The 70,618-nt window shown below is 48.3% G+C and overlaps 2 protein-coding genes across 3 annotated transcripts; both read left to right on the top strand.

Moving 5' to 3' along the window:
• The first annotated feature begins 24,303 nt into the window (after positions 1–24,303).
• Positions 24,304–54,059, top strand: LOC135254589 (rho GTPase-activating protein 7-like). 2 transcript variants are annotated; one of them, XM_064334879.1, is made up of 14 exons: positions 24,304–24,407; positions 33,031–33,102; positions 34,421–34,502; positions 35,642–35,705; positions 39,728–41,127; positions 42,179–42,358; positions 43,776–43,935; positions 45,193–45,394; positions 46,533–46,746; positions 48,329–48,443; positions 49,077–49,295; positions 50,996–51,213; positions 51,728–51,901; positions 52,270–54,059. In XM_064334879.1, the coding sequence occupies exons 4-14, from the start codon at positions 35,673–35,675 to the stop codon at positions 52,367–52,369; spliced, it is 3,015 nt and encodes a 1,004-aa protein (XP_064190949.1). In that variant the 5' UTR covers positions 24,304–24,407; positions 33,031–33,102; positions 34,421–34,502; positions 35,642–35,672; the 3' UTR covers positions 52,370–54,059. The 2 variants fall into 2 exon arrangements, with proteins under 2 accessions (XP_064190949.1, XP_064190948.1); XM_064334878.1 differs by lacking the exon at positions 24,304–24,407 and adding an exon at positions 24,480–24,819.
• Positions 54,060–60,538: 6,479 nt separating this feature from the next.
• LOC135254588 (LON peptidase N-terminal domain and RING finger protein 1-like) lies at positions 60,539–70,064 on the top strand. Its single transcript, XM_064334877.1, has 12 exons — positions 60,539–61,312; positions 63,322–63,440; positions 64,714–64,836; positions 65,926–66,084; positions 66,340–66,577; positions 66,849–66,951; positions 67,241–67,355; positions 67,742–67,863; positions 68,198–68,356; positions 68,745–68,907; positions 69,243–69,395; positions 69,875–70,064. Exons 1-12 carry the CDS (start codon positions 60,700–60,702, stop codon positions 70,052–70,054), a joined length of 2,247 nt encoding a protein of 748 aa, XP_064190947.1. The 5' UTR covers positions 60,539–60,699; the 3' UTR covers positions 70,055–70,064.
• Positions 70,065–70,618: the final 554 nt, after the last annotated feature.

The raw sequence follows: 70,618 nt of genomic DNA, 5'->3' as shown, positions 1-70,618 counted from the left end.
CCCGCCCCCGGGCCCCAAGAGCTCATCTCTCTCTCACTGATGGCCCTCTCCGTCGCCTGAGTAATTCTCCCTGTAATATGCACAGGGAGCGTTTTTCTGAACAGCCGTTCGTGAGCCCGAGTCGGGGGGCGAGGTCCGCTGTGGGCGGACGGCGATATAAAACGGGAGGAAGCAGCAGATTGGCACTGCAGAAAATATTGAGCCTCGCGCCGGGGAAAATAAAGTATGTCTCCTGTGACCAGGCCCTTGAGCAGATGGCCATATCAATGTACATAAAATCTGAGTTTCTAAGAAGGCTCTCTCTTTCTCTCTCTCTTTCACTATCTGCCCATCTCGCCTTCTCCTCTCTACTGTCCATGCGATCAGACTCCCCGGCCTTGCCCTGTTTGTTTACGCCATCCATTACTGGCAAGACAGACAGGTATTTCTCTTGCCTTGCTCTTGACTCTCCCTGTCTCTCAGTTCAGCTCAATTCAATTCAATTTAATTCAGTTCAATTCAATTCCTTTCAATTCCTCTGGCTTTTTTGGCATGATACGGATATACTCACACTGCCAAAGCACAAGCCTGTTTGAAACTGGCATTTATTTCTCCCTCCATCCCTTTTTTTCTCCACCCCTCTCTGTCTCTCCTCCTTCTCCTCCTCCTCTCTATTGGACATTCTTGCAGGTACTAATCAGCCGTATCTCCCCTGAGCCGTGAGCAGTGAGTAGCACACTGTGTTTACACGGTGACCCTTTGCCAGTTTCCTTCCTGAACTTAGAGGAACATCACACCCCGTGCTTCCAGACCTCTCAACCTGCCCTTTCCTAACTGGGATCCTGATGGTCACTTTTTATAGAACTGGGCAAACACAGAGTCAATCCTTCCCTGAAGAAAAAAAATATAAATCTGCCAATATTATGTTAAAAATAGGACGTCCGTACTTTGGTACGGATATCCAATGTCAGTACAGTGGAAGGCATTTTAACTTTGTGTATTTCCTTTTTTTTTTTTTACTACTACTTTATATTCGCAACGATAAACTTTTATGCAATTAAAACTAAGATTTTTGCATTAGGGAATGTAATTATTTGCAAAGGTGTTTCCTATGGAATGTAAATCCTATAATTCTATGCGACAAAGTATAAAATATTTATGTTTTTAATGGTTGATATTTTTCCATAAATTGTGTACAGTATGTCCAACGTTGTTTCTATTATAACGTCTATTGAAATATACCTCTTGTTTTTGGGTAAATATTGAATAAGGTAAGAGACTACAGGTAAACTGCAGGTAGACTGCAGGTAGACTGTGGTAAGCTGCAGGTACACTGAGGTAGACTGCATGACCGTGAAGGGGACAGAGACAGTGGAAATTAAGCTTATCAGACAGAACTCAGCAAATAGGCCATAAAGTCACAGTATAGTTTGCCCATTGTTTCCCCTTTCCTGTGGCTCCCTCTAATCATGTCCACCTCAGAGTGGATTGTGCTGTCCCCCTGGAATGTTAACATCCCCCGCCCCAAATTTACACTCTCCTAACAAAGCCGAGGGTCTTAAATGGGCTGCAATGGCGCCTGAATTGCACCCCTCATTAAGGGCTCCTCAAAGCATTGGGAGGCTAGAGCCAACATGGCTCCTACGGGGGTCCTTTCAGAAAATAGATTCAGTGAAGGTACCTGTATCTTTAGGTATCTGTTCACGGGCAGGCCAACAGAACATGTCACGGGCCAAACACACCGGGCGTGTGGAAAACATTTAGAAACATTTTAGATCCGGGAACTCTCAGTTCTGGACTACGCGTGTTTCCGGAAAACGTTTCAGAGATAGGTGATGTGCCAAACTTTGTCATTGTCGAGAAAAGGGAGAGGACGTTGGGGGTGACGGGGTCTAGGTTTGGAATATCCTGTAAAGGATGGATGGAGAGGGGGGGTGGGGGGGGGGGGGGAGAGAGAGTGAGTGCTGGCTTTAAGGGAGAGATGCAGAGCCTCTCCACCAGCCGGCCAAGTTATCGCTGAGCGCTTTCCTCGGAATGGGCTGCATCTTGGCTCCCTTCCTGTTCTCAGCTCCCAGCACACTGCTCTCACGCAGTTTCACTGGGATTATGATGGGGTCCACGCTTCGTGGCTGCATATTAATATTAGCTGTATGAATGTATGATTTGTATTACGGAACTAGGTCAGCATAAGTTAAGCTGCATTTAGCGCTAATGATGTTGCGCACATGGATCCGCTTGCCTGGGGATATTAGGCTAGTTTGGAGCTGCTGTTCACATTCGTCCTCAGGCGGATGCCCTCGTGTTCCCTCGCATTGTAAGTGGACGGGAGCATCTGATTAATGGATGTGATGTCATTTATTGGAATGGGATTTGGTAAGGTTGCATTCTCCTAACTGAAGCACAGGAACACAACCCCCACCCCAACCCCCGCCCCCTTCCCTCCCCCCCCCACCCCGCCCCACCCGCCCACTTCCCAAACAACCCCGCCCCCCCCCCGACCATTCCCCCTGCTGACAACTCCATTGTCGGGTCAACATTAACACATTAGCCAGATGCTAATTATCCAGCTCGGTTCAGTCTTGCCTGCACTGTTCAAATCCACCGTGGATTACCGCAGAATCACCGTCAGTCCTCGGTGGCGAGCGAACACCCAGGCACATGCGTCACACAGCATTTCTGTCATTATTCTGCCTCTAATCTCAGCGCGGAATTTACGACTCTCAAAACAAGTGACTCATTTAATAGCTGCCCCCCCCCCATCCCCCATTTCGCTTGCGCTGTGTTTCGTTAAATACTATGATGTAGCGGGGGGGTGGGGAGGGTGGAAAATATTCACCTCAAAGGCACCACGGAGCGGCTTTGACTTTTGCTGGGACAAATCCCGTGGGATTCCCATGTGGACTCCATTTGCCTTTCGGCATTCACGTCATGGACTCGGCCTCGCCGGCACAGAATGCTCTGGCCTTTGTTTTCCCCAGGACCAATCGTTTCGCACGTTGTTTCAATCCGCAGAGCGCGTAAATCACGCAAATAACATGTTGCGAGACGCGACTGAGATCTCCTGAGCGTAAATATGTTATTAGCTGTTCTGCATCTGCGTTCTTGTTTTCATCGCAGTGACGGGCATCTTGCGGGCCACATATTGTTAGCCTGGTTATCTTAGCGTGGGGTGTTAGCGTAGCCTATGTCTTGTCGCTCTGCCAAGTAAATAAGGAGGAGCAGGAATGTTAATAGCAACAGATGCTGGAGAAGCAGCCGTCCCCTGCTTTCAGAGATGTTTGTTTTGAGGAAGCGAGTTCACTGCACAGCTGTGGACCGTGAATTCTGTTCTCAGCCCTCAAGGTCGCTTCGACCTGCCGTTGTTGACGAGGCCGTTTGGATGAGTGATTTGGCCGTGATGTTCAGAAAGAGCTGCGGGACAGAGAACTCATTTTTTGGATCACTGGTCTGTCTTGCTCGTCACTCACGATAAAAGCTGAACAGGTGTTGTGACTCCTCTCGGAACACAAGATTGCTGACATATGCCGTTTCAGGAGTCTATGTGGCGCATCACTTCACTGGGGGGAATTCAAAAACCGGCTAGTCATTGTGACATCACAATATTTATAACCGCACAAAGCAACATAGAATCAAAATGGCTGCTTTTTTGTAGTTCCCAAGACGGTGCACCGTGTGCTTTATAATGAAACATTCTTTGCCTGCATTGTTGAACCTCAAGTTCTGTCATCAGCACTTCTTCGATTCAGATGACACCTGCTGAAACTTTCTTTCCAAACAGGGGGAGTGCAATGCCATGTGGTGCTCACAGTGATTAAGAATCTCTGATGTGGGATTGAATGATATTTTCAGATCAGTGTGATTTTAGGGATTTTATTTCCGCACAAGAGGAAGAAGATTTTGTATTTCTCGACTCTAGTTTTTATTTAGCCGAGGAGTGACTGTGGAAGTCTGACCAGCGTTTCTCCCAAATTGTTTGAAAGAAGAGGGCAAACCCACAGTAATCTCAGGGTGTGTGTCGCGCATTCATTCTTTGCTCATTCAATCAGCTCTGGAGGAAGGAGGGCCCGCGGTTGCTGTTGCTCGGTTGTGGTTGTGGTGAGTTCCCGTGATTACAAAGTGAAGAACAATCTCTTTAGTCACTCAGACATATTCCAGGTGCTTCAAAGCCCTTCTAACATCCTGAAATTTCCACTATGAACCGAGCAGTCTGAGGCCTTGAGCCCTGGTCTCTGATCTCCCATAACAACACCGAGTGAATAAGCTGAATAAGTCGACTGACTGAGTGACTGAACGTCTTGTCTTTCCCACAGGCTTCCGCTGTGGTGTTACTAAGACGACTGATTTATGTGATTTTTTTGTACAATTATATAATCACATTTTTTCACTTGTATGGGCCATTTCAACTTATAACTTTTAAAATGTATAATAATAATAATAATACTAGCTGAAACAATCTGAACCAGTCACCAGTGAAGCCCTGTTCCCTAACACAGAGCAATGAATCACCATATTTTTTTCTCTGCCGTTTGCAAGTGGCTTTAATCACAAATCACACGTCCAGTGTGCAGCATGTGCTGCTCCACATGCAGGAAAACCCCGGTCATCTGCAGCGCAGATTCTGCATAGTAACCAGATGGTGAGTTCCGAGGTTCTTGGCATCCTGTCTGCTTCTTTATGCTGGGTGAGAATTGGTAGCGGGATTTTCTATTGCTACATGCAAGTTTGTGAAACTTGAAAATGGGTGACCCCCATACAGGAAAGCTATTGCTGCTAGTACTGTTCTTGGCTTTGCCCCCATTCATCGTATTGACAACATGCATCAGATTGAAAATGTGAAGCTTCAAAGGTAGGCAAACAGAACTTATCATTTTAAGAATGCATAACTGACCATCTGGTTTTTCTATAGTATCTTCGTTTGGAACTGAAGCATTCTGCTGCCGTTTTGTAGCCCTGCCCTCCATTTTTTCAGCATAGACCCCTATCCTTATATTTCCTTTAGCTAGTAAATGGTAACTGCTTGATAACAAGCAATGGAGATTTACATCTCGTCATCAATCTCCGTCTGAGAGCTTTTACGGCACTAAATTATTTTACGGCAATGCGCCTGTGCCTTGAATTTTGGTAACCCCTGTAAGGTAGGAGATTACCATCATGTCACCCCATCATGTAAAAGCTGTAATACGTCACCATATTTCAGGCATGTGACCCTTATCTCAGTGTTAACTTCCAGTAAAGATACAATCCTCAGCTGCTTGGGGGGGGGGGGGTTATTTACAGCAAGTGGGACAGAGTTCACCCCAATGCTTCCTTTCTAAAAATGAAAGCAGCAATAACTTATGTCCATATGACCTGCAGACACATTTACATTGAAATAAACTGCAGATCTCACAATACAGCATATACAAGAGATGTATTACATGTATTGTATTCTTCAGAAAAAAGGGAAAATTATATTCATTGATACTACTGCAATTGCCCAGGGAACCTAACTTGTCTCGAAAGTAATTTTTTTGGGAATTTTTTCCAACTTACTATTATTAGTATTATTATTATTATTATTATTATTATTATTAGTAATAATAATAATAATATTATTATTATTATTATTATTATTATTTCATTAACCCTTTTGCATTGCAGTTTAAAGAGCGGGGCACCCCTGCGCTGCACGGCTCTCTCACAAATATTCAACCGGGGTCGGAGGTCACCGTAGCGCCAGCAAGCTGTAGCCCCCGTGGTGACCGCCCGCCACCCCCAGCAGTGCTGGACCAGGACCTCTCACCAATGTCACCCGACGCCTGCCACAGCAGCCAGGAAATATTCCCCCCCCGTCAGCTCGAGGAATGCGACCTGATTAACGCGGTGCTCAGCGCCTGTCGGTTTCGTACAAAATTATGTTTTTCACGCGACCGGTAAATCACTCTTGTTTACGGTAGCTCGGCAGTGCGCGGAGGTCAGGGGCGTGTCGTAACGGCGAAACGAATTCACCCGGCGACGATATTCGCCGCTTTCGTGTCCCCGCGGTCGTCGCGGTCGGCCAAAACTTGCCGCTTGTCTTTTTCGCTGTTTCTCCTGGTTACTTATTGGATTCCTTTACATCTCAAGGGGGCTTAATAGATATAGCTAATCACTGAAACACGTCACCTTTGAGCACACAAGCCCCCAGCAATGCCATTGTTCACTCAAGCACTTGATAAACACCCCTGCCCTCGGAACCCCAGTCCTCCCCACGTAGCTGACTGTGAAAAAGGCTCTTGTTTCAAGTGGCCATTCACTTCATATGTGAGTGTGTGTCTTACAGTACTTATACATAATTGCCTGGTGTAATGGGTGTGTGCAATGTGTGTGTGTGTGTGTGTGTGTGTGTGCGTGACAGTGTGTGTTTTATACCCCCAACACTGGGCTGAGTAAGCATACATGTTACTGCATGCTCTGAATGTAAACACATCTGGGGCTCTAGCAGCATATTTGTTTAATTAGTTGTGTTTCCGTGCCACTCATGCTACCCATCTGTACATAATTACAGCTGTTAATGTTTGAATGTATCCATACGATCAAGCCCAGACATGTCCCTGTTGATATGATTGGTTAATTCAAGAAATGAGATCAGTTGAAAGGGGATTTTTGTTGATGTTTGTTTGTTTGCATTTTTTTTAAGTGGTTGCATTTAGTTGAATCACCAAATCAAAAGGCATGACTTTTCTTCATGTTTAAACGATAGGAGGTGGGAGGGAGAGAGACAGAGGTGAGGATAAGGTTTTGGGGGGGACTTGGAGTACTGAATGCCAGATTATGTGTTATTACTGCTTCCAAGAGGAAAAACGAATGTCTCCTTTGTGAATTAACTCTCCCTCTGAAAATATTACGGCATGTTTAAAGAGGAGTGGAGGTGTGGAAGGTAACATTCTGGGACCTCTGTGATGACAGTTTGGAGTGAGGACACATCACCTGAACCCAAAATGAGGGCCCACAGCCAGCTCCGTGGGGATGCACTGTGTGGGGCAGAGCAAAGCACACTGTGTGTGTGTGTGTGTGTGTATATGTGTGGGACTGCATGTATGTATGCATGTGTTTGCGTGTGTGTGTGTGTGTGCACATGTGTTTATGTGTGTGTGTGTGTGTGTGTTTGTGTGCTTCTATTTGTGTGTGTGTGTGTGTGCGCGTGCGCGCGCGTGTGTATGCATGTGTATGCCTGTGTGTGTATGCGTGTGTATGCCTGTGTTTGTATGTGTGTGTGTGTGTGTGTATGCCTGTGTTTATATGTGTGTGTGTGTGTGTGTGTGTGTGTGTATGCCTGTGTTTATATGTGTGTGTGTGTGTGTGTGTGTGTGTGTGTGTGTGTATGTATGTGTATGTGTGTGTGTATGCGAGCATGTGCATGTGTATGTGTATGTGTGTGCGCTGAGCACATGGGCACATGCACAGAGTGAAAACAGCAATCATTTTATCCTATTATAGCCCCTTTGAGATGGTGGCTACACGCCAGAGCTGAGGCATGGAGTTATGTGTTCTAAAAACCACCCAGTCTGCCGGTCCAGTGGAGCTCAGGCAGTTCAGCTGTGCCCAGCGCCTCCTCTGGAGATCTGGACATGAACCAGCACACCCTGCCCAGTCCTGGCTCAGGGCCAGTCTGTTTTGGGGATTTCATGCCAACTTCTGCTCTTAATTATTTAAGCAGTCTTATTAATTATTAAATATGACTCTTTTTTTCTTTATTTTGGTGAAGACTTCAGCTGCAGCTGCATATCCATGGTGGATAAGCTTTCCTGTGTTCCAATATGAGGCTGAACCCGTGATGGTACGGTATATACTTTGGTCTTAAAAAATTACCATTAGATGGAATAATCGGTCAGACCAAAAGCCAAGATTAAACACTGATATTTGTGAACCAGCTCTTATTTTCATTTAAGATTTTGTCAAACTCACTCTCTATTAAAATATCCACCAACCTGATCTTGTACTTGTTCACCTATCATGTTGAAACAAATCATAATGTCACCTTTAAAGAATGAACTTTTGCTCTATTGGCCTCTAGGGAGAGCAAGAAACTTTTAAATGACAATAAAATAAAAAAAACACTCCCTATTCTTTCACAAAGGCCGCCACCTAGGCCCTAAAAAAAGAGCTCAACATTTTGAATCTGTAATTGGGCCTATTTTTAGCCGCATGGAGGGTTGCGTTCGTTTAATTATACGAAGAGGGTCTTCAGACCGCCGTTTAAGTTCGGGTCAGTCCGTTCGGGAGGCCGTGATTGTCAGTTCTGTGTGCGGGAGCCGCCGTGGTCGGGGCGAGTGAAAGGGCGTGGGACGTCTCGAGGGCGTGGGACCTGTAAGCAAGTGAGATCAACTTTAAGTGCCAGCGTGTCCCCGGGGAGAGGCAGGGCGGGCTGGCTGTGCGTGGCGGAGGGCGCGTTTTGGCCGCTGGTGTTTTTGCCACCTGTCGCGGCGCGGGTTCTGCTGGGGCAGAGAGGATTTATTTAATATGGGCTTTATTTGTGATTACGCACTCCCCCCCCGCCCCCCCCCCCCCATTTAAACACACAGTGCTTCAGACAGGACGGTCGCAGCCACTGTCCTGTGTGTTCGCAGCAGATCCTCTGCTTCTCCAAGCTTAGCTCTGATGAAACTGAGGCCCATCCACTGGGGTATCTGCGGTTCTAAATGCCTGTCTTTGTATGAGGATGAGGAAACTTTTGAGGAACACCGGCATTCAAAATTGATTGGGTGGAATTTGTGGGAAGTGGGAATTGGAGGTCATCCTGGATAAATGTGAAGGTGGCGGGCAGGTGAGGATGGTGTGTTGTATAGCCCTGCTAACGTCATGCACTGTGAAGACCTGCTTCTGTAGCAGCATTAGGCTGCTGTGAACTGCACGCTGACCAATCAGCTCACTTCCTGTGGCGGGCGGGTTAGGGTTACGGTTAGGGTGCCTGCCTGGCGACCGATTTCCACCCCCCCACCCCCCCCCCACCCCCGTACTTTACATCACGGGTTTGTGGGTTTTCCAGTACAAGTCTGAATCTGCTTCACGTTACTCATTTCCTGCCTTTTAGTTGTTGTGAGGGGTGGTGGACGAGCTGGCTCTTGAGGCCGAAATCGCAGGGCGCTCGGTGGAAGAGACGCTGAAGCTGCTGGCATGCTTGTAAGACTACAGGCCCCTCGTTAGGACCTCCTCACGATGCGCTTTCTTTTCCGAAACGCCGCCTCGGAGGGGCGAAGCGGTTTGTCCCGGAACTGTCCCGCCGGTTGCATTACGCTGATGCAATAGGACGAGACCGTTTTTAATACTCTCAGCGATCCCATAAAAACAAACTTATGGTGGATATAATCATGGCCTGCAATAAAAAAAGTGCTCCTATAACCTATTTGTTATTTTAACAATAATTTCTTTTTGTAAGCACGCACACACACACATGAAAACTCAAAAAAGACACATCCAAATGTACAATGGATACTCACACACACACACACAAACTTTCACACACACACGCATGTCTCTTTTAATAAAAAGATGTGTCGTAATGTTGGCATGCACCTAGACCAGGGCCAGACTAGGAGCTAAATTTTGTTCTGGTATTTTTTTGCCTTGACTGTCTAACTTGCGATCACGATCCAAAAGTGTAACTGCCAGAATCTCCGGATGACCAGTCCAGCCATGATCTACAAAACGGGATCAGTGAATCCCTTAATTAAAATGCTATCCTTAATCTAATATGCTATGACTAAATGAGAAAACGAATGAACATATGTGCAAAAGAATGAGTGATTTGAATACGTGAGTCAGTTAAATGAGTCAGAGTAGGTGGAAAAATCCAAAAAGAGTTTATGAATGAATCTGAGTGAAGCTCAATGTGTTTCTCTGTCTGGTCTCCAGATATTAGGTTATTATCCTTTCTAAAAAAGAAACTCCTGCTGCTGTTTCCAGCTGGACTTCCTCCTCATCTGGAATGAATGGGTGACTGTGTAGCTGTTTTTGGAGAGCTAGCGGGACCCTATAGAGAGGGATATTTATGTTTCTTGTGGCGGTAGATTTACGCTTCCCTTCTGGCCCTCTATCAAGCCTCCCCTGTATGATGGAAAAACTGTGCTGGGGGGGTCAGAGCAGGGCCCTAAGGGGGGGGGGGGCACCTTCACTCCCTTAGATACTGTGCGAGTGCGCAGGCACAATATATGCATCAGGGGACTCCTTAGTCATTCATTACTTAAGAGCACACCACTGTGCAACACATGAAAAGCATTTTAGAAATGTACTATATTATTATTATTATTATTAGCATTAGCATTATTAGCATTATCATTATTATTGGGGGTGATAATAATAGTCATCACCATCATCATCGCATCCATCATTGTGATCATTATGATTCCTTTCATGGCGCTTTAGCATGCATTCTTCCCTCAGTGCTCAGTAAGTGGGGTACGGTGTGATGTGAGAGGGCTGTGGGGGCAGCCTGTTTGCTCCTCGCGCTGCTGTCTGCGTTCCAGCGCCGCTCGCTCATGAATATTTGATGGTCTGGGGGCGCTTTGAAGTCTGGAGCCCGTGTAGAATCTGCCGAAGCACGTCTGGCTGCTGAAGTCCAGGAGCAGCCGCCGTTCCCCGCGCCCAGCGTGAGCCTGAGAGACGGGCCCGTCCCTTTTTTCCCCCAGAATCCTTTGCGGTCTCGCGCGTCTTTCCTCTCTCTCCTCCAGCCCACGCTTTTTCCCGCTTCCTGTCTCTCCGCCAGACGGAGAACCTGACGGCCCTCGAAGATCAAATGTGACCCAATTAAACCCACACACACGTTCATTAGTACACAACAACTGCCATCCCAAATGTCAGGAGATTTAGGAATAGGTTTTTCATTTCTTCTAAATCAGCAATTCAGTTGGTACTCATTTACAGGAGGACTTTGCAAATTCAAATCCCCAGTGGTGTACCATGCTTGTAGCCTGGGGTAGGGAAGTCACTACCACGATCTGCTTCTGTAAATGAAATGGATGAATATGTAAAAACAAGTGGCGCACTGTAATTCACCCCTCATTCTGTATACACAACTGTACTGCGCAACATAATTGAATCATATTAATGCCGACGGTTTCTTGAAATTGATGGAAGAACGAAACCAAGCTTTTTTTTGTCAGCCTGAGGTGATTTTGGGAACAGGTAACGTGCTAAGAGCCGCAGGTGGGAGATAAATTCAGGTGAAGCGCTCATGTCTGGAGTTATTTCGTGCAGTAACCAGCAGGGTTATGCTCTTGAGGGAAGGCTCAGAGGGAGGCTCAGAGAATAGGCCAAAAATATATTTCCAGGCGGGAATCAAGATTTACAAAAAGTTCACACAAAAAAAATGTTTAACAAAATGTTTAACATTTTTTTTTGCTTGAGAACTGCATAGTAAACCACTGAGGAAAACGCAACTGAGGCACTGAAGCACCCATCAGCTGTAAATCACACCTAACCTGGCCTTCAGGGGATTCCTGAACAAGACTAAACGCCTCGTAAGAATCCCAAATGAGGGGCAGGCTCCAGGAGGAAGATGATTTATCGCTAGGGCGCTTTAACCAATCACGTTCAGGGACCTTGAGAGCTGCAGATGTGTCTGCCAGGTCCTGTCATCGATAGACATTTCCAAAATGTCATTTATTTATTCATTCATTCATTTTTCGCTCTTTTCCCTCTGATCCTGATTGGTGAGAAGAACTCTGCTCGACTATAGTTGCCAACGGTCAACTGCTGATTCTCCCCACTGAGATATATAGTGGTTTTCCCCATGTGCAAAAAGAAGCCATTGCTCATCCATGCATCATGTCTGGGGAAACGTGATCCTTTTTTTGATAATTTTTTTTTGCATGGTAGTTTGAACTGCAAAGCTACATTTCTCTTTAGGGTAGCTTTTACTGCAGTTCAGTTATTTCCAGTGTGAATTAATTAATTAGAACGCTTTCAGAGTAGCTTCCCCAGCACTGGAGGTAGGCGTGACGTCAGCTTAGATTGTGAAAGGTAGTCAATGTCTCTACTTAACGGGTCTCCTCAAGGCACTAGCCTTTCACCCCGACCGAATTATTCAGAGGCCAACCAAGCCTGTCTCCTATCCCCAAGCCAAATGGGGGTGGGGGGTGAGGTGGAGTGCGATGGAGGGAAGAAATCATCCCGCAGAGCACCGCCCCCCCCTCAGATCAGGAAGGTGTCGGCCAAAGTCTTTCACCCCTTTCCGCTCTCAATGCAGCCTGGGGGGGCCGCTGCCTCTCCAGGTGAACCAGGGGACACGGTCAGCGGAGACTGTGGTGGGGCTGCAGCCTCATGGTGCCTGAACCCCCCCCCCCATCTTATTACATTACAGGCCTTCAGCAGACTCTTATCCAGAGCGACTTTTACACAGCATTTACACTGCGTCCATTTATACAGCTGCATATATACTTAAGCAATGCGGGTTAAGTACCTCGCTCAAGGGTACAACTACAGTGTCCAACCTGGAACTCGAACTTGCAACCTTCAGGTTACAAGACCAGCTCCTTACCCATTATGCTACTATCGCCCCCCCCTTTCCACACAAAGACGGCCTCCGTGCATTCACCTTTAAGCTAGCGAGCGCTTTACTTCTTCGTTCGTTTACGTTCGTTTGTTTCCTGCGTAATTCGAGAAACTTGGGCTGAGTTCACTGGTTTGCAGTGGGGGTGGTAAAAAAGGCATTATCTGGAAGCTGTGAGATAGACACAGGCACAGGCACAGGCACAGACACAGGCACAGGCACAGACACAGGCACAGACACAGGCACAGGCTTTCACAAACAAGGGGAAACGCGGCGCGGGGGGAACATTCAGTACCATCTTGCTGTTTGGCAGAACAAAAATACGAACTCGACAATATCCTCTTTCTTCTTCCCCATGGGGCCGGTGCTCCGACAAACTTTTTTTTTTTTCTCGGCGTCGTCGGACTCTTGCATCGCCGCCAAAGTGCAGCGCCGCCCGCACGCCTCGCGAAAGCGAGGAGAGATTTCACGCGTTCGCGCGTCTCCGCGGTACGAGATCTTTCAAACGGCGGCTTTGTTTTGATGCCTTTCGGGGATGCGCGCTCGCGGCACGCGGTCCGAAAAAAGCGACACAGGGCCGCTTGTCCTTTCGGGAACAAGAGGCTGTTTCTAATGGACACAAAAAAGCGATTGTCCCCAAGCGAGCATAAAGACCAAGCCAGAGAAACATGTGACACATCGCTTTAAATGAAACGCTTTCACTTCTGAGGCAGGAATTAGATAACGAGCATTTTTGTTTTCCAATTTTGATATTTCCCTTTCCCTTTCTGGTCTTCTTTTATAGCTGCGACCGGGTTCTATTTTGGCTGCATTTTAAGTCGTCGTTTTTCAATGTTTTTGCCCGATTTTATATTTCCACTGTCGTCTACACAGCCCTACTTCATCGTGCAAAAATCCCGGTCCTTCACTAATGTCCTCTACACATGTTCACTAATCTGCATGACTGCTTTTCTCCAGTTTAACTTTGGGAGTTACTGTGCTCGCTGGAATGCAGCCTGCTGCAAAGGAATGCATTTTGGCCCAACCTAAGAGAGGCAGAATGAAGAAATGAGAGGTAAAGTGGTGCTTGGTGGAGTAAATACTGTGCCTTTGCCATTCACTGTGGCCCTAGCATGTAATTCTGTCCTCCCCGCCCCATTGCTCCTGAATTGCCAAACCGAGGTCCTCTCAAGTTAGCCCTTGGCGACATGAAAAGAAAATGTCCTCTTGTTTACATCTACAGATATTGCAAATTTAACGTTTTCTAATGAAACGAGTCATGTTTGGTTCAAACACCTGGTGATATTGTAATTTTTTAAAAAGCATTTGTATTCCTGTATACAGCTATTGGCATCGTGGTGTAGATGCATTGTGGGTGTGGCCCGGGTGGTGCACTCAGCATCAGACGCCGTCCCTGGGAATAGCATCCCTGCCATTGACTCATCAGTTTGTGTTGAATGTGGCTGCTCTCAAAATGACCTGGTGCTCTCCTGTTAGGTGACTGATGAAGATTTTAGGGCTTCCAGGGACCTGCAACTTTGATCTGTCTGTCTGTCTGTCTGTCTATCTATCTATCTATCTATCAGTCTATCTGTCTATCTGTCTGTTTGTTTGTCGATCTACTGATGAGAAAATGTCAGTATGCCGCATCGTTTAGCTACGCTAAACAGATATGTGTTAACATGCTCAATTATACTTGAAATCCTCTATGAACAAAATGCGTAACTTGGGATAAGATATAATGGACATTTCCATTATAATGGACAAGTTGTGTAGAGAATTACATATTTATTTAGCAATTTGTTGGGCGTTGAGGCGTTCCATGTGACTGTAAAAGACACTTTGGCATGCAATTCAGCTTGTATTTACCAGAGGAGACCCTCAAAGGCAGTGATTCTTCCGCTAACTTAACTTTATGAAGCAGCGAGAGTTACTGTAGCCTAGCACCTGCACAACATGCTTTTTTAAATCCAATCACTTCTTCTGTCACTTAAAAAAAATATTTTTCTAAAAAAAGGGGAATTCTGGGAATTCCTGCTGGAGGGTTTAAGTTAGCGGCAACAACAACATTAAAGTGGCCGGGCAATGAGCCTGAGTGTAATCACAGAAGAGCAATTCTCCCACACACCCACCAACGCCCCCCCCCCCCAACCCCCTTCCAATGTCAGCACTGCTGAAAACACGTGCCACTCTGTACTTGTGTTCATCTTGGCCTCTCTAAGTAGGTCAAGGTTGGCCTCTGAACTGTTCCAGGCTCCGGGGCTGTTGCTGCTGCTGCTGCATCGTGCCTGTTTCCAAGACGCCTGTGATATTTCTCATCCTTATTTTAGCTTAGCTCAATTTCAAAAAGCGAATATAAAAAATATACAAAAAATACATTTTTTTAAAACTGTCATTCAATCAAAAGATGGGTGTCATAATTCAAAGGCGATTGTTTTACTTATTTTTATCCCTGATCTGCTCTCTTATCTTTCTTTCCCTCACTCTCTTGGTTTCTCTCCCTCCCTCCCTCTCTCTCCCTCCTTCTCTCTCTCTCTCTCTCTCCCTCCTCTCTCTCTCCATCCTTCTCTCTTTCAGCCTCAGCGTCGGGTCTTCCACTCTCGTTCTGTTGGGTCTTTCATCTCTCCGGCTCGTCCGGACGTGGCCTCACGTGACAGACGAGTAGTCTGTATGAGAGCAGGGGGTCGCTCGGTGCGCTGCGGTCGGTGCTCACTGGGGATTTCTCCCCCGGTCAGAAGTCAGAGGTCAAAGGTCAAAAGTAGGGGGGAAAACGTCCAATGACATCGGCCACAGGAGACTGGACATCTGGCCCCTCCTGGAGACTCCACAAGGCCCCCGCGATAGCTGGACCTCTTCTCTTCCACTGGCTCTGCTTTAAAAACACCCCCAGTGCCATTTTTGTGCAAAATAAACACCATTACTTAACCTCAGAGCCATCATTCGTTTCAGTCATTCTCCGCCCCCGCTCCTGGAGAGTGGCTGTCTCTGCTGGTTTTCCCTTGTAATTCCGAGCTTATTTGGTCAATGAAGGCTCATGATTACACAGTTAACTCGCCTCACCTGGTTTCTTGGATCTGAACTGCTTGTTGATTTCACGGAGAAAACAAAAGCCAGAATAAACCCTGCGGTAGGTCGCGCTGGCAGCCGAAGCAAGTTTTGTTTGCGATTTCCTGAGTATTTTGAACATGCGACTACAGACATTAATGCAATATGTTAACCCAGGCAATTATGCGATTAAGAGCTTGGATGGCACAAAAACCAGGAGAATCTCCACTGCTTTGGGCATTTTGGAATCCTATGTTGTAACAGGAAGGTAACTGGGGCTGCAGTCACCCAGGGCAGGATTACGTTCATGTTTTTGTCTGTGTGTTATATCCTCCTGAAACCCGACAGAAAAAAAGTTATTATTAATAATAATAATAATGCATTTCATTTGTAATGCACTTTTCATTAGTAATAGTGAAGTAAGTTCAAGTATTTTCATTTGACATAATACATGGATGACAAAAATGTTTTCAGAAATATTATTTATTCTATTTTTATTGGATGTCACTTTCAGTATAGCAGAATATATGGCTCTTTAAATTAAGGCCAGAAACTTGTGTGCCCGACAGGGGACGAAAAGGAGCTGCTGGGTCTTAAGAGGATATGAATCACCTTTTTAAGGCTCCAGCATCAGAGGAAATAAGCACACGTTCACAATTTCATCTCCACCCCTTCTGCACACCCCTGGGGATGATAAATCAGCCTCGTGTTTTTTTTGGAGGACAATGCCAGGGCATTGGAGATGTTGGTTTCAGACCTGGTGAGGTAGAGAAGGGGGGTGTCTGTTGACTGAGAAGTTAACGCCAAGTTAATGCGCCAAGTGCATATTTTCATGGGCTCAAATTAATGTGCGTTATGATTTATTCGATAGAAAGTGACGGTGGCACATGTCTGGCAGGAGAAAGGCCCAATTCTCGCGGGCCAAATCAGAACACACCCCAGAGCTTTACATCATTCTGTCAGAAAAGGCATTCCACCAGGATTTTTATACGATAGCCAAATGTAAATAGCGCGATTGTGCCCAATCTCCTCGAGACCGAACACTGGCAGATTCAGACTCTGTTACTCTTGTTCTGGTTCTGTTATCAAGCTCTCTCTTTTGCTTTAACATAATCAGGGCTGTCTGATTTTGGCTCAAGTTATGCTGGTGTGCTTTAGCATGAAAAGGCCTTGGAATGTATTTGTCTAATGGGCCTCAAACGAGGCCACGTGGCCTTTCACAAGCTGAGCGGGTTTTTAGTTGAATCGCTCATGCCACCGTTTAAATGACAGACAGAGATACGAAACCTGACATGTTTCTAATGACGTGTCTGCTCTTTGACTGATGTATCTTCTCTGACCGTTGGCTCCTGTTACATTAGACGACCAACATAATCTTCTCTGTCTTAAAACTCCGCTCTAGTGTGAATTGTACCCCATGAAAGAGTTTCTGAATTTCCCAAAGTAGTCGAGACCAATAAGAAATAAAGCAGCTCGGCGTTCTGGTGAATTCTTACAAATACCATTTGTTTAAATTATTACAAAAGAAAAAAATGTTGGTGGTTTCCTGACTAGACTTTCTTTTTATATGCCCTCTCAAAAAATGAATCTGACTTCTTTTCTTACATTCCGTTCATTAGTGTGTGCTTTGAGTTTGGGCAGGGGGTATTGCAGGCAGGAATTATAAGGTTTGTGTCTGAAATTCTCTTTGATTATGTGAACAACCACTCAAGGGGATTGTATTCTCTTTCTCTCTCTCTCTTTCTCTTTGTCGCACTGTTGCTCTCTTACTCTGTCTCTCTCTTTCTCTGATCCTCCCTCCATTCTCTGTCTATAAATAATTGCAACTTTAATAATGGAAAAAAAAAGCACGAAACAATATTGAATGCCTCCCCGCCCCTCCAAAATGTATCAGCATCATACAATGAACAACTGTTCATATGAAAAGTTACAGGTCTCTCACTCTCTCTCTCTCTCTCTCTCTCAATGATCTAAACTCAAAACTCCCCTCCATCTGTGACTAATGCTAAAAATATGAGCTATGAGTCTTTCCAGCTCATTCACTGTTTTTTTAATTTATTTTTTTAATCCGCTACTGCGAAGAATATTTTTGCATGTCAGTTTGCCAGCCTGAAATCATAGATCATTTCATTTTTCATGAATACTATGGTCTGTACATATGTAACCCAAGAGATGCTGTCCAAACCCAAAGGATGTGGGACATTATGTGTGCATGTGTATGTACGTTTACCGTGTAATATATCACATGGCTGATTATACAGATTAAATTGACTGGAATGCTACTATGGTAACAGCTAAGCAGCTAAAAAATCACAAAAAATGATGACTTATCATAATGTCCTCTCATACCATTCTCTTACAGTTAACGTGGTTTTAAAATATTCAGGACACCAAAATAAGAAAACATTGCAACAGATTGTGCTCATTGAGATCATACCCATAGTATGCATACCATATTTAAGGCCTTTTCTGTTTGTGTCATGCTAATTTAGTTCTTTTTTTTTTTTTAGCTATTTTTTTTTTTCCTGCCCACATATGCATTAGCTTTGCTTTGGTCATCAGCAGTGACAGGAAGTAGAAGCTTGAAATGATCAAGGGAAGAATAAGAAAAGACACAAAAGCTCATTGTTCCTGTATTTAAAAGAGGCCATCTTCAGCCCCTTCCCAGTATACATGGTTTAAGGTCAAACCGACCGCCCCATTGAACATTTTGTTTGAGAATAGAGGTACTGGAGAGAGTTTGAGCCTTTTTTCTTCTGGTCCTATGTGGTTAAACCAGCTCTCTCTCTGAGCAAGGGGCAGCCTTTTTGGTCACGGTGCTGGAGTTCCCCCCCCTTGAACCCATGCAATGCATCTTCCCTGGCAGAGGGCAACGTGCAGATTTGTTTTTGGGAAGGGGGGGGGGGGGCTCAGCGGGGAATGGAAACACAAACAGAGAAGCGCACGTGCCCGATGTAGCCAGCATGCATTACGTGCCAGAGCCCTTCGGTCCTGAAACACATTCTCCCAACCTGCACGCGATTAGACGTGCCCACAGCAACGGTGATGCTAACTGTCTCTCTGATAGGGGAAACTGTGTCCACAACTGTGTTATTGCTTTATATGTCAATGTTGCTTAATGCATACGATTCATGCATTCTGATTGTGACTTTTTTGTTGTTATATTTATATTCGATGCATTGAATGACAATCTTTTTTACTTTAAGGCTAATGGGGATAGATACATTTTTGTTAATGCTGCTTTAACCCAGCTCTACCTAATGGGCAAATGACAGCAGAGTCGGGACATCACAGTGGGGGTTGAGTCTGGTGTGAACCTGGGGTTTATATATCCAGTTATTCAATTTATCTAGCCTCATTTATTCATAACAAAACAATCTGTGAAACAGTCCTAACTTGTGCTGAAAGGGACTGAAAAAGCACTCTCATACGAACATGTCTGCATTACTCACGGCAGTGGTGTCTTTGACAAGCTGGAGTTTCATTGTCCATCTGAATGAGTGTACCCGTGGAACACTTGAGCTCTGATGGAGCTGGGATTGCCAGATTTAGAATGTGTGAAAACCAGACCACATGCACAGCTGGAAGCTTAATCATGAATTCGGTGCTGGGGGGATGTAGACAAAACCATGATCCAGATTGGAGTGAATATGAAGACTGCGTTAGTGGCCATGCAGTATGTGTGTGCCATGTGCCTTGATAAAGCACACATGGCACACGCACATGGCCACTAACACAATCTTCATGTTCACTCCATAATGATGTGCATCATTATTTTTTATCTAGGTTGGAGTGAATTTGAAGACGATTGTGTTCGTGGCCATATGCGCGAAGGTCCATTCAGTCTGCTTCCTTCTCTGAGAATCCCCAGATGCCGGCGGCATGACACGTATGTTTTTCCTGTGTTTAACAGCAAGATAACACCCTGACACATACGAGGTGTCTGACCGACACGCAAGGCGAGAGGAATGCACATAAAGAGGTGATGCCTTTGCGTGGCCCCGGGCCTGGGGGCAGCGCTCTGTTGCACGGTTTCTCCAGTGCGTACGACGACCGTCTCAGATTCCCGACTCGTTACTGAACACCTTCTGAACCTGCAGCGCCACCGCCGCGTCATGTGACCAATTACATGGCCGATGTGAGCTGTCGTGTTGGGAACGAGGAGACGCGTGACGGGGCTGCGGCTAAGAGCCGGGTGGGTGTTCGGGGGGGGATTCCAGTACAAACATGACCAACGTTTTCCCCAGCAACACGTGAGGTGCTTTTCGTGGGCCTACATGTGCACTTCAAAAGCACATGCTTCTAATAAAAAGGTCCCCCCCCCTCCCCATCCCCCCCATCCTTCATCCCTTAACTTCATGGGATTTTTGGGTGGAGAGGCAAAGTTGTTGGGTGAGGGTGAGGCCCAAAGAGGTGTTTTTTTTGTTTTTTTGTTTTTTTTTCAATTCAAAGTCTGAGGCTGTGGATTCAGGCAGTGTCGATGCACCATGGGGATCGCGGCGGATTTAGAGCATCTGGAAATTCTGTTCGTCTCCGATGGTCTGTTCCAGATAACCTGCTTTGACCGATTTCGATCGGCCCTGAGAATTAAAGCGTGAGGCAGCTGCATTGGTCTTGTGGCCTGAAAAAAAAAACCCAGCCTCTCCAGCCACCTGGGCCTGTAAACTGACATTAACTTGTTTCTCCAGACAAGACCCTTTTCTCTGTTAAATTAAGCCAATCCGAAGAAAGGTTTGCTTGCGTTTTATTTGACGTTTTCTTTATTGCACAAATCAAATATAAAAGAAAGCTGGGGCTTTTGAGGAAAATGTTCCTCGCTTATCGATTGGTGTAATGAACAGGGATGTACCTTCTTGTATGACACAAGTCAGATACGTAGTCTAAATGAAAATGCAGTTTGAGCTACATGTTGACACAGCAAGATATTACTTGTTCTGTTTACCAGGATACAAGTTGCAAGGCACCCAGTACTGAGAATAAACCCAGAATAAACAAATCACAAATCTGCTTTCTAAGAACCATTGGCTCAGTGCATATACTCTCAGAAGAAGGTACCAAAAAAACTGCCTAAAAAGTACAAATATTTGTCACTGTGGTGGTACCCTGTAGGCACATAAAATTGTCCCCCTAGCCAGCAATACACAATTCATTTGTACTTTTTTGCTCGTCAAAGATACTTATTAGTACCCAAACAGAAATCTACTGTACATTCAGGGTACATTTGGGAAATCTGTTTCTTAAAAAAACCTCCACTGTACCTTCATTTCGGAGAGTGTTCAGTCGGTCTGGCTAAACTCTTTTCCAGGGCTTTCCTTGTGGCTTGGCCCTGTGGCATGCTAACACTGCCTGGGTCAATAGGGCATGACAAGAGGAAGGACTCCTACCCGTCAATCATTCCACTGTCTGTGTGGAAAGTTCTGGGGGAAAAAAACTGACTTCAAGTTCCCCATGTAACTTTTAAAAGAGTTTCTTTCTTTTTTAATATTCAGGAGTCTGTTGGAAGTTACTGTAAGTGGCTAAGATGTCCTGCTCTTCATTTTGATGCTCTGCTTAACAATCTTACTGGACAAAGCATCTGATAATGATAAAAGCAAGGCTAGTTGGGAAGAGTCATCTGCCTATGGAAGAAATAATGCATGTGTGTGTATGCATATTCGTTGATGCTCATGTGTGGGTGTTTGTGTGTGCATGTGTGTACAGGCGCACACGTGTTTGCACGCATGCACATGCATTTTTTTTTTCCTGTATATACAATCATCCAGACTTTTACATTGCAGACATCGCTTCATGACCAACCATAGCTGCATGTTAATGAGTTTAAGATATATGCTAAAAAAGCCTTCATTATCTTAATGCCCGTGTCCACTTTGACTACATAGTCAGGCTCTGGCCGGTGCATTTGAAGGTATTTTTCCCCCCTGCCTAGGGCCTGTTTATCTGTGTGGCCTGTGTTTACATGTTAAAGGGGAGATATAATCGTCGGGTCAGTGAACTCTCACATGACCGGAGTATTCCGACCTGGGGCTTAGCCGATGGCTAGCCCGTCACTGAAACGGAAGCTGACGCACGGGCTTCAACCATGTTCCCCACCCACCCTGTAACCCGCAGCAGCTCGCCATTATGGAGCACCCTGTGATGTTCGCCACGCTCGTTTATATTCTTTACGTTCTCTATTACCGTCCTTTTTTTTTTTTTTTTAAGAATGTCCTTAGGTCCTTTTGAAATTCCCATGAGACTGTATGATGAATTTGCCACTTAACACTTAGTAAGGGGCGACGTAGCTCAGGAGGTAAGACCGATTGTCTGGCAGTCGGAGGGTTGCCGGTTCAAACCCCGCCCTGGGCATGTCGAAGTGTCCTTGAGCAAGACACCTAACCCCTAACTGCTCTGGCGAATGAGAGGCATCAATTGTAAAGCGCTTTGGATAAAAGCGCTATATAAATGCAGTCCATTTATGTAGCAGGGTCCATGCTGCAGGTCATCATGGGACATAAGCAATGGATCCGTACTGAGTTTCCCTCTTCTTTATTGACAGGAAGTAGGCCTACTCTTCAAACTGCCAAAGAGAACTTTCGATTCATTTAAAAAAATTTAAAAAATGTTTTGACTTTTTTTATGCACAAGGTACTGTCTGTTGTTCTGCTCACTCTGTTGGCTAATAATGCTTTTTTTTTTGTTTGTTTAATCGACAATGATTCTCTTCACGAAAACCCCCTGAACTCCGTAACTAAGTTTCATATCATAGGTTGCACAGCATTAGCCCATTGTGCTAAACCAATAACATATCAAGGATTCTCATCTGTGTTGGTGCTATCCGAAAAGGCCGGCTGAGGCCCTGTGTAAATGGTTATTTATTGCTCTGCTCCTTATCTTCATAGCTGCTCATTGTTATTTGTTGTCCTTGCTGGGCAGCCTGCTAGGCCAGATCTGGCTGATAGCGCGAGGCTTTTTCCCTCCTCTCTCACTGTGCGGATCGGCAGATAAACACTGTAAAGGAAGGAGGGAGGGGGGAGGGAGGGAGAGAGAGAGGGGGGGGAGAGAGAAAGAGAGAGAGATTCTTGTCATACATTGCAGTTATTTTTTGCAGTAGCATGTATGTTTGGTTCGTTTTTTTTATTCTTTGTTTTTGTACATTATGTTTTTTTTAATTTACATTGATATCACCATGCAAATTGCTACCACTGTAGCTGTCACATTGCACCATAGCAATACAACCAATATATAGCACAAGTTTTAACACTGCAGCAGGGTATTAATTAAAATATTCATTAATTCAGTTAGTCTTCATATTGTTTGATTTATTTGCTCAAGCTATCATTCTATTTACATGTATAGTCTAGACTTAGCATTTCATAACAGGTAGAATCTCTTATTAATTTAAACATACTGTACGTTGTTGAACATGCCTACTTTTGGGTAGTGGCACCCAATTAAGTGTCCGCAAGTTATTGGACCCTGTGCAAACCTTATATAGGGCTCCAGGCGCCTCGTCATCAGCAACACCGCTATTCAGTACAGGCGCTAAGTGAAAACATAGCCGATTTTACTGCACGCACTTCAGATAAGGACATCAGATGCCCAGCGTAGGTATTCCGTATGGGCGTCTGGTCCTTTGTGGATCTGCATTCGCTGAGGGTGATTAACCCACGCGCCGGTCAGAACGGATCTCCTTAAGCTACATTTGAAGTTGTAACACTGTTGCGTCCTCTGGTCTCACCGCGCATGCTGTGAACCATTTTACGAGGTAACTGTCTCGTATCAGATGCTGAAATTAAGCTTTAGCAATGAGGTCTTTTGTCAGGTCATGTGCATTAAATTTTCTACAGAAAAGTAATATTTCATGTAGAATTTCGGCAGGGTGAGTGGCGTTCAGAGAGTGTAAAAAAAGTCTTCAACTCTCAATGCTGCATTATCGGCCGAGGAAAAAATAAATACGTATCAAGAAAATTTCCAGTTTAAACTCCAGCTCTGTATAATTGGTCCTTACTGAACTATTAAAAATTATTTCGGTGTAAATTTATCACTGTTCATTTTATTGAAGCCTATTTTGGACTAGACTTGGTGGTAATGTTGAGGCTGGACTTTTACGCACTACTAAAGATATTGCCATCAGTGAACGGTTTATAACATATGAAATTGACATTTTTGACAAAATATATTTCAACCATAATTTGTTTAACGCCCCCTGTTGAATGCACAAGAATATGCTACACTAAGTATACCAAGTGTTCTGCAAGTGAGTAAAAAAAATCCCGGGAGATAGGTATAGACAGCCTAGCTCGTAAAGACGATGTTCGTGCGCTACGTGTAGGAGCTTGCTAAACCAAGGGAGGTTCATTAACATACAGACTCTATACGCTTTGTGTAGCATTCAGAACATCGCCTCCCGTTGGGCACACCTTAGCTGCGCCCTTATTGATGGGTGTCTAATGATATGTTAACAGCCCTGCTTTAATTTAATTGCTATTCAAAGAGGCGCAACTGTTGAAGTGAAAATCGGTGATCAACTTTCACTTTTGTAGTCTGGATCAGGTCATCTTAAATGATAATTTATTTTAAAATAAAATGTGCGCGACTGTATTGTTAAGTTATTTGTTTTAGTTTGGATCAAATTGACTTTGTCTAAATTTTGCAATATTTAAATGTAGCTTTTAAAAAGAGAAAAAAGTTTTAGTGTTAAATGCAGTCAACTTTACGCACAGAGTAACGGAAAATTTCCAACACTCGTTCGTTTGAAAGAAGAAACTAAGAAAATGCATTTTTTGGTTTTAAAAATAGTACGTTTGCTTGATGGTTCCATGCCACGAGTAAGGTCGTAATTGCAGTTGTTTACTGTAGATACACTATCTGACGGACGCACTGGAGCGAGCAGGAGGAGGTCGCTGTCTCCCACCAGGTGGGTTGCTGGTGTAGCCGAAGGCAGGAGGCGGGGCTTAGGCCGATCCCTAACCCTTGAGTCAGTCGCCTCCGTACACATTCCTTTCCAAGAAACTGGTATGGGCGCGCGAGTAGTTTGCGCTCGCTTGTGTGACCGAGGTTCTTGTGCGCGACCTAATGTCATGGATTTACCAAATGGCATGAAAATCTGCGGACCCGGGGGGCTTGTAGACTGACGTGTATTTTATTTATTTATTGTGTTTTTATTTTATTTCATGCAACTTTAATATCAACAAAACTGTCCCGATATGCCTGAAGAACGATTCACTTGAATGGAATAAAGCGCATTGGACTAGCATATTTTACTGCAAACTGGAGTTGGTCTTCTCAGAAAACCCGCGCGTTTAAAATTCCAAAAATGATCCTTACTCGTAAGTAGCCTATGTCTCATCAACTGTATTATTGGCACGTGTGTAATTTATTTAACAGTTTTGCAATGCGGTTTATTTGTCCATAAACCGGTAGGCTATGACTGCTTGATTGTGACTTTCCCCTTATCAACTTTTATATGTGTCGTTTTTTTCTGATAGATCTATTGGTCGAGTAGATTAAAACTGTCATGAACAGTTTGAACTTTTTTTGTAAAACTTGCGAGTGTTGTGGACGGTGTGTCGCCGGTCGCCACCGCTGGGTCTGCGGAGTTCCGCTGTGAGTTGAGTGGGGCGCGCGCGTCTGTGACGGACGGTTGTCCCCAACCTGCGCTCTTTCGCCGCTCGTATCACATTTATGCTGATATGAAAGGCGAAGGGGCCCACGTTGTGACAGTGGTTTAGCAAATGATTACAGCTGCTGTGTGTGCAAGATGTATCGTGCTATGCTGCATTTCCTAGATGTCCTTATTTAATCACGGCTCATACTTGTCTTGTTTGTTGTATTGATTTATTGGTTTTGGGTTGTTATTATATGGTCAAGCAGCATGGTCTCACAAAACATTGGAAACATCAAAAGCTGCCTTGGATCAATGTTTTGTGAGTTTTAACAGATCAACATTATTTGTCTGCCGTGTTAGAAAATATTGTACTAGAGGTGCAATCGCAAGTCTCCTTTTTAAAATTTTGAATAGTGGCTTTGAAAAGTTGTTTCAAACATTTTTTCTTAAAGGTTTGTTGTTTTTGAAATGTTTTTGAAAACTGCATTCTAAATTTTGAGATGAACCACGTTTGTCTCCTGTGTTTCATGTATTTTATATACCCCCCGGTGACTGACTTAGCCGCGGTATCAAGGTCCTCTTCTCTGAAGTGCGGAGCAGTTGCCTTGAGAGAAGTCGCCCGTCCGCGCCACAGTGTCACATAATCACTGTCCAGCCTTTACAGTAGTCTGGCCTTTGGCGGCTGCTAATTGGCGTGGTGGACCCCGGAGACCGAGAAAGAATCCTGGCCCCGCGGTGTCTCCGGCCCCTTGTGACATCACCTGGGCGGTGGCTTTGATCTCTGGAGACCACGGGGAGACACCTCCTGCTGGCTGTCTGTGTGCCACGGTGACAGCAGCAGCTAGACGGGGAGGAAGTGGTGGTGGTGGTGGTGGGGCATTTAAGTTACTGCTGACGCCATGTAGGCTTTTTTGGTATTTTGAGTCCTGGATTGGCCGGTCGTACACCTTTGAACGCTGAATCATCTCACGGGAGCAGCTTAAGCAAATGAGCTGCGTTAATGAGTAATGAGAATGGAACGCTTTACGTGACACTTTAGAATCCTGGACTGTAAAATGCAGCGCGTTTGTTAAACGTAACATTGTTTAGGTGGGAATCTGGATTAGGTCTCATTGTATTTTTGTTGCACATCTAAGTTTTCCTTTGCATCAAACTCGCATCTCTATTTAGTGGTCACACATTAAACAATAGCATATATATACACAGATAACGTCTGGTCCCACATTTCAGAGTGGGACCAGTTGCATTAGCACTATTAGAGTTAAATTAACACTGGACATTTCACTGTGCACTGGATACATACAGGGACTTTTATGAGTGGAAAAAATAATGGGCAGCTTTGCTGGCCTTCTCCTGCAGTGTGCATTAGCCTAGTGATCGGTGAGCAGAAGGAGCGTTCAGGCGGAGCCTTCGGGTCCTGGAGGTGGGAACCTCAGATGTATCTGGAACATTTTTATGACCCCCACGCCGCCACCCCCCCCACAAAGAATGAAGTGTCCAGATGGTTTCAGCTTGTGTTTTCCTGCCTTCGCCCTCCTTGTCTTTTCCCCAGACAGCACTGTGCAGCAGACGGCCCTGGTTTTTTTCTTTTCGTTTTTGCAGAGCTGATGGCCAGGGCCCTGGGGCCGTTTGCTGGGTCTGTTCGAGTGCTTGGGTACCTCTATGTGGTGAGGTTAGGGCTGGGGTCGGGGTCAGCTGGTCCTGGGTCAGTGTATTGGCAAGGGGGGGGGGGAGGTGAATGGGGGTGATTTGTACACGGGGGTGTAAATCTGTCAGTGGTGTGAAAAGAGCAATGGAGAGGGGCATTCAGTGGCTCCATCTGGCTGCCAGCCTGTTTCTGGCTCTTGTGTGATTGGTGGAGATTGGCGCTGGCTGTCGCTGGTTGCTGGTACGTACCGGTGTGACATGTCAGTGCCAGACTGGCAGGGGAGGCAGAGCTCTGTCACAGATTTGCCCTTTCAGGGGACCACATGGTGGTCTGCTTGAAATGATTGTGTGGGTTTTGGCCCTGGCACACACACACACATACACCAAGGGCATATTCTCATTATGATAAAAAGAAGTAAATCTCCTGTTTAATTTTACGGTTACCCATGATTCTTTTTGCTGCTCTGCGGCAAATTACACTCACCTGGCAGAACCCCAGGATGTCCAAGCTTCCTGACCCAACATATGGACCTACTCTGAAGATGCCTGAGCACCAGAAAACTGGCATGGACACACATTGCTACGGGCAAAACTTCATTTTGGGAACAGATTTGTTTTGCAGAGTCCCACTTTTTTTAATCAAATGATCCTCAGTGTAAACCCCCCCCCCCCAACTCCACCTCCCCCACCAACCCCCTCCCCCCCATTTTATTTACATTCATAGCCGCATAGGCCTTTGAAATTCAAAGCGCGGAGAGCAGCCGCAGACAGAATTCCACTGAGGGCGAAGCAACAGGCCGTGCAGCAAACAATATTCCTGTCCCTGGTCTCCAGCAAATATTGGCCAGCGGTTGTGAGAACTTCCTTTGACAGGAAAAGGGGTGGGGGTGGGGTGGGGGTGGCCAGAGGGCTGTGGGGAAGGGGGTGGGGGTTTGGGGGGGGGGGGGGGGTAATTTTAGACGCCTGTGCTGCGGGGCTTGAATGGGAGAGCTCAACTTAGTCACAGTCACACCGGAGGCGTACTGGCGCTCTGGTTCCTGCTAGCTGTGAGTGCGCATGAATAACACAGGAAGGATCCAGGCGCAGGGCCTTATGGGAAGAACAGGGATTCTCTTGGCATGAGCAAGCCACACCACCCATTTCCTCAGGAGAGGCCGTGCTTCGAAAGGGCTTAAAAAAGGGCACAGTTACACAAAAGTGCCATTGATGGAAGAGTGTAGTATGTCACTTAGCTGCAGATGGGGAGGAGAGAGAATTGCTTCCCTGAAGTCTGTCATGGGTGCAAGCTAGCATGCGCTGCCAATTGGTTGGCTGACCAGAACGAATCAGAAACACTTTGATGTCCAGAGCGAGCGACTTTTGATTGGGTCAGATGAAAGAGTCATTGTGAGAGTCACGGCAGCTCAGGGGGTCCTTTGGGATTGGGTCAGGGTTGAGTGGGCGGGGCTTGGCGAGGTATGTGTGGTCCGTTGTGTGCTCTTGCCTAGTGGAAGCGGAGGGGGTTAGGATCAGGGGTGATGACTTTCAGATCAGGAGGGAATCGAACAGGTCAGCTCCCCATCCAATAAACACGCAGAGGAAGGCAGGCCAGGTTCGCTCATGTGTGTCCCTCTGGCCTCTGCTGTAGGCCAGCAGAAGTGGTTATCGTCATCATCACCATCATCATCTTCATCATCGTCACCGTTACTATGAATTAAAATAAGGATTTTTATCTTAAAGTGCATCTAAAATGGCACCGAGAAAAACAAAGCTAAGAGAGAAAAGGCTTGCATTTGTAAACAAGGATAAAGCATTCAGTGAAAGTCTTTCAGTCTTCTTGGTGGCGTCTTATGAGGATAATCTTAATATAAAGGCCCACTCAGATGTTGTGGTGATATAGTAGTAGTCAACTCATGTGTTAGACTTTCATCAGATGATCTGAGGAGACCTTTTTTTTAGTCTTGGTTTAATATGTATGATCTTCTACTGAATCAAGCGAGCCATTGTCAGTTTGATTGCGGAAAGCCTTTTTCAGTTTGGTCTTCAGCTTGAGACCAGCTCTGACACAATGGGGCTGGAGTTTGTGTTTATGTTGGAAGTGGCAGGTCCAGTATCCGGCCTTGAACAAAAGGGGGGGGGGGTTGGGAGGAGGCTTTGGGGGGGGGGGGTGAAGGGGGTCTGACGTACATTTTAGGGTGGCTCCTCCAAGCATTTTCATCATACTTCCCAAAATAAAAAGGGGTGTGGGTAATTGGGCCGAGCTCGCATCACTGGCAGAGACGAACCGCGGCCGTCGGGTCTCGCACGAGAAGTTCGGCGCGAGCGCCGTGCGCTCACGGAGGGGACGTGCACGTTCAGAGCGGGTCTCAGGAACCGTCTGCATTCTTTCAGGGTTCAGCCTGCGACGATACAGCTGATAGGGTGCAGGGGCTGGAGGAAGCCCGAATCTGTGACCGGGCTGCGTTCTGATAACACAGGGAAAAGCATTTGTTAGCCACGCAGCTATCTCCCTTGAATAAGCATTTTTCGTGAGGGAGATTGTGGGACGACGTAGGTTCCTGAGCTAGTTATCTCTTTGTGTTGTGCAGTTGTCAGTTCCTGTTGACGGATCGAAAGGGCACGTACACTTATTATTCACCACACAGTTATCATTTAACCCAAATATTTTATTTGAGGCATTAAATAAAGTTTTTTTTTAAAGGGGGGTAAGATGCTATTTGGTAATGAACGGCCAGTTTTATTTAGCTGGATGTACGGAACACAAAGTCCCTGACCCGCACCAGGGCTGATTTTTCAGTTCTTACGTCCAACCAAACATGTTCCCTGGGTTTTATTTCTCAGAGAGGAGTCTGAAGTGCTTTTTAAAATGTTGTGAAGGTGCAGATCTGCGAGGGACAGTCCAGTTGTGTGCCCGCTGTGGATGGCAGAAGATAATGCCCAGTAGATTAATAGCGTTGCGCATCTCAGCATGTGCTTTCTTGGTGGAAAAACCTTGTGGTCCATCTCTGTGCTACACGACATCCCATTGAAGGGCAAATCGGATATAGGAAAAGGGGTTAACAAGAGGAAGTCTTTAAACCGGGGCGCCTTTTAATAGTGTAAATGCTTCGGGATCACATTGTTTTGTCATGTAAGTACCAGCCCACACTGTAAAGAATTGCGTTTCTTTTTCCTTTTTCCCCTGAGAAAGTAAGAGCGGTTTACTGCGCGTCACAATGAGGGCCGAGCGAGTTTAGGGAGGGGCCCCTGGTGTGCGCGCTGGTGTCGTCCTCCCCGCGTCTGAAGGAGGAAGTCTCGGCACTTTGTCATCTCCGTGCCGGTGGGCCCTTTTGTCCAGGATGTCAGCAGGCTACCTGCCGACTTCCAGGGATTCTGTTGTTAAGGCTGTATTGTTAGGCTGTTTGTACTTAGGAAGAGGATGAGGGATGGCTCCACAGAAAATATGTTTTTTTTTTTTTTTGTTTTCTTTCTTTTTTTTTTCGTAAGAAGTTGACCGTATAATGGATGTTCTGGTTGTTCTCAGGAAATGGCAGACCTGGGTCGAATAATTTTGAAATGTTTTTGCCCTGTAGACACCGGTGTACTGAAAAACAAAATATTTTTAACAATGTTCTGGACAAAATAATTTTATACGATTGTACATTTTGGTTAGTAACATTTTTCTCATGCTAGCCAAGAGGTTTTTAAAAATTTTGGAGTATCTAAACCGTTAAATCATATCCAATTTGACTCAGTTCTGGGAAAGTCTAATTATTCATTATATACTCTATTAACCCTTCGGATATAAACAACACTGAGGGGTTAGCTCAAGGGAAAGTGATCCTCCAAGATGCATTGCTGTTTTACAGTGCTGTTTCCATTTGTAATAAGATGTCTTGGAAGTTTCGATAAAACCCAGCGGTCACCGTACTGCAATATGGAAACATCACCTGTGTAGAGATGTTCTTTTTTTTCTTTTGGATTGGTATTAGCAATTTCCAAGTAGGTAGAATTAGAAGCTTTCATTGAGTCCAAGGATTAGTTAGGTATACACTCGCTAGCTGAATGTGGCTGAGCAGTGCTGAGACCCAGAGGTTTTGCTCTCTGTCTTCTCTCTGTACCCTTGAGCAATGGGGTGCTTTGTCAGTGTCAGTGGACTGAATGAGCCTCTTCTTGCTGTGCATTTGTTTGCCTGTTGCTTCTGTTTTGGGGGAGGTGGGGTGGGGTGGGAGGGGGGGGGGGTCTCTGCTAATTAGTGGTAATGCACAGGCTTTGTCATGCAGAAAGTGCAGAGAATTCAGGATTTTGTTGGTTCAAAACAGCTACTGTACTGTGCATTGCAGCATGTTTCAGATCCCATTCACTAGTATGTAATCTCATGCCTATGATTGCGTAACACACACACACTCTGTATAGTCCATTCAGCAGTATGTACATGAAATTGCTAATCAAAGTGATAATTAATAGAAATTGTAATATAGTCTGAAATCTTAATTCCTCCCACACAAGCTGTATTTTATGACCTTTCTCTACAAATGGAGTTCACATGAGGCTTGCATGTCGTGTGTGTTTGTGTAGGTGTGTACGTGCGTGTGTGTGTGTTTGTGTACGTGTGTGTGCATGTGGGTGTGTTTGTGTGTGTTTATGCGTTCTGCGTGTGTTTGTTTGCCCTCGTTGTTTTGATGGCGGCTGACGTGTGAGTGTCTTGTGGTTGAATTGAATATCAGGCGTATAAAGTCTCACTCTTGGCAGGTTGGTGGCTGGTATGTAACCTCCCCCCCCTTTCGCCCCCCCCCCGTTCCAGAGCAGGTCCCGGCTGGTGGGCGCGTGCGATCTGCTCCCTCACTCGAGGGAAAAGTCACGTAGCGCCCCAAACGTCCTCTCACTCACACAGCCCCTTCCTGCCCTGTCAGCGCTCAGTCTCGCCCACCCTTCCTTCAGCCAATCCCTGTCTGTTCCCAATCACCCCACCCCTCCCCGAAACACTTTCCCATTGTGAGGTAACGGTGGTCGAAACGAGGTGGAACTCCCCCCCCCACCACCCACGTTTACAGGATTAAAGGGGTCAGTAAGCCATTTTCCCCCCCCCGCTTCCCGCTGTTCGCCGATGCCTGCAATTAGCCGAATTGTCTTTCAAGAGGGGGCAAGCGGTAATTGCCTGTGGAGGTTCCCTCGGTCGTTTTCGTCGTTATTGGCAGTGAAGGCCGGGGGGGGATAAGTGTATTGATCCTGGAACCGACACGCCAGTGCGTTCACGTTAATTGCCGCTTAAACGAGCCATCGGGACTCCGTCGGCGAAGAAGACTGCGAGACGGAAGGGCAGAACGGCGCATTCCTTCACACAACAACCGCCGTGACCTCTGACCCCGGGGCCCAGCTCATGTTGGGGCCGGGCCATCGCCCGGGCAACCATCATGCGACCATTCGGAATGTTCTCTCCGACATTCCTTCCCATTAACGTTTTAGTTACTATTATGGGATGGCGGGGGGGGGTTAAAAATGCGCTACTTCGGTATGTATTTGGTACAGTGCCCTCACTGCGTGCATTGGTGATTCTTCACCCTTTCGGGACGCGGCCTGACGCTACGCTGGATATGCTGTGACTGGATGCTTTCCGCTGGTATGTGAGGGTCAGTTTGAACACACGCAGTCGCTGCTGATTTCGCTGGTACAGTGTGTCCTCTGAGAACTCGCATTGTTTCTGTGAAATATGTGCAGCATGTTCTCTGGAGTGCTCTGCCTGTGCCCGTTTCTTTATTAAAATGAGATGGATTAATTGGCTGACTGATGGATGTTATCTGGGAATAACGGGCAGCGACGACAGCGGTCTCTTAGGTCGGACAGAAACGCAGCGCAATTTAATCTAGGGCCCACACATTGACCCGTGGGGAACGAGAGCAACATTGACCTACTTCAGTCACCTGCTCAAGCTACAGATCAGATGCTGGCTGGCATTTTTGTGGCTTGGTCTTTCTGAGGATCTCTGGCAGGTTGATTGACAGTGTGTTGTGGATGCACTTCCTTGGGTTTCCTTTTCCTTATCGTTATTTATATTTACTCGCTGAACAGACATCCAGGATCAGATTTTCCGATTTTCGATTTTCAGGAGCAAATGTTCGTGAAATGGGAACGCTGTAGAGCCCTGATTCAGTAGCTGCAGATTTAGGATTCATACTTCCGCTTCCCTCCTTCCTCCCTCCTTTCCTCTCTCTCTCTCTCGTACTCTGATCCAGCCTTTATATTCTGTTTTTCTCAGGTTTCCATGGTAACCGGGGTTGTCCCTAAATACCTAACCCCAAGTTGTGTTTTCTCCCTCTCTCGCATGCAGAGATCGAGGCCAAGGAGGCGTGTGATTGGCTGAAAGCGGCTGGGTTCCCACAGTATGCACAACTCTACGAAGGTAAACCCCCCTGCCCCCCACATACACCGCACACCTACTTCCCCAGCAGTGAGAGGGGATACCAAGTGTCACCATGGCGATTAGACGGCTGATGTCAGTCATTACCAGAACCTTGGGACTGAGTCTCAATGCGCTTGCTGGTCTTGTATTTTTTGGTTTGCTGTGACTCTCCCTACTTTTATAGTTTTGTTTACATACTCTGCTTGTAGTTTTTTTTTAAATACAAGCATTTAAAATACAGCATGTCTCTGGGGTCCTGTGGCAACGCAAAGCAGTGGATCCACCAATAAGGGAGGGCGATGAAATTAGCCCCTGCCCCATATTCCCAACAGCTCATGTATTCAGCTGGGTCTGTGAGAATGCTGGCGGCCTCCGGGGGGGGGGCCCGTGGGCTGTCCCCAGCGCTGGCGCGCTCTCCGGCTCCGTGGAGAGGGGACCGCGTCGGGAACACGATGTTCGCTGGCCTTTGTGTGAGAGGGGAGGGTCCGGGGGGGCGAGGCACGCGGCCCACCGGCAGGGGAGGGGACTCGGTTTTCCGCGGACACTGACACGGCGTGCCTTTTTGTCCCCCGGCTGGCTGGCGGAACGCGGAGCGCCACGAGGCGCCAACTGCCGCTCCGCCCACCATTCATTACCCCCCCCCCACCCCCCCCACCCCCCCTTCCGGCTTTGATGTCGCGGCGTTCCACCGACGCTATCGGGCCGCTAAGTGACCGTGACGCTGATAGCGGAGCGTGGCGGCTGGGCGCACGCCGCCAGGCCCGCGCTGCGATTGGCTGGAGCGGCGCACCACCACCCCCCCCCCCCCCCCTCCCTCTCACCATGGAATTCTCCGCTTGGGTGGGGTCACATTCCCTGAGAGCATTATGCAACCCTCTGTCCCCACACCATTCCCATTCAGAACGAGGAGGGTGGGGGGGGAATTCTTCTGGTTTTTAAAATGTACCCTCAGTTGCTCAGTGCTGCTGCAAGGCCCCCCCCCAGCCATCCCCACCCCAGCCACTCATTCTCTCTTAAGCCTCTTTAGGCTCATGTTCCAGTAGTAGGCAGCTGTGTTTGCCTGCTGTGTTCACTTCCTCTTCCTTCTCATCCTGGCGAGGGGGGGGGTGGGGGTCGAGGGGAAATGCACCCCCTCCCCCCACCACAGCCATCTGCATTCCTATGGAAGTCCTTATCAGGCCCCCTGCCTATCCTATCAAAAGCCTGTTTTGTCTCTCAGCTTGTGACTCACTCCCTCTTCCCCCCTCTCTCTCTTTCTCTGCCTCTCCCTCTCTCTCTCTCTCCCCCACCCCTCTCTCTCTTTCTCTCTCCCCCTCAGATTCCCGTTTCCCGATAGACATCTCCTCCGTCTTCAGGGACCATGACTTCCTGGACCACGATGCCATTGATGCCCTGTGCAGGTGAGGATCGCCCAGCGTACCTGTCCTCTTCACCGCCCCCCCACACCCCCCCCGCTCCCTCTAATCTCTCTGCGGCACCTGAAGCGATCCCCGGCCCGTGTACCCGATGGCTACCGCAGATCCCTTCAAAGAGCGGCCGCCTCAGACGGGCCGACGGGAAGCCGATAAGCGGCCTAAAGATTTTATTTTCTCTCTTTTTTTCCCCATCATCTTTGCTTCTATCTTCAAACCCATTGCCGGCTGGAGAAAACTATTCCTGTGATGACAATGCCGGCCCCCCTATCTTGATGTGTTTCAGATGTGCCCCTCGCTGTTTTTTTTCCACTGTTGTCATCGTGCTACGATTCCCTGTTTGCACTGTTTTCGGGAAGGGGCTTGGGGCTTAGTTCCAATGGGACCAGAGCCAGGGTTTAGCGGCTTGGATCCAGGGGCTAAGCGCTAGGGTGAAGGCTCTAGGGGCCACGGAGGTCCAGCTGATTGGTCGGGGTGGGGGGCGTTTACCCTGGATGAGGGATTTATGTGATATTACACAGAACCAGGCTGGTCTCAGGTCCCAGTGTGAATCCTCCCAGGGCTACTTCAGCTTCATTTGTTGTCCGCTCAGTATTTTACCGCATTCTTAAGCCATTACCCAGCCAGCACGAAACGTTCCCACAACGTTACTGCCATAGCGTTGACCGAACATTCCAGTAACGTTGCGAGAACGCTTCGTGTCAGCTGGGTATGTCCTCAGACTGCCGCCCGCACCTACCATGGCGCTTGACATCACGTTGAAAGGCTTTGCGTAATGGCTCCTGCTTTCGCTGGTTCCTTCTCCTGTCTGCGTGCACGTTTCACGCTCTCACTGTGGACTCGAGCATCGAGCGAAACAAAACGACCAGGTATATAAATTGTAAAATGTAAATGCATTAGTTCTCCAGCCCTCTCGAGCTTTGCTTTCGTCCCCCCGGAAGCTCGTAAAGAGAGCCCCTCTCCCTCGGACCTGCCTGCTTTTTTAACGGGGTCTGTTTCTCACTCCGTAACGAGCCACACAACAAGCTGTTTACAATGGCCCAGGGCCCTGTAGAGCGGCCGCAGTGAGAGGCTGGAATGTCCTTTTAATTCCTGTGTGTGTGTGTGTGTGTGTGTGTGTTTCACAGACGGTTGAACACCCTAAACAAATGCGCAGTGATGAGGCTGGAGATCTCCAGACAGAGGAAAAGGGTAAGTGCAGCAGACTCGGTTTTAAAAATGTGTTGCTCCTCCCACTTTTCAAGCTATTGTTTGCGATTGGTCCATTTGAAAATGTCAGCCCTCAAAATGATAGGTTATTACAGCCGTATTGTTTTTCCCTCGTCTTACATTTAAGTAAAAGGCCTCAGTTCTGTGCCTACTGTAAAAGGAATTGTATGCAGCCTTGAATTTTTTTTCTTTTTTTTTCCTTTTTCTTTTATTTATTTTTTGGTCGGGTGGAGTTCATGCTGGTCCCCTAGTATGCCGAGACTTCTTGCCTTAATAGCTGGGTGCGGGGGTTGAGGAAACAGTGAATTGAATTGTGATGTTGCTTGCCGCAAATATTTCACACAGGGTTTGTTTAGACTGAAAGAAGCAGCGTAGATCCAAATTACTCACTGGGATAAGAGTTAAAAATAAAAAAAAAAACAGCCCACACAGTTCAGCTGAAGGTCTCGCCAGAGGGCGGATCAGGAGCTTAATTTACATCCAGATCTTCCACTGCGGTTGGCGGTTGTACTCTTTCGCGCAATGCAGGCTGTGTTACAGCTTAGTGGGCTCTGTGTTCATTCACCTGTGCTCACCTGTGTTCCCCATCAGTGACCCCCCCTCCCCCCACCCACTGACCTGTGGGGGTGGCCTCCAATCATGGGAACAACAGAGGGGTGCACCCGAAACTGAGAGGGGTCTTTGTCTCACTATGTTAAAAAAATGTAACCCTACCCCAGCTATTTGAAAGTGTTTTTCTGAGACGAGCGTTAGGAATTCAGCCAGGAGTTTGAGGGCCTCAGAGGTTGCTAAAAAAACACGGAAGAATGATGACATCATCGCTCAGCTATTCACAACAGGAAGGGGGATGGAGTGGGGCTCTAGTGTGGTGTCTAGGGAATTGGGTTCGCGGTGGCTGGTGCCAGGTTTGAAGCTTAGCGGCACCTGCCATTGTGACCTTGAGCCGGGAACGTCGGCTGAATGCCTTCAGCAAGTGGTTTGCTATATAAATGCTCGACGAAGGTTCTTGAAAGCTGGATACGATTCCCTTGTGGTTAAAGACATCTCTTGCTGGAGTCTGAAATAATGATACATTTGCACCAAACTGTAGTTCCCTAGATCATTAAATAGTTCATAAAAGTAATGTATTTGTTGATTTATATGTTACTTTATCCTACAACGTGCTATATAAGTAAGCGTGTTGCATAATAAAAGTTCAGATGTCACGTGGCCAAACGTACGTTGCCACTCTCTCGTAAATCTGCCAGCTGTGATTTATTTTAGTACGGGCAGCATGGCGGACAGCCTGTGTCTCGGGGTCCTCATCACTCATGGCTGTCTGTGATGAGGGAGTGGGCGGGGCCCGGAGGCTGTAAACGGCTGGAGTTTTATGGACCTCTGTCGCCACGTTACTTAACGTGTTACTTAACCGCCAGGAAGGCGGTTTGGCCGCGGCGGTTTCAGTTTCTCTTAACCCCCAGGGAGGGGCAGACACACGACCCCCTTTTCGGCGAAATTGTCCCCTTTATTTATTTATTTTTTGGTCAGAGCAGTGAGGACCTTTGCATCACAGTTTTAAATTTAAAAGTTTAATTTCAAGTTTAATTAAAAAAAGCACTGTTACAATAAGAGAGAGAGAGACAGGCAGTGAGAGACAGAGAGAGAAAGAGAGAGAGAGGCAGAGAAAGAGAGAGAGGTAGACAGAGACAGAGGAAGAGAGGTGGGAGAGAGACATAAGCCGCGTTTCCACCGCAGGAACTATACCCCGGAACTAGGAACCTTTTGAGGAACTCAGTGCGTTTCCACCGCAGGAACTAGGGTCTAAATTTAGTTCTGGGGGCTTTGTTTTACCCCCAAAACGTTCCTGCTCGGGGGTAGTACTTCCGAAAGTACAGGAACCTTTTGGGTGGAGCTTGCAGCGCTGAACATTTCTGATTGGTCGAGTACTCGTAGCATTTGTGTTGTATTTATTTTCCGCCATTACCCGCCATGTTTGAAAATATGCAGCGGCAAACCAATTTATTTTCATAATAACAAATCAAACTTGTATGTTATGCGGCGCAGTAGCCTACTTTTGGTTATAGCCTGTCAACGTCTTGGAATTATAACGTGTGCTCTTCTGTTCTTTTCTTGCTTTAGTATTCGTTTTATAAAATGCTAAGCATTCGTGCTGGGACAGCATATTACGTAGGCTACCAAAACATTCAAATGGATTAATTCGGTTGCTGAATATTTTCTTCCGGATTTTCTTTGTTAGCCCGTTGTAATTGACTCAAAACGTTTGATACAGTTATGTGAGTTCTGCATAATTAACATTGGTGATACAGTACAAGCAAACTGGAAATCACCTTCCGCACTTTTTATCCGGGTAAAATAACAGGTTAATTCTAGTAATCTTCCCTTTAGCTTTTTCAGACTGCCGTAATTTTACTCAATTTTACTGCCATTTTTCAATTCCACGAAAAGACCAGGAAGACTATGGACTCATTTATGGTGCATGGTTCGCATCTGGAGGGCACACTTCGCTGCTCGGCTAGCAGTAACTTCGAAGGAAAGCAAACGGTGGCTGTACCACTACTAATTTACATTTTCACGCAAGTCCGAGTTTTCGTTCTATTCTTGTCATTTTGCGATTAGCCTATATGGAATTGACGACGAGAAAGTAATAAAACAGCAAATTGTTTACAACGTGTGCATGTTTTCTGCTGTTAATGAATGTGTTTGAGAGGATATATGAAAATCAATAAATACAAAAGTAACCATATATAGTCATTGTTGATAACCCGTTGTATATAAGTGAAATAAACCCCTCCGGGCTGTCCCGGTTATTAGAAAATAATGTAGGCTACTTCGGTGGTAATATGGGGTTACAGAAGAAATCATATGACAGATGGACCGACGACAACGTCAGTGGGCTAATTTGCCTAATCTTCGCGGTACTTTAGACCCCGGTGGAAACGCAGACAACCATTGGCTGAAGGAACCTTTTAGTTCCTGGTAACGTAGTTCCTGGGACTGAAAGTTCCGGGTAATTTTGGTGGAAACGCGGCTATAGAGAGATGTTGAGAGAGAGAGATAGCGAGGGAGAGATTGAGAGAGAGGGAGAGATAGAGAGAGAACGCCAGAGAGATAAGGCCAGCGCAGAGGGACTCCTGACCCAGGTTGACTGGAGTTTATTCTCCCAGCGTGGGGCAGGAATGTCCCCCGTTCCCTCAGGGTGGGGGGGGGGGGCAGATAAAGAGCTCGCAGACGCACACAGATGTGCTTTAACATGAAGGAGCCTCTCCGCGTCTCTGCCGTGCGCTTACCTCACACAGTCACCGGAGTGCCTGCTGTCACAGCGCACTCTGTTACCGGGCGAAATATCTGATTTATAATGGAGGAATTTCGCAGAGTGCGAGTCAGGCTCAGCGGGTGACGAGCGCCGATGGTGTTCGGCTGTCAGTCAAACGTCCCCTGAGCGGGAGGGGCGTGCTCGCCGCGGGATGGAGGGAAATGTGGTGAAATGGTGAGGTTAAGAGGCTTAGTGTAAACGGCAGTCCTGTTCGTCAGTCTGTCTGCTTGTGGCATCTTCATTAGCCTTGTGTATTCCTGCTCTGGTGCAGTCCAGTGACTCAGCTGTATGGAGGGCTGGGGCTTTCTGTATTATTGGTTTAGCCTTTTTTTAAATTTAACTATCAAATTAACTTTGCAAAGATTGTGCTCTGCAGTTAAAAGTTTTAGAGCTGTGCATTTTGTGAAATTGAGTAACTTATAACTTGTAACTTATTGGACCTTTGGATTGTATCCGGTGACCTTTAGTATGCATTTATTGTAGATGGCTTTGGATAAAAGCGTCTGCCAGATAAATGTAATGTAATGTAATGAAATTCATCTGTGTGTCAGTGAAAGATGGCACCAATTGACCTAGCTTTAACTGGTCCATAAGGGTGTACATAGAGACCCCCTAATTTATAGAGATAATGATATAAAAGTACATTGAAATGAATTGCATCATGGGTAACTGTGGATTTGTGGTTCTGCAGAGCGAGGATTCGGACGAGGACGAGCCGTGCGCCATCAGCGGCCTCTGGACGTTCCAGAGGGACAGCAGGCGCTGGTCGCGGCTGGACGAGCCGGACGTGTTCCCCCCGCCCAGCCCCGCCGGGCCCCTCCCCGGGGACGGCCCGCTGGGGGGCCTGAGCGAGCGTCCGGAGGCGGGCTCCTCGTCCCGCAGCGGCAGCAGCCCGGGGGCGGGGACCACGCGCACCAGCTCCGTCACCAGCGACTGCTCCTCCGGCGCCTCGGCCGCCAACGAGGACTCGCTGTCCGAGGGCCCGCCCGAGCCGCCCGAGCTGCCCGCGCGCTTCGTCTTCCAGGGCCCGCCGGGCGGCGCCAAGACCTCGCGCTCCAAGGCCAAGAGCTTCCTGAAGAGGATGGAGAGCCTGCGCCTGCGCGGCGCGGGCTCCAAGCGCAAGCGGCGGGCGGGGCAGGGGGCGGGGCCCCGGCCGGAGATCAGCGGCCCGATCCTGCGCGGCGACCTGGACGCCGACAAGCTGCGGCGGCTCAACTGCGTGGACGTCGCCGCCCTCAACGCCCTGAACGGGCGCAGCCGCAGCGTGTCCCACCCCTGCCCCGCCCGGCCCGGCGGCGGCGGCAGCGCGGGCAGCAGCAGCGCGGGCAGCAGCCAATCGGAGGCCAGCAGCGGGAGCGCGGTCAGCACGCCCAGCCCCGTGGCACGGGCGCGGGCGAGGGCGCGAAGCCAGAGCGCGCAGGGCGACCGGGGGGGCGCCAAGCGCGGCGGGATGTACCTGGAGGGCTTCGACCCCTTCAGCCTGCTGCCGCTGGACTCCGCCCTCGCCTGGGGCCGCGGGGACCAGAGCACGGCGGAGGAGGAGGAGGAGGACGCGCCGCACGTGCGGGAGGAAGAGGAGGAGGAGGACGAGGATTACGGCGACGACGACGAGGAGGACGACGGGGTGGTTTTCTTCCTCATCCCCGAGGGCCACAAGCTGGGCACCTTCCCCAAGGCGCTGTGCAACAGCCTCCCCCGCACCGCCGCCGCCCCCAGGCCCCGCCGGAGCTCCGCCTCCAACCTCCGCCGCAGCTCCGCAGGCTCCGTGGAGAGCCGCCACAGTTTCTACGACAACGTCCCCGCACGGGGCCCGGAGGAAGAGGAGGAGGAGGAGGAGGAGGAAGGGGGCGAGGACCTGGAGGACACCCTGCGGCGGGTTGGCGGTTGGACGGAGGGCGACTCCGACTCCGCCGTGGACTCCGCCTCCCCCTGCCCGTCCTCCCCACTGCAGGGCCGGCCGGGCGAGGTGGAGGGAGGCAGGGTTCGGGACCGGGACAGCACGGGGAACCTTCTGAGCGAGCAGGAGGACGGACACGCCCCCCATGAGCGCAGAGACTCCGGAGTGGGCACCTCCCTGAGCCAGGATAGCAGGTCAGCGTCAGTATATGACAATAATCTCTCTCTCTCTCTCTCTCTCTTTCTCCCTCTCTCTCTCCCTCTCTCTCTCTCTCTCTCTCACTCCCACTCGGCCTCTGCCTCTTCCAACATGGAAAAAGGACACATACGTGTTTTGGGGGGAGTTATACATTTCTCGCTGTTCTTCTCTCCGTCTGTCCTTTTGTCTCTCCCAAACTCAAACTGAAATAGCCTTCATTTCCAAGAGAACTTGTGTTGCTAAGGTCATGAATAAATAGCTGACATTGACACACCGCCCCACCCCCCTCCCCCCCATCTCCTTCTCGCCTCCTCTGCCCCCCTCCTCCCCTCGGGTGCTTGTGGGAGGGAGGGAGTCGCGCGTCGGGGCAGGTGCCCTCGTTACGCAATGTTCCCTCCGCGGAATGCGGTTCCGCTCCGGAATGACCAGCATGCGCAGGCTGCGGCGGGGGGGGGGAGGGGGGGTGCAAGGTTCTGAGTCAGGAATGCGCGGGAGACACACAGGCGCATGCGCGATCGCGCGGTAAAGGGGCGGAGTCCGCCGCGCGGCGATCCGCCTCCGGGCATTACCGCATCGCCACCGGACATCCTATTGGTCGCCTTCCAGGAGGGGAAACATTCCTGCTGATAATCTAATCTGGCAACCCGACCTTATCGCTGAGACGCACAGCTTTCCTGTACCTGGCACCGAATGTCCTGTGTTAGTACTTTCATAATGCATAATGTCCTGTAAGGAGCTTGACTGGGCTGTTCTTGTGTGTACCAACCCGACATTGTGCACACGTACTGCGCCTTAACATACTTTTAGTCTGCAGGGGGAGAGGGGAAAAGTATGTGAGCTTTGGACACGTGGAATTTGGGGATTTTATAGCCATTACGGACTGTTGTTTATAAAGGTCTACTTATTTTCTAGCCAGTCCGTTCATCCAGATTTTTTTTTGTGTGTGTGTCCTTCGCAAATGACCTGCAAGCCCGCTCAGTGTGGGCTTATGTTGAGTGCCCCGTCCTGTTGCCCTGCCGTCCCATCATGCTTTGCGTCTGTGTGCAGGCCCCAGAAGGCTCGGTGGAGCGGCTTCCAGTCGGCGAGCCGGGCGGGACGCCCCGCCTCCTCGCTGCAGATCGGCTGCCAGTCGGCGGCGCAGATGAACCTGCTGCAGAAGTTCTCCCTGCTCACTCTCACCGCCCTGCTGGAGAGATACACGCCCACCAGCAAGCACGGCTTCAGCTGGTCAGTACCGGGCTCGGGGGCGTGGGGGTATGGGGGGTGGGGTGAGGGGGGGGGGTGAGGGGTGGGGGAGGGGGGAGGGGTGAGGGAGGGTGAGGGGTGGGAGAGGGGTCAGACCGGTGTTTTTAAGACCGTAATTACAAGGCAGGCGTTCCCTGACCGGGCTCGGCGTGTTTTCTCACAGTTTTACCGCCTGACCTCTTAGCGACCGCCTTCGCCCCGGGCTGTGTCCGCACCGCATGATCCTGATCCCCTCTAAGCCCCTCGCACCCCCCCCCCCCCCGGGTGAGTCAGGCCGCGAGCGGGGAGCCGGACCCGCGCCGCGGATTTGGCGACATTTTGAGCCCGGAGACCGGTGCCCTCTCTCCCACCCAAAGCCATTATAAACGGTGTGGAAAGCTGGGGAGGGGGGGGTGGTGTATGGGTTTCGGGGGGGTCACCCGCAGAGGCTGTCTGCTGATACGGGCTGGTGGGTTACAGGCCTCAGAACCCCAGCAGCCACAAAACAGCGCGCTCCCCCAAAATCCCCCCCCCCTTTTCCACCCTCTCCCCTCAGGTTATTACAGTTTCCGTGGCAGAAACTAGAGTGGCGGGGGGGGGGGCGGGGGGCAGGAGGGGTGGAGTGGAGCAGAGGACATATTTGTGGAAATGTACTTTTTACTTTTTTTCCAGCTCGCTGTACAAAAGAACCAGTGTAAAACACGGAGAGAGAGAGAGAGAAAGAGAGAGAGAGAGACGCGCGCGGTGTGTTGTGACACGTCCTGAGATGGCGTTCCCGGCGTTCCCGGCGTCTCGGGCTGTGATGCATTACGCGCGTCGGCCGGCTGAAGATTACATTGTTGTTTGTTTGCGTTGGCGCCGCCTCCACCCACGGCGGGCATTCAGTGCCTGCTGCGTTTACTGTTCCCATGCCTTATATATATACATAGAGAGAGAGAGAGAGAGAGAGAGAGAGAGAGAGAGAGAGAGAGAGAGAGGAGGAGGGAGGAGGGGGAGGAGGGGGGAGGGGAGAGGGAGGAGAGGAGGAGAGAGAGAGAGAGAGGGGGAGGAGAAGAGAGAGAGAGAGAGAGAGAGAGAGAGAGAGAGAGAGAGAGAGGAGAGAGAGGAGAGGAGAGAGAGAGAGAGAGAGAAGAGAGAGAGAGAGAGAGAAGAGAGAGGCAGAAGGCAAGGGAGGCCGAGGCGGGAAAAGCCAAAAAAACAAACCCGCAGGCCCAGGGCTGGGAGCGCTAATCTCAGAGCCGCTGGGCCGTTATGTAAGAGTCCCCTCAGGGACGCGCTGCGAGCCGAAGTCCAGAGGACACCAGGGGCAGAAAGAAAAAAGAGGGGGGGGCGGGGGGCGGGGGGAGAAAGGAATGGTTTTTGTTCTTCTCCTCTCCGCTCTGCGGTCTGGTTTGGTAATTGGGTCTTGCTTTTTCTTCAGGGCCGTTCCCAAGTTCATGAAGAGGACCAAGGCGCGGGACTACAGGGACCGCATCGTTTTCGGGGTCCCCCTGCAGGTGAACGTGCAGCGCACCGGCCAGCCCCTCCCGCCCAGCATCCAGGAGGCCATGCGCTACCTGCGCGAGCAGGGGATGGACCAGGTGAGTGCCGGGACCGCCCCTCACCGAGCGCTCTCCCCAAACGCTCTCACCGAACGCTCTCCCCAAACACCGTCCGTCCCACGTGCTCACGAGAGCACCGCTAGCGTTTCGTCTGAGACCTGTTGCTCCGTCGCCCTGACGCTGATGTTGTAACTGTTACAGAGTTCAAAATAAATTATATATTTAATATTATGCAGTGTGCAGCTCAGTGAGATCTCTAGCTGTTGAATGAGGTGCGCTTTGTTGTGGTTGGAGTGAAAACCTACTGGACGGTGGATCTCCTGGGACAGGGTTGGGCAGCCGTGCAGTGTATTGATAATGATGATGTTGACGCTAATGATGACGGTGATGATTATTGTTATTAAGGACCCTCACGTGCCTTTTACACCGGTGTAATACGTGTAAGGAAATGCATTCTGGGAAAAGCTTTTCCCCGGACGTCCTCGTTGCCCTTCGGTTGTTATCTTCGGTTGCCAGAGCTGGTCGCATGCTGCTGTGGTGTAATTTGGGACGTGCGGCTGTGGAATGGATAAATGGTGTATTTTTAGTGCCCTCTGCGTCTTTTTGTCCCCCCTACGCATCGTGTCAGACAGTACAGTGGCTCGGGGCTGTCCTTGTCCCGCGGATTAGCCTCGATCTGTACCCCGTACATCCTGTGCGTGTTTGGACACGGCGCTCCCAAGGGCAGAGCCCGTCCCTGTGAAGGACAAGGCGGGGGGCGTGTGTCACAGAGCTCGGCCAATCAGGAAAATCCGCTCTCCTTTTAAGGCGAAAAGAGCCCGAGCCAATGAGATTGCAGTGATTTTAGCCAGTCAGCATTGCAACGAGACCCTGCATCTCAAACTGATTCAGGATCATCCTCTCCCCATGAAACAGACTGACTGGGGGGGCATGAATGCCAAGTTTATGTTTATATAGGAATATTGGCTAGTGTGCTGATGGCTGTATTGCAGCCCTTCTTGTGTACATAATTCATAATTAAACATGACCTATGAAAATGCACAGCACTGTATCGTGGTCATTGTGGTGACACCATTTCACTCCACTCTTACTTGTTATGACAGGCCACCTGACTTTATGGCTTATGATGGAATTGTTACACAATGCAGAAGGCATACATTTGCATAAAGTGTAGGACATGACATCCATTCTGGCTCAGCTCCCGGTCTGTGTGTGCGGGTGGGATTAGAGAGTGGGCGCGCTGCTCTGGCCGTCGGTTGTCTGAGCTGTGTCCTCTTCCTTTGGCGCCCCCTGCAGGTGGGGCTGTTCCGGAAGTCGGGGGTGAAGTCGCGGATCCAGGCGCTGCGGGAGATGAACGAGGCGGGCGCGGAGGGCGAGGTCAGCTACGAGGGCCAGTCGGCCTACGACGTGGCCGACATGCTGAAGCAGTACTTCCGGGACCTGCCGGAGCCGCTGCTCACCAGCAAGCTGTGCGACACCTTCCTGCAGATCTACCAGTGTAAGCGGCCGCGTGGCTCCGCCCCCTTCCTGCCCTCACGCCGGTGCTCCGCCCACGTCACGTCATGTGACGTCGTTTAATGGTGAAGCCTGGCCAAATGCGTCTTGCCTAGGCCTTTAAAAACAAGAGGGAATGTTCCAGAAAGAGCCACATTCACTTGGGGTGTATTTCACAATCGAGGAATTACTGAGTTGGAAACCGGGCAGCTCTTTTTACTTCAGTCCATTTTCCTGTTTTGGGAGGGTTTCGGGTTTTACTCGCAGTGCATGTATCCAGCTAACTCAGTAATCCCGCTCAATGAAACAGGGCTCTTGGTCCTTCCTCCCCAGACTGAGCTGTTTATTTTGGCTCCTGGTCAGGATGGGGCTTTACCACACGGCACTGAATGCCCCCTTTTTACCCACCCACCGCCCCGCACCTCCTTCCAGGCCTGTGCATTCATCATTTATTCCACTGATTTAGTTTTTCCAAAAAGATTTTTTTTTAAATGCCATCCACCACAGGAAATACCTGTGAAATTAAGTGGCGCCATGCAGAGATTCCCTGGGCCACGTGTCACTCAGGTTTCGGTTTTAACTACTGTGGATACTGTGCTTAATTTTTCCTCCCGGTCTCATTCTGAGAGCGTGAAACTCATCATCAAAGTCAGAGCTCACTTGGATGCTTTCATTCTCCACTTTCATTTTGCATACGTAGCATCTTTAAGGATCCCAAGTGTTATTTTCAAATATTATGGGCATATTTTTTCTTTTAAATTTGAAATATTTCATGTGTTACATTACCTGTAGAGTATGGTGATGGTGTTGACAGATAAATAATTTGAAATCGTGAGGCAAAGAGGACTTTGACATTCCAGATAAACGTATTTACTAATTTCTTAACATTTCTGTTCCACGCCTATGAAGATTCCACTGCAGTGTGGAGCAGCAAGGAATTGGAATCACACAAGCAGGCAGTCAGTCAGGCAGTACGCAGACAGATGAGCAAACAGGCATAGACGGGTCAAGCAAACAGCGAAGCAAACAGGCAGACACAAGTAAATAAACAGGCTGTCAGGCAGCGCGTTGACAGACAGCCGGTGAGCTTGACTGACAGCCGCCGCTGTGCTCTCACCATCCCGCCCCTCTCTCTCCTCCAGACGTGCCCAAAGACCAGCGGCTCCAGGCGGCCCGGGCGGCCGTCCTGCTCCTGCCGGACGAGAACCGCGAGGCGCTGCAGACGCTGCTGTGCTTCCTGTGCGACGTCGTCGCCAACGTCGCCGAGAACCAGATGACCAGCACCAACCTGGCCGTGTGCCTGGCGCCCACCCTCTTCCACCTCAACACCCTGAAGAGAGACAGCTCCTCCCCCAGGTACCTTACGACTCCGCCCCCCTCGTGTGTCACAGTGCATGCCCCGCCCACAATCCCTCTGCCCACCCACGGGAAGTGCGTCACAGAACACGCTCCGCCCACAGTCCCTCTGTCCACCTACAGGAAGTGCGTCACAGAACATGCTCCGCCCACACCCAACAGGATGTTTGTAGTAATAATGTATGTATGGAACTTTTCCACTTCGAAGAACACTTTTCTGCACTTTCTGTGTTTCGTGTACCCCTTTGCTTTCTCTTTATTGCATTTTGTGCTTATTTACAAGTGTAGCAGCGACAGTATAGGACATGCCATAAACTACAGCGAAATGAAAATGAAACTTAAAGAAATAAAAAAAGAGCCCACTTGGTCCGGAGGAATGTAAGAGTTATACGATTCCCTGAGCACAGAGAGGTTTATTTGTTATTGCTCCTGTCAGTCAATGCATCCTGCCAGGGCGATACAATGCGATAAAAAAAAGTATGAATCAAATTATGTGGGTAGGTGGACAGACAAGAGAAGGAAAGGTGGAGGTTGACAGAAGAGGGAGAAGGGAAGCTGATCTCTTTGGCGGGGCGGGAGGGGGGGGGGGGATGGTGGTGGTGATGGTTTATGAAGCCAGCAGGAAGTATTGGAGCTGTGCTTTATCTAAGTTGGGTTCTGGCTCGGAACTCCTTGTCAGCGGCCTGAACCATTGCCGTAGCTGGTGGATAACTGCATCCTCTCCTGAAACTGAATGGAGGCGAGCCTGGCTCTTCAACACCCATTGTTTGAGGAGTGTTCAGCGACATTCCTGAAAAGGGTCATCCAGGAGGGGATAAGCTTATCTCTTCTAGATAAATAAAGAGCTTTTTGTGTTGTTTTGCCATTTGAACCTGGTCATTTCCTCTTCAACACAACAGGGTTTACCATGTTTCCAGGGTTAAAAACGAACTCTCATCTCCAACAACATACTTCTGTTGTGTTATCTTGGCAGGTCTTCTTGACCTCCATTTTGTAGACCCAAAAAGCAGCCTCTGTGATTTGTGGGTCCACAGCTTCATTCTCATGAGGCTGGTGTGTGCTGTTCTCTGTACCAGGCTATTAATCCACCTTCATTTTCTGAACCATTGTACAGACTAATCCTGGGTCACTTATATCGGTCCACAGTAAAGCGTGTTCACAGAGGATCCGCGTACAGCGCTGGTCTCCGCTCCAGGCAATTTGGATGTGGATCAAACGCCGCAGCTCCCGATAAGAAATGTCAGATGATTGGGCTAATTAAATAATTGCATAACGCTGGTATGAAATCCTGAAGCTGATGAGCTTTGCGGTATAATTAAAGTGTTTAAAGTGTTGTGAACTCACCGCGGGCGTATTCGGCGATGGGTCTCGTCAGCAGCCGAAGTGAAAGCCAGTACGTTTTCAGAGCGTACTCCAGTGGTGCTTTCACCCCAGGCTTTCCTCGGTCTTTTAGGACCCATCTCTCACACTCTCACCCGTCGTGGCTGACCCCCCCCCGGGCTCGTCGTCTGAGGTTCGGCGGACGCCGCGGTAACTGGGTTACTTAACGAGGTTTAACAAACTGGCCGCCTCTCGTTAACAGGGTGATGCAGAGGAAGCAGAGTCTGGGCAAGCCGGACCAGAGGGACCTGCAGGAGAACCTGGCCGCCACCCAGGGCCTGGCTCACATGATCGCGGAGTGCAAGAGACTCTTCCAGGTTTGTTTTCTCCTCCGCGAGTGAGACTGAACGAATAGCTGAGATTGAACTTTGCGGGGAGAAAAGGTTCAGAAAAAGGGGGTTTAGGTTTAGAAATGTCCAGACACCCAAGGGTCTTACGAAACAAGCTGATCCAAATAGCCGCCTGTCGTTCGTTATGCAACCGGACCGAAGGCCGATTAGTCCTGCCACGGACTCCAGGATGTCTCGTCATGTTTCTTGTGGGCCCGCGAGTCTCGGCTGTTTGAAGTTACCAGGGCAGCCGTTTCGTAACGTTTCCCCCGGGTTCCTGTCGAAAACTGGCACACGCCAACGCGCGGGTGTTTGCCTTGTGGCCCCACTTGGCATTCCACCTCTTTTGACCACCGTCGTAAGATCTGGATCAAAACCATGGTCTGGAAAAGACTTAATTGGATCAGTGCAAATAGTTGGTCCAGCCTGCATAAATCCAATTGGGTTTGACAAAGCTCCTACTGAATACAGGAAGAGCCGTTTTGGTGGTAAATTGCATTAAACGTTTAACAGAAAGAGAAAGACGAAATCTAATTTTGTTGAAATCTGATTGGTGGGTTCAAGGAAAACAGCAGACCATCTGTGTGTGAGCTTTATGCCTTGTGTCCATTTCCTTTCCAGATTCCTGAGGAAATGAGGAGATGTCAGGGCTCCTATATGGACCAGGGCCTGCATCCGCCAAAAATTGAGGAGCTGGCACAGAGGGGTGCTGAAGGGCCCCCCGTGTCCCGGGGGCACCTCAGGGAGGAGCTGGACGCCCTGCTTAGGGAGGCCAAAGACAAGTTCAGAGGCTACGACAGCTGCTCCACACCAGAGCACGCCGAGCTGGCGTACAAGAAGGTAAGAGAAGGTCCCTCCTTCCTGCACACTGCCTGCGTTGCAAAGTCACAACTCATGACTCTGTTTCAAGAAAAGTACACAGCTGTCAATCAACATAAGTGGGCGATTAAGTCATCATGCCATTGGCTGATCTAAGCCCGTGAGGAATCTGAATGGACGTAAGACTCCTCCCTGGGGCAGGGAGTTGAGTGGGCGGGGCGTTTGGGGCGCCACGTCGGCCTATCGCTGAGCTGAGTGCCCCGGCACCAGCGCGAGAGCCAGGCAGATGGGCGGAGTTAAGCCGCGACTTAGCAGGGGATTGGCCCCCCGATACCTAACCAGCCATTCCTGCTTCGCGTCTACATGCCAGTTTGTTATTGTGGTTTTTTTTTTTTTCGTGTGAGACAGGAATCCCTTGCTGGCAGCAGAATGTCTGGAGGAGGCTGGGGTTTTTTTTTTTGTTTTTTTTTTTTGGCGGGATTAAGGCCCTTTGTAGCTGTGAGCGCCAGACGGGATCAAGCGGGCCGTGTTCTCGGGCGGGGGCGAGTGGGCGGCGGGGCGGGGCGGGGCGTGGGGGAGCGCTGTCGAGGAAACCGGCTGGCGGCGCGCGCGGCGTCTCCGGCCCGTGGGCTGCGGTAGTAAAGCCGCGCAGAGACGCGCATCCGAAGCCATTAGCTTTGTTAGCAGATTAGCGGTATGCTAATCCCGCCCGTCGGTCCCCGTGTGTTTCCTAGCATTTGCTCTAGTCTACAAACCCGGCTCTGCTGCATTCAGTGCTTCCTGCCTTATTCTTTCCTGAGAGTTATCTCTCTCTCTCTCTCTCTCTCTCCAAACTGGGCTGATTCACGATAATCCTTTAAACAGAAATTTAAATCTTCCTGGCGTTAAATGTCATTTTCAGGAATGCAGATTACGTCTCAACGCAAATTAAAGTTAAACTGATAGTAAGGCTTAGAGTAAAGTAAGGTACGTGCTGTAGAGGGAGGTTGGGATTTACCTTAATGTGGTAGTGGTGAATGTAAATGTGTACCACCTTGTGTACCACGAGAGTCTCTCTCTCTCTCTCTCTCTCTCTCTCTCTCTCTCTCTCTCTCTCTCTCTCTCTCTCTCTCTCTCTCTCAATGATCTCATATCTCCCCTCCATCTGTGACTAATGTTAAAAATATGAACCATGAGGGTGTTTTATTCCCCATGGTCCGGGACTGAATCAGGACTGTGGCAGCGCTAACTGTGGTCTCTATGGTGTTGCATAATAGGCGATGGCATTACCTAGAATTAGGCAGGGTTTAGCAAGCCGAGATCCACGTCTCGTGCCTCTTTACTGACACCCGCTGGTCACCTGGGCATCTGCGGTCTGTTTGCTAGAGCTGCGCTTGAAATGTCTTCCTCCAGCTCATGTCTGTGGTGAATGGCATCACCCCAAACCTTGGCAATCAGGACAGTGTAGGGCTTGGTCCACATTATGCATCAGCTGTACTGTTCGTAAGGATTCATGGGTAATAACATGGTGAATAGAGGATGAGAGAGGCAGAGAGACTGGTAAAAAAAAAAAAGAATTTGGTAACGTTGCAACTACTGAACTTCCACCCAGACCATTTATTTGCACAGAGAGTAAATTGAGCAAATTTCATTGAAATGATCTGCTACCAGGAAGTGCTAGTTTACTATTCATTCAGGTCACCGCGTCACATGACGTCCGTTTCCCCCCCCTCCTTTGGCAGGTGCACGACGGCTCGGCGCTGCGCCTGTGGAAGGCCACGGTGGAGGTCCCGGCGCCTCCGGAGGAGGTCCTGACCCGCGTCCTGCGGGAGCGGCACCGCTGGGACGAGGACCTGCTGGAGGCGCGGGTGGTGGAGACGCTGGGCGAGCGGGCGGAGGTGTACCAGTACCTGCGCGGCAGCATGGCGCCCCACCCGGCCCGAGACCACGTGGTCCTCCGGTGAGCCGCCGACGCCCTCTTGGGCTGCGTCTCTCTTCTGTTCCCTCCATCCCTCATCCCTCTTCACTGTCTATTCCCTGTCCCTCTGCCTCTCTCATCCTCTCTCTCTCCCCTGTCCCTCTGCCTCTCTCATCCTCTCTCTCTATCCCCTGTCCCTCTGCCTCTCTCATCCTCTCTCTCTCTCCTCTGTCCCTCTGCCTCTCTCATCCTCTATCCACTCCCTACAGCTCTCTCTCTCTGCTGTTCCTCTCCCTCTCTCATCCTCTCTCTCTCCTCTGTCCCTCTGCCCCTCTCATCCTATATCCACTCCATACAACTCTCTCTCTTTTTCTCTGTTCCCTCTCTCCTCTTAGTTTTTTCTATTTTCTCTTTCTAGTCTATCTCTCTACCCTTTTGCAGTGCAGTGTTTGTGAGTGTGGCATTGTGAGTTGACTCATGATGTTTTTGTGTTTTGTGTTTTGTGTGTGTGTATGTGTGTGTGTGGGTGTGTGTGCCTGTGTGTGTGTGTGTACAGGACGTGGGTGACAGACCTGCCTAAAGGCGCCTGTGCGCTGGTCAGCCGCTCGGTGGACCACAGCCGGGCCAAGCCCAAGGGTGTCCGGGCCAACGTGCTGACCTCGTGCTACTACCTGGAGCCCTGCGGGCCCGCCAAGTCCCGGCTCACCCACCTCTCCAGGGTCGACTGCAGGTGAGCTGCCGCCCCCTTTCCTGAACAGGACCCGGACCCAAAATGGGCCACCCGGCTCCTATTCCACCCCTTCTTCCTCGTCCTGCCCCACTGTTGAGCTACCGTAGTGCTGCCACGATGAAGGTGCCCCCTGTGTGTGTGGTGCCCGAGTGCGGTCTACAGAACGGCCATTGCCACTTGGGCACCACACACAGAGTATCACCGGGCACCTTCATCGTGGCAGCACTACGGTAGCTCAACAGTGGGGCAGGACGAGGAACAAGGGGTGGACCAGGAGCCAGGTGGCCAAGGGCGTCAGCTGGTCTTTGTTTGTCAGTCTTCTATGGAAATGAGAACGGGGGTCATGCTCTTTCTCCCTTCCCCCCCAGGGGCCGCTTCCCGGAGTGGTACAACAAGACGTTCGGACACTTGTGCGCGGCCCAGGTGTCGCGGATACGGGACTCCTTCGCCGGCCACGTGGACAAATGAGAGAGAGCCCTCACTGCCAGCGTGTTTCCACGGCGACCGCGTATATTTTGCGTCCGTGGGCCCAACCCCCGGTCCCCCCGGCGAAGAAGTGGAGTTGGAGGAAGACTGTGGGTCCCACTGTGACAGAGGAGTGGGGTGACACGTGTATCGCGGTTTTGTATGCAGAGCGTGTGAAATGTGTTTCCTCTGGTTAAACTTGCGAAACTCTGCTGCCACCCCTGCATTGGTGTTCACTTAACCTGCCTCATCATAATGGTGCACTGATTGCACCACCCCCCCCCCCCCCCCACTTCCAATGTGAGCCATCAGATCCTCTGTGCCATTGTGACATCATAGGTGTGACATCACTGGCTGCCACTGCTTCTGAGAAGCAGGAGGACAAGTGCGTGTGTATGTACTGTGTGTTGGCAAAGCACACTGGACTTTTTGTTTTTCCATGTCACATGATGATTATGTAACACGCAGTGGCTTCTGTATGTGTGTGTTTGTGTGTGTGTGCGTGAGAGAGCAAGAGGGAAAGCGAGATAGAGAGATACTGAGCACTGCTCGCCATTTGTGTGCCTGTCTCTTTCTGGGTGTTCTTAACAGCAAATGTGTAAGTACGTATCAAAAAAAGATAGTCGTAGACAGATAGATGGAGAGAGGGAGATGGGTGGAGAGATCACTGATTGATTGATGATGATGATGGTGATGGTGATGACAGAGAGGGGTGAACAGATGGAAGGATAGACGGATGAGGAGATTTATGTGTGTGGCAGAAGTGGTGGATCACAGTCCTCTTAAATACCGGAGAGATGGCCGACGGACGAGGAAAAGGGGTACAGCCGACCCCGCGTCCATGGGGTGCGGGGAGTGTGTGGAGCCCAGAGTGGGAACAGGGTATTCATTTTCCTTCCACAGCTGTCACAGTGCGTGAGGGCGGGGCTGTCCAAGACTCAGATCATCCCCAGATGGTAAGCGACTCCGGACCGGGTCTGGACCGATTCTGGCCCGAAGTTGGCACTGCCGAGCCGGACTTGGCACAGATCTGGCCCGAAGTGGCTTGCTATCTGGGATCCGCTATTAAAATCCGTTGTATGGATCAGGAACTCGGGCCAAGGAAGTTCTGTCAGTTTAAACGAGATCAGGAGATAACAGTGAGTTTTATAGTTGTGACGAGTTGGTCCTTTTATAAAGGAGGGGGAGGGGTTTTTGTACAGGTTGTACTGTATAAGACAGAAAAGATGAGAACGGAAATGCATTGGCAAACGCTCAGATGGTAGGGCATTTCTAAAGAAGGAACTTATTGCTTGTGAGCTTTTTCTTAACCTGCCTTTGTCAGTGTTACTTAATATGAAGTCTAAACGAGTTTGAAAAATAAGCTTATTTCCACCCATGCATTCTGAAGTGACCTGAACATATTTTATTGTTTAGTTACAGCTAATTTACAGCTAAGTACATACTGGCATAATGCAAACATGTATGCTTTAAGCGTGTACTGCCAAATAAGGGTGCATGACAATGAAAATTAATTTAAAGTATTCATGTATTTATACCTCAGATATACTTTTTTTTTTTTTGTATTTTGTGTTATTTTATTGTAAATGTTACCATAATGTTAAAAGATACAGAAATAAAATGTTTTATCTTTTTTATTATCGCTGTACAGTTTATCAACATTCCATGCACTATTAAATGTATTCAACTTAAAGTCTCCCCTGTGTTTTTATCACAGAAGTGCATACATTATTTGTGCTTATTGGTAGTCATTTTTCTCCAATGCTGTGTATATTTGGGTCTTTCCAGTCGATACTGCCCTTAAACTGAGTACCGTAACATTCTCTGCATTTAGCATCAGCTGCTTGCAAATCGCCTACAAATCATTATGGATTCCTCCCAGCTTATTCTTATATAACATTCCAAGGAATCCTTTATTCCTAAATAATGGCACAGGAAAGCATGTAACTCGGGGATTGTTGGTTTTGAGGTTACAAATTTAGAAAGGAGAGCTCAACGCAGTAGGAGGAGAACAGGAACGGAGACCATGCGAGCATTTTGTCAGCGGCGGTGAAAGAGGGGTACTGAGGGGGTGCGTTCTTTGGGAGCGACTCTACTGCTTCTCCAGCTGTTTATTTGCCAGGAAAACCTCAGCTCAAAATGTCAAAGTTGTGATAATAAAGTGGAATTGCCTCTATCCCCCAAAACAAGTTAAAATTTTTATCACGACAGGAAAATAGCTAGTAAAATCATCACCCTGAATCCACAGGCTCTTAAAACTGAAATCTAAGCTTCTGGGTCATTCGGCAATAACTCCTCATATTTATGATCCACAAACTGCCCAAGCCAACATGACAAAAGGTTAGAGTCTTCTTGACTTTAAAATGCTGAGTGCAAATCTTTTTCTGAATGTAGCTATCGAATTTGCAATATCCACACGTCTCTGATTATAACCCGCAGTACTGGAGTAAGAGCCATCTATTACTGTTTAAAGCCTACTTCTCATCACTTGAGCTCAGCGGTGATGCTCAGAGCCATCATCCACCAGACGGCTCTCTGCTCACCATTCCACAGAAGCCAACGAACCGTCAGGCTCAACGACAGCATCTCCAATCAACCGTAATGACTGACCTCGTAGACAAAATGAGCCCCACACTGAGTGCAGTCCCATTCAATGCAATAACGTGGAGTTCCGCGATGTCGGTTTTATGAAGTTGCTGAGGTGTAGAATTATACAAGTGTTTCGAAATTAAATATCTCCTTTGATGAATGAAAAGGAGAGAGAGCGAGAGAGATAGAGATTTAAGTGCTTTATGTGGTATAGAAAGCCAGGGTCTTCAAGTTTGTGAAGAGCATTTTTTCCATTCAGATGGGAGCCAAACCCTGGCTGCTGAAGGCAAGGTGCAGGTACCCTGACTGACCGGAGGAGGTGCTGTTGCGCAGTAGGGCTGGAAAAGCCCCACAAACCGAAACCCTCCTGCCATGGGTGAAAAATACAACACAGCCGATTTCAGTCTGACTGCACGCTTTGAAGATCTCATTGGAAGTGACAAATGACAAGGAGCTTCTACACTCTCTGAAGAACGGGTTCAAAAAGGCACCTCTGTGTCTCCATAGAAGATCACATCTAGTTCTAAGCTTCTTTGTCAAGCACACCTAATAGTCTCGTACTGTTCTCTCTCATTCCACCCCCTGCCCCCCCCTTATTTTACATTTTTTCGTAATGTTTAGAAACAGGTTGGGAATGGAATAGAGAGTGTTTCTCACATTGATATCCCGAGATAGTGGGGGGTGACAGAATGTTCAGACGGGTTGCTGTTTCCCTTTCCTGTTCAGGGGGTTCATGTGTTTGTGTACTAAGCAGGGCAGACACAATGGAAAAGGAATCTTCCTAACACTGTTCAGCTAAACACTTGCTGTTATTCTGGGGTTTCCACCGGGCTTAAGTAAGATGAGAGGCCTGTTTTCACAGGCATTCTCTATAACGTGTTGAGGGGGCACGTTTTTTGGTTACTGGGAATTCCGGTTACCATAGGCCAATCTGCCGGGAAAATGGTGATGGGAATTTTAAGTAATAAATCTGTCTAGACGGGTCTGATTGCAACAGGACAGTGCTATCATTATAGCAAAACAGTAACTTGATATTAATCAAAAACAGCAGTAGGAAAGGATGTTATTGGTCTTGCTGACTAAAACTGTAAACACCTTGAATTCCCCATACCCAAAAATGAGTCGGTTTATACCATTACAGGCAATGAACACGATGCCCGTGTACATAGTTTTCCTTTTAGTGTGTGGTCTGACTAAGAGCTCTGTGGGTTGATTCCCCGTGGTGGAACTGCTGATTCTGGTGATGCCTCCCAGTGGAAACCAGCAAGGCTGTTGTCTACAAATAGTAGGGTCAGGTAGAGAGCCACGGTTTAGATGGGTGAAAAGTACTGTGCTTGCAAGAAAGAAAGAAAAATTATCATCAAATAATTCCCTCCATTCATCTGTGTATTTTCTTCTCTTTATATATAAATGGGTAAGATGGCAAAACGGACTGCATTTAGCCTGCCATGTTCAGCATCAGCGAGACATGGGTTGTCTCCACAGTGAGCCACAGTCGGTACGAGGTGTAAACAGTGCAACACTGCCACCCGGTGGTCTTTATTAATATCAACAACACTTCCAACGAGGCCACCGGTGTTCCACTGTTTATGAGTCGTTTCTGTATGAACTGGCAGAAGAGGCCAACCTGCGCTGTCTAGTCTGAAAGTAACCCACGTGCTGTAAGCAGCAGTGAAAATTTGACTTTTCCTTTTTTCACACCACCTTTCCCGGTCAAGGATAAAGCAACGAACAACGCCGATAAAAAAAAAATCCCATAAGCCCTACGACTCTGCCCCGGCCTGATAAGAGCACGTGCTTCCCATCTTTACGATGCCACATAAAACAACTCCGCGGCAGTGTGCTCGAGACGCCATCCCCGAGATCGATTGAAACCAGACTTTCTTTTCATACCTGAGTTACATGATGCGAACTCTCGTATCTCCCTGGAGAATTTAACTGCCATTTATGTGTGTGGTGTAGGGTTAGAGCAGCTAACCATATGATTGTTGTGGCATGCACTAGAAACCTCATATTTTTTTTCAGATTCATGATTCTTTGTGTTTGTGTCTCACTTTAGATAACCTATATTGCAATAATGCAAAAGTCTAATTTCTGGTTCATTTGACATAATGAAAGAAATGGTAGAGAGCTAAACATTGTTTGTGACCATAATAACATTTTTAAAGAGAACTGTTATCGTAATTGTAAAAATATTGGCTGCCAGGATAGTCTTAATGTTTCAAGCCAAACCATTTTCCTCCCTGGTGAACATAAGCTATTCAGTCGTATATAGTCCTGCTCCTGGAAAACCACAGGCTCTAGGCTACTGTTTTTTCTTATTACAGACACGTTTTTTGTCCAATTAAAGCAGCTAATTACACAGTTAATTCATCTGAACAGGTTGCTTGGGTCTGAATAGGTTGTTGATTTTGCGGTGAAAACAAAAATTGTCACAATCTGTGGCGCTACAGGACATCTGCTGTGATGTCATGGCGGCAGATTTGCAGTCTCTTTCTGTCAGGCCATATGAATTTTACTCAGTATAGCTAGATGATCACATTCTTGCCTAGTGTAATTGTATGATGGAAACCTTGTATCTCATCTTCCTGTATGTCTATGTACAGTATGTGTGTGTGTGTGTGTATGTGCGTTCAAGTGTGTGAGTGCGTGTGCATGTGTGTGTGTTAGTGCATGTGCATGTACATGTGTGTGTGTGCATCTATTTGTGTGTGTGTCTGTATTGGTGTGTGTGTGTGTGACTTTTTGGATACATACTAAAACGTGTGTGCAAATGTTTATGTTTGTTTATGTTTCTCCCATAAGCAACAGCTGTCAGCATCACACAAGCACCGAGATACATAATGTGGAAGGTGTATTAAAAGAAAGTTGTCAAGTAAAAATACTAACATCCTCTCCCGTTGCCAAAAGCAGGTCATGTGTTCTAGTGTTTTTTTTTTGTTCATGTGTTTTTTTTTTCTCATGACCCTCGGCCTTCACAGACAAAGAGATTAAGGCCTTCATCAAGTAGAATTGCAGCAGTCCTGGTCCATACCATAGTGCTGACGCTACGCTTTTCATCTACCTGTTCAGCGGGCACCAGCTCTCCTACTCTCACACCTCTTGCATTCCCCATAGGCCACGAACCAGGGAGGTCTCCATCTGCCCCGAAGAAAGCAATCTCGAGTCTTCATGACTCAGGGTGCTCGCGGGGTTTTATGTAAGGAAACATCTGTCGAAGTTGCAGTGGCGAAATGAAAAGTAACTCTGTGGGGGGCCTGTGAAGCCGCGAGGATGTACTGAGTTATATTGAGAGGTATTTAGTCTCCCTCGCGCTGGAGAGCAGGTGCGGTTATTAAGATACAGCTGTTATTTATGACTGCCCAGGACGGATTCCTTAACAAGCATCCTGCGTTCAGGTACATCGGACTCTTTAAAAAAATTTTTTTTAAAAACTGAATTGTATCGGGAAGAAAGAACAAGTTGGCAGCATTTTAATAAAAACAGAACAGCGGGGAAAGAATTTCGCAAACAAGAAGTGAATTTAAATTACACCCGAACCGAGGGGCGAACGGGCCTAATGAGATATTCCAGCGCACCGCCCGCAGACATGGACTCGCGCGGCGAGCCGCCTCCTGCCGATAAAGACGCTTTCATTGCCTCCATTTAATTTATCTCGAGTAATGCTGCTTTGTCCGTTTAAACTGACAATGTACCAGAAAAATCTGATAAATGTGTATTCACATCTGTGGCTGCTAGCCAGTTCTTTTGATTGCATGTTTCCCCAGTTCCCCTGAATCTCTGATGAGCGACCCCCCGCCACCCCCACCCTGGTTTCTCTGACCTGAATACAGTTTCTTCAGTTTCTAGTTCTAGGGCAGGGCCGCCATCATCTGGTGAACAGTGGTATGGCAGAAGATCGGTGATCGTGACCCTTCGATTTGGGATGCTCTGTGCGAGCTACAACTCAGAATTGTGCGTGTATACATAATAATAATAATAATAATAATAATAATACATTTAATTTTACTTTCTGAACACTCAAGGTCACCTTACATGGTATTAAAATGGATAGAATAATGAAAAGACACTACAGATACATACATGATATTAAAAACAGTTTGAAAATATAATAAATAAATAAATAAATAAATAAATAAATAGTAATAAAATAAATAAAAATGCCATGAGGGAGTGCATAGCTATGTCCTGTTCAGGCAAAAGCTAGTGTGAAGAGGTGAGTTTTTAAATGTTTCTTAAAAGTGGCGAGAGTCTCAGCATTACGGATGTGGGGAGGGAGTGTGTTCCAGAGTTTGGGTGCTGCACAGGAGAAAGCCCGATCACCAAGAGTGGAGTGGCGAGATGTGGGGACAGTTGAAGTCTTGCAGAGGAGGAGCGAAGGGAGCGAGTGGGTGTGTGGACCAGGAGATCAGTGAGATAGGCCGGAGCTAAACCATGAAGTGCACTGTAGGTTAGCAGGAGGGTTTTGAATTGTATTCGAAATTTACATGACTGTTATATGACTGTTGAAGAAAAAAGCTGTGTCTAAACAATGGTTTTCCTACTATAAATTAAGACAAAATGATTAAACCATAGTGATTTGTGACTAAGGCCTGGTTTATACTGAATGTAAACTATGCATATTGCAAGTGAAGTGCATGGCATGTGACAGATCTCTCATCCTCCCTCCATGACTGCGTGAGAATGCTTTAAAATATTTACTCATTTTCTTACCTCGCTTCCTCAGAGCTGTGCTTGTGCTATCCTATTGTTTGATGTCATTTTATTGGAGTTAACAGAAAAAAGGTTCAATTAATTGTTTTATATAATTGTTAACAAGTAGCATCTGCAGAACTGAACGGCCATTTTGTAGGATGTTGTCATCACATAATTCCAAATTCCAACTATATAACGGCACACAATTCATGGCATGAATGCATGGGGACCGTGGCTTTAATAATATAGTGTATGCTGAAAACAATTTGATTTTACTGTTTTTTAAAAGTGCCATGCATTGAACTGAAGGATTTTGCATTTTAACAATTTTATATCAATCTTTTATATAGTAAATAGAGAATTATTGTTAATTGATTCTGCCTTGTGGTGGATTTTGCCATTCCATAATTCCAAATTCACATAGTAAATATACACAAACGTCTTTGCATGAATACCTGGGTTAGGTACCTGGCCATTTTGGAGTATTGAAAGCGCGAATAGTAAATTTCCCTGCTGTACATTTACGTCACAATCGGGTTACCGTAATGAGCCATGTAAACCTCGAACTAATTTTAAGTGCGGGTAGTTTGACCGAGCTTTTTCAAAGTGCGGATGGGGGTAATGTAAGCATTTTTATAACACAACATAAAATGCACAATAACCCTTTGTTAAAATGTACAGTTAAAACGTTTCAGTTGTAAAAGGTCATGATTGCAGTGGTAGGCTATGTAGTGTCCCTTGAAGAAAAGACGTCAAGAGGGCACTACTACTGTACTTCCCGGGACAGTATGCCCTCCGTGTCTCCACTCAAATAGTTACGAAACTTCTACATGCAGGTTTTATAATCGGGCTTCTTTAACCAATCAGAACGCAGGACCGTCGGTCACGTGGTCCCGTTTTTATATAGCAAATGGGTGCTAAAAAGATTCTGTCTAGCGAGTTCCATCCTGAATAACCGAATGTGTGTTGCTGGGCCAACGTACGTTATATCGAAATGGCTAATCAGTTTTGATTCAACATATTTGACACTGTATTGTGTCATTTAAACTATGTCTCTCCCAAATTCCGACGCAGAGGAAAAGGCTGGATTTTTCATCGCGCCTAGTATAGAAAGCGAATGGGGTGAAGACAATATAGACCATCAGACACTTCTTTTGCAAAGAGCTGATGCACTAGCTTCAGAAAATCGTCTTAAAGAGGCTATTGATGTGTTTTCAATGGCTCTGAGATATGGATGTGTCAGACCCGAAAAGCTAAGCACTTTACTGGACTGCATACTGCGGAACTTCAAAAAGAATGTTGGAGGGGAGCCGGCTGCACAGCCGACCGTCAAAACAAGGGACAGTGAGAGCAACGCCGCTGATGTGTTCAGTTGTCCTGGTTGTGCCAGGTTCCTTGGCGAGCCAGTGACAATTGTCTGCGGACATTCCTATTGCAAACGATGTTTACAACGACACATGTTCTCCAAGTGCAAGCTTTGCGGCGAGGATGTTACGAGTGTGTCCGGGGAGCTGAGACCGAATGTGGTCCTCTGTAGCTTATTAGAAAAGTTGTTTCCTGATGAGATCAAGAGGTGTAAGGAAATTGCCGAAATCGAAGATCTGTCGAGAAGAAAACATTTCGAAGAGGCTGTGACGCTAGCCAATAATGTGGTCAAATCAGGTGAGGGTTTTGATTGAGGACCGTGCTTGTAATGTTTCGCTTAGCTAACTATCGTGTGGACAGATTAGGACAAACCCTTTATCGATACCAAAATTATCTGGCTAATGTAATAATTTGCTTTCTAATAACATTACAGTCTTCAAAAATCAAGAATGAGTCTCCAAGTTCTACTGACCAACATTTCACTGTCAGGAAACTGGCCATGTTGCTACACCTTCAGCGCACGTCACTTCCACAACGTTTGACCTATTATGTAAAAAAATGGCGCATGCGCACAATGAGCACATTGTGTAAGTGAGGTCATGGCATACGTTTTGTAACCTCAATAAGTTGACAACTCTGGGCTGGGAATTTTTTTTGTAAATATTTAATTGGTGTGTCCCTTATAAACAATCAAATGCGAGAAAAGTGCTTCGAGGCTGCTAGTAGCTTGCATGTGCGTTACCTGCATAAATAATGTTCATTTTAAAAGTTTGAATGGCAGACCTTCCTGCCTCTCAACTGATTTGTGTCCATTCATTTTGATTATCTTCATTAAAATATGCTGCTAGGCTAATATATTGCAAAAATGTGTGAAACACAATATGAGTATGGTTTTTGGGTTAGTAACTGGATTACTGTGAAGCGTTCTGCTGTGTTATGTGGGATATCTCTGCTGTTCTGCATTTAAACCTGTGTTTCTTCTGACCTGTCTTAAGCTGTCGGTCAAAAGCTACTTTAGCCAAGCCGGAGGTGTTCCTTTAACCCACATTACCTGGGAGCAGATATATCTGATGCGCACATTTGGCCAGCAGTTTATCCCCTAAAATCCTTTGTGTTTACACTAACAAACACATTCTGAGCAGATGAAGTGCACTGAAATTATTCATCTGCCGTTTTGTCCAAAGGGTGCACGCGGAGGCGAGGCAGGACAGTGGCGTGAAATGGAATGTAGGTCAGGAATGAGGCTGCAGATTCCGGTGCTGTACGCGTAACCCTCCCGCAGTGATGCGGAGGGCTGGGCGAAGTGCAGGAGCAGGTGGAATGACATGTCAGTCATCTCCCAAGGGTCTTATGCAAACAAATAAAATCTTTTTGATACTATTTAAAAAAAATTTTATTCTTTTATACTGCTTTTAAAGAACATCTCCAAATATGAAATGCCCTGTAATATTTTAGTTAATATTTGCCCCATAACTGTCGGGCCCTTGTAGTGTTAATTACATCGGTTAGAGGGCAGACACTCTCTGCCAAAGCCTGTTCTTCCATACAGGACCTCTCCTCACTGCGTAGTCCACCAGCTAAGCTGTGCTGCTCTTGCATCAGAGGTGAGCACGTGACACGTAGCTGCCTCAGGTGTCCTACTGGGTGGGAGGTGCTCTTGTGTGCTAATAAAGGGACTGGCCCTGCCAACAGTGGTGCAGCAAACAGTGGCCCAGTTTGCCTTGTGGGTGTAGTTTTGGACGAATTCTCACATGCGTACGTGAGCCAGCCACATGCACCTGTTACGTGCTGCATGAGCCAGCGCCGGGCAGTTTAGGAGTTGCTCAGATCTCTTTTGTTAGCCGATAAAGCTTTGTGTTCTGAACTGTGGAGAGAAAAGAGGGTTTTTGGTGAGCGTAGCTCTCTGCAGCCCTGAGGCGTTTTCTGTCTGTTGAGATAGCACAGCGTTCATTTGTGCAATTAAAGAAAAGAAACAAACAAAAACACATTTCATACAGACTTCACCATGGTGGTCTATGAGTTTAAATATCGTATAGATAGGCTATCATTTTTTAATAGTGTAAGTGCTAAATTTTCTTCAGTCCTAACTACTAAGATCTCTGGAGGCCTGCCTCAGCTTCGGTTGGTTGAACACTGACCTCTCCGCCTTCTGTTTTTCAGCTATAAAGATCCACTTTGTCTCAGCTTTTTGCTCCAGTCTTCCACACATATTTTCTTAACTCGGCTTGCCTTTCTTTCCTTTTTCTCCTTTTTCTCTACCTCTCCGTCTCTCTCTTTACCTCACCCCTTCCGTCTCTCTGGCGCAGATCCCGGTGATGTTCTGGTGCGGCTGTGCCGGGCCGAGGCCCTAGCTGGACTGGGACAGTACACGCGTGCGCTCAGGGACCTGGAGCCACTGTGCGTGAGCTCGACTAAATGGCCAGAGGTGGGTCACCAGAGCACAGCGCCCCCTAGTGGATCAAGTCAATTATCCTGGCCTCTGTGGTGGTTAGAAAGAAACACAGAGCAGGTATGCCCCAATCCGGCCCTGGAGATCAGTGGTACTGCTGGTTTTCATTCCGCCCCTCTAGACATGGACTGATTAGGACCTGGTACACCAGGGCCCTGTTTCACGAAGCGGGATTACAGAGTTTGCTGGATAACTGCGCTGAGTAAAACCAGGATCTTCCCAAATCTGGAACATGGACTGAAGTAAAAACAGCTGTTTTACTCAGCATAGTTATCCAGTTAACTCAGTAATCCTGCTTTGTGAAATACCCCTCCAGGGTTAGTGTGATCTTTGGCCAATAAGTGGCAGATCACACATGATTACTATGAGCAATCAGGTGAATGCTCCTGTGTTTCTCCTAACTGGTAAGTCACTGTGGATGAGAGAATCTGCTAAATTAATGCAATGTAAAATTAAATATCCGCTAGAAAATGACACTAGCAGTACCACTGGCCTTGAGGGCCAGATCTGAGTATCCCTGCTGTAGGAGGCTAAGAAGTGGTGTGACTGCAGGAGGAGGCGACGGCCAATAAATACAAACTTTTGGATCAGACTTTTCCCAGAACTCAGGTAAAATGTGGGTGCAGCAGCCATGTGCCTCCCTCTTACTGTCCTCCAGACCAAATAAACCCGCTTTCAAAATGAACCATAACTCCCTAACTCCTTTAGACAAACCCCTGGCTGTTGACCCTGACTGTTAATCTTTCACAGGATGCTATGTGAGCTGAGCTCTGGGTTTGTGTTTGTGTGGGATGGGGGGTGGGGGTGGGGGGTTCGCCTTTAAAATTTTCAGATTTTTTATTTTTGTATTTGCCTTTATGTGACTGATTATAGCTGTAGTTCTCCCATATTATGTGATAATGCTAGCTCTGCTCAGCTAAGTTTGTAGTTAACTTGCCTGTCTCCTGTTTTTCACAAATATGTTAATTTCCTTCCTGTGAATCCAGTTGTGAGTAATTCATACATGCCTCACCGTCCATGTTTATTTTTCACATGGCGGTCAGGCATTCGCATTTTTCATTTCACCGATTTAAAAAATATATAATTTTGCATGTCGGTGTTTTTCATATTGCTGATTAACACAAAAAAAGAAATGAAGGTTTGAGAGGCGTACGTTAGCATGAATAGGTAAATTGATTGTGTCTGACAGGGTGTGGTAATTGAACACTGTGACCTTCGGTGACCTTCCTCACCCCTCTCCCTCCCTCAGGGTTACTTCCGGAAGGGTCTGATCCTGCAGGAGATGGGGCAGGTGGAGAACTCGCTGCTCATGCTGCTGCACTGCCTGGCCCTGGACCAGCACTACACCCTGGCTAAGAAGGAGCTGGAGAAGGTATGGTAGAAAAAGACCCTTTTTTCATACTCAGAAGAGTAACTTCATAAGAGAAAGTTTAAGTATTGTAAAGGATCTTCTGCTTTCTTCTGGTCACCGGCACTGGAAAGTCCAGGGGTGTTTCTTAAACCCATGAACTCAGTCAGATGATTTCACTAATTAGTTCTGCCTCCTGGCTGAAGAGTGTTGCTAATTAGCAGATCCAGAAGATTGGAACAAATACTGGGGAGGACTTCAACTTTCTGAACCTGGATTTTCCACCTCTGCTAGTCACAAGCCTAGTTCCTTAACCATTGTGGGACACAGTCAAATGCATATGTACTTTGCATAAAAATATTCTTGCTGTGCTTTAAAAGGAGGTTCAGTTAGCTTGTGCGGTTGTTAGAAAGGTAGAAGGACGTACATTAGTCGGTCCGTTTTGAATGCTTCCCCATTTGAAAGTGATTAACCTGTCAAACCATACGGTAAATTGTGTATTCTCACTTGTGTGCATGAATTATTCCTGTTTGCAAGCCTCAGGCATTTATGTGCCATACCCAATTGGCTATCCATAATGAGATTATATGCTTTCATGTGAATAGTTTGCTCCTTGTGACTGCTGATTTAATAGTATCGAGCCAACAGGAAATTGATGTTCTCGGCAAAGGTTGCGTAAGTTCTGCGGTGGATTTTTCTAGAATATAAGAGTGAGTGATGGAGAGCTTAGGGAAGAGCACAGGGTGGTTGTTGAGGTTCCGTTTTGGAATGGAAGGTAATCCCATGTTGTCATGGCAAATAAAATAAAAAAGGCAATTAGTTCACACTTTGTAACACATGTGTAGTTCATGTTAATAAACAAGGCAATATGCAAAATTTCCAAGGGATTGAGGGAGAGGAGGAGGGGGTTGTGGGTGGTTTGGGAGTCAATTATTGATCTGCTGATTTCTCCTAAATCACTGCCTGTGATTATGAGCTTTGGTGTCGAAGGCTGGTTCCAAGACCAAACGTAGGCCCCGCCTCTGACGCCGGATTCCAAACCTTATAGGACAAGCTGCATGCCTGTTTATAATAGCTCCACCCTGCTGTTCTCTCATTGGTCTCCTCTGACAGAGGCTTCACCAGCTGCTGTCTCCCGCTGTGGAGAATGTGAAGGTGGGCCTCCGGGAGACGGTCCAGAGTGCCTCCCCCCACCTGTGGAGTAAGACCGTGGTGGGGGAGGTCCAGGAGGAGGACGTCCAGGCTGCCCCGCTCCTCGAAGACTCTGAAGAGGTAACGCCCCTACATGCCCAGTGTACCCGTACGCCCTGTTCCAATTGAACCACAGTACGTCATATTTAAAGGCTGAAAATTAGATTTAGTTCTACCCTCACTTTAAACTGTGGGATTTAATCTAAAATAATCTTGAACAGTCAGTAATTTCATAAAAACTGAAATGGGAACAGTAGTGTCTGTTCATGTTGATTTATGTTAGCGGTACAGTAGCGTCTGTGCAGCTGCTGAGTGTTCTCCCTCTCTGCCCCTCAGAATGGCGGTGCGAGCCGGTCAGAGAGCCCGGAGAGGCGGAGTCTAAGCCGCGCCCACTCGCTGCGAACCCACGGGTGCCCCGACGGGCCGCCGGGGGAGGAGGGGCTGAAGAGGGTGTGCTCGGCCCCCCAGCTGGGGGACCAGGGGAAGGGGGCACTGCTGAAGAGGAAGCTCTCTGTGTGTGAAGCTGGCCCCTCCTTCATCTACAGCATGGGCAACAAGCAGAAGAAGCAAGGAGGTGAGCCAGGCCCCTGGCCACGCCCACACAGGAAGTGCCATGCCCACACAGGAAGTGTAACACCCACACAGGAAGTACCATGCCCACACAGGAAGTGGCCTGCCCACACAGTTTTCAGTGCTATATCATAGTACAAAAGATTTATTGCCACAGTATTGCACGTAGCCCTGCCTCATCATGATTATTAATTAGATGCATCAGATTACACATCCCTCCCTGCCACAGGAGGGAGCTGTGTAATCCTGTGCTGACCCTCACCCTGTTTTCTCAGGCTCAGAAAGTGTGGGAGCTGCCACTGGTACCAGCATGCCCTGCATGACCGTCCCTCTGGAGTTACTGCAGGCCAGTGACTTTGAGTGCTCCCTCTGCATGAGGTAAGGGTGTGAGGGGTGTGTGTGTGTATGTGTGTGTGTCCACTCTCTTTACATGCACAATGTGTGTGTAGGAGGGAGGTGAACTTTGGGGTCGCTGTGAGTTGGCTTAATGGTTATGATTAGCACAAGGATAATCCGCTCTTATGAAATGATCTGAGGGCCTAATTCTTACTGTACTGAATCCCTGAAACATTGTAATTCCCTCTCCATCTCTGTCTCTTTCTCTCTCTCTCTCTCTCTCTCTCTCTGTCCTTTCTCCTCCCCTCTCTCTCTCCCTCTCTGTCTCTAGGTTATTCTATGAGCCGGTGACCACGCCCTGCGGACACACCTTCTGCAAGAGCTGCCTGGAGCGCTGCCTGGACCACACCCCTCAGTGTCCCCTCTGCAAGGAAAGCCTGAAAGCGGTAGGCCCCAGCCGCCATTTTCCCCCGCGTTCCCCCCCCCCCCCCCCACGTGATCGCGTCCCGACCGCGTCCCGACCACGCCGTGACCGTCCTCTGACCGCCTCCTGACCGTCAGCGAGGCTGAGTGGTATTTAGACAGGGCCTGTCGTTCGCCGCCTGACAGCGGGCGCCCCGCTTGGCTGCGGAGGGCCCCGCGGCGGGTTCTCAGCGCAGCGATCGATGCGGCGGGAGAGCAGCGATAAGCATCACCTCAGAATGAAGTAAAATCAATGCGGGACCAGCGGCACGCCGCCCGGCTGGGCCTGCAAAAACGCGGGAGTGGTTATTTACGGTTGTGTGTGTGTGTGTGTGTGTGTGTGTTTGTGTGCATGTTTGTGTCTTTCCAGTACCTAGCATCTAGGAAGTACAACATCACTGCCGTTCTGGAGGAGGTGATAAAGCAATACTTGCGTGAGGAGCACTTGGAGAGGAAGAGGAGTCAGACGGAGGAGACTAAGGAGCTCTCAGAGTAAGCCTCCTCGAGCGTGCTCGGCTAGAGCTGTGCGAGTGGGAGACCCTGTGGGGAGAAACTGCTGAGAGTGCTATTTCTGACCTTCATCTTAACTGTGAAAAATGAATTCAAAACTGTATTTGAACTCAGAACTGTGTATGAAGTCAGAGCTGTATTTCTGGCAGTAGCCACTAGAGGGCAGGCTTTGCTGGCTGCTGTCTGTGGAAGGACATGTATGCTCCCTGAATGAGTGCCCGCGTTGGCTTTCACATAACTCAGACTGGTGACGCACCGCAGTGCGTCCGGACTCTGAGGCGCGCTCCCTGACGCTCGGCCTGTTCCCCTCCCCCAGCCTGACGCAGAGGGTGCCCGTGTTCGTGTGCACCATGGCCTACCCCACCGTGCCCTGCCCGCTGCACGTCTTCGAGCCGCGGTACCGCCTCATGATCCGCCGCTGCATGGAGACGGGCACCCGGCAGTTTGGGATGTGCATCCATGACCCACGGAAAGGGTGCGCTGTCTGCGTGTGTGTGCGTGCGTATGTGTGTGCGTGTGTGTGTGTGTGTGTGTGTGTGTGCGTATATGTGTGTCAGTGTCTGTGTGTATGTTTGTCTGTGTGAGTGTGTGTGTATGCGCATGTGTGTGTGTCTGTGTGTGTGTGTGTATGTGTGTGTATGTGCGTCAGTGTCTGTGTGTGTGTCTGCATATGTGTGTATGTGTGTGTGCATGTGTGTGTGTATGTGTGTAGATGTGTCTGCGTAAGATTGTGTGTGTCTCTCAAGTGTGTGTGTCTGAGCATGTAAGTTAAGTGTGTGTTGTCCACAGGCTGTTGTGCGTTAGGTACGCATGCGTTTCCTGTTTGTGTGCGTGTATTAAGCGTCCGCCGCGTTTCGCCGCAGGTTTGCGGATTACGGCTGCATGCTGCTGATCCGGAGCGTGCACTTCCTGCCGGACGGCCGCTCGGTGGTGGACACGGTCGGCGGGAAGCGCTTCCGGGTTCTGGAGCGCGGCATGAAGGACGGGTACTGCACCGCCAACATCCAGTACCTGGAGGACGCGCGGGTGAGTGGGAGAACGAGAGCGATGTACCAGGAACTGACTGCACCAGAGCCCTAGTAAGGCTTGTAGCCTAAAGGCTGCAGGTTACAGTTCCTGCAGGAACATTGCTCTTGTACTCAGTCCACAAGTTAATTGCAAACCGGATTTATTTAAAATACGGAACAATGAATCCGCGAAACGAAAGTTGATAACAGGAGGTCCTCAAAGCAAATGAGTAATTATAAAATACTGTGACAGACTGGAGCTTACTGGACGTTGGCGTTTCCGTCGCGTGAAAGCTGTGGTGTTAGAGGCGCGAGGCGCTCGGGCCGCGGCGAGCTAACCGGCGTGCGTTCCAGGTGAGCGGCGCGGGGGAGCTGTCCGAGCTGCAGGGGCTGCACGACGGCGTGTACGAGCAGGCGCGCGCCTGGTTCCGCCAGCTGAAGAGCCGCTTCCGGGCGCAGATCCTGCAGCACTTCGGCGCCATGCCCGAGAGGGAGCCCGACATCCAGGTGGGCACGGCGACGGGGCCCGCTGCCGTGGGAACGCCGCCGCGCGTCTGCTTCTGTCAGCGTGCGGCCGCCGTTAGTCTTCTGATTGGCCCTTAACTGTATAAATGAACAGCATGTGAGGTCAGTAAGTCTTGTATGTAGGCTTGGATGTTGGGGTGATTAAAACCGAAATGACCAATTCTTGTTAAATTACAAATAATACTACTACATCTGCAGCTATTATTAGTATTATTAGTAATAGTAGTAGTACTATTATTATTATTATTATTATTATGGGAGGAAGGAAGTAATTAATGCACAAAGCTGGTCATTTCAGGCTGGCAGACATTCAGGGATTTAGCATTAACAGAGGCGTGCGTGTGTGTGTATGTCTGTCTGTGTGTGTGTGTGTGTGTCTGTCTGCGTGTGTGTGTGTGTGTGTGTGTGTGTATGTCTGTCTGTGTGTCTGTGTGTGTGTGTTTGCACACGCCCCTCCTCAGGCGACTCCAGATGGGCCGGCCTGCTGCTGGTGGTTGCTGGCGGTCCTGCCTGTTGACCCCCGGTACCAGCTGTCCGTGCTCTGCACCACGTCCCTGCGGGAGCGGCTCCTCAAGATCCAGCACATTCTCACCATCTGCGGAGCGTCCCCAACCAGCGGCTCCTCCCCGCCCTGCTCATGACCGCCCGCCCCTGCCCAGTCCACCCCTCTTGCCCCAACCATTACTACCTCCTCCGCCCCCCAGTCCACCCCTCTCTGCCCCAACATTACCTACCCTGCCCTGCCCCGCCCCAGTCCACCCCTCTCTGCCCCAACCATTAACTACCCTGCCCTGCCCCGCCCCCAGTCCACCCCTCTCTGCCCCAACCATTAACTACCCTGCCCTGCCCCAGTCCCCAGTCCCCACCATCGCTCCTGCCCCCACACCTTTACTACCCGCCCTGCCCGCCCAGTCCACCCCTGCTCTGCCCCCAACCATTACCTACCCTACCCTGCCCCGCCCCCAGTCCACCCTGCCAGCCCCCAGCCATTACCTACCATGCCCTGCCCCGCCCCCAGTCCACCCCTCTCTGCCCCAACCATTAACTACCCTGCCCTGCCCCATCCGCAGTCCACCCATGTCCCGCCCCCAACCATGATCTACCCCACCCTGCGTCGCCTGCAGTCCACCCCTGCTCCGCCCCCAACCATTACCTACCCCGCCTTGCCCCGCCCACAACCAGACACAGGCCCCTCCCCTTTCTGG

Source organism: Anguilla rostrata, chromosome 5, assembly GCF_018555375.3.
Source record: "Anguilla rostrata isolate EN2019 chromosome 5, ASM1855537v3, whole genome shotgun sequence".
Classification (NCBI taxonomy): domain Eukaryota; kingdom Metazoa; phylum Chordata; class Actinopteri; order Anguilliformes; family Anguillidae; genus Anguilla; species Anguilla rostrata.
Note: the sequence above shows the minus strand (reverse complement) of the source record. Positions and strands in the feature narration are given on the sequence as shown.

Excerpts from the sequence above, each read along its gene's own strand:
- LOC135254588 (XM_064334877.1), top strand. The coding sequence starts at position 60,700 with ATGTCTCTCCCAAATTCCGACGCAGAGGAAAAGGCTGGATTTTTCATC. Across the intron at positions 66,952-67,240 it reads GAGTGCTCCCTCTGCATGAG|GTTATTCTATGAGCCGGTGA; the intron begins GTAAGGGTGTGA and ends CTCTGTCTCTAG. Across the intron at positions 68,357-68,744 it reads ATCCATGACCCACGGAAAGG|GTTTGCGGATTACGGCTGCA; the intron begins GTGCGCTGTCTG and ends GTTTCGCCGCAG.
- LOC135254589 (XM_064334878.1), top strand. Across the intron at positions 35,706-39,727 it reads TCTCCAGACAGAGGAAAAGG|AGCGAGGATTCGGACGAGGA; the intron begins GTAAGTGCAGCA and ends GTGGTTCTGCAG. Across the intron at positions 46,747-48,328 it reads AGAGACAGCTCCTCCCCCAG|GGTGATGCAGAGGAAGCAGA; the intron begins GTACCTTACGAC and ends TCTCGTTAACAG.